Source organism: Phaseolus vulgaris, chromosome 6 (genome assembly GCF_051622355.1).
Source record: "Phaseolus vulgaris cultivar YP4 chromosome 6, ASM5162235v1, whole genome shotgun sequence".
NCBI classification, from domain to species: Eukaryota; Viridiplantae; Streptophyta; class Magnoliopsida; order Fabales; family Fabaceae; genus Phaseolus; species Phaseolus vulgaris.
Window position 1 is genome coordinate 15,895,432 of NC_143503.1, and position 72,089 is coordinate 15,967,520.

Here is a 72,089-nt window from a genome sequence, read left to right on the forward strand (position 1 = left end):
TTGTTTTAAAACCATAACAGAAAAACTGTTTTCTTTGACTGAGCTTTAAATGCTTTAACTGAATACGCTCCAGTCATTAAATGCTTTTGACCAATCAACTTTAAATGCAATTAAGAGTTTGTTAAGATTTGATAACAAACTATATTCTTAGATATATTCTAAAAACTGTTTTAATGTTTTAAGTATCTTCAAACAAAGTTTTGATCTAAGAGTTTTTCAAAGAGTTCTGAGATTACTTAAGAGTTGAGAGATTGATCAAGGTGCTGAATAGGATTCTGCTTGTATTGATTTTAGATATTCATCTGTAACAAGTGTAATCTTTGTAAACTGCTGAACAATTCGTGTGTGTGTTTTGCTGAGATTGGCTGTGTTCTTGAGGTGTTCAAGATCAACAATCTTAGTGTTGGCCGAGGAGAGTGTGTTTCTTGAGGTGTTTAAGGTCATTCTCTTGGTTGTGGTGTAAGTGATCAAGTGGTGATTGCTTAGTGGATATCCTCAGGGTTTCTGAGAAGACTGGATGTAGCTCTAGTTTGGAGTGAACCAGTATAAACAACTGTGTACAATCTCTCTATCCTTAACTCTTTAAATTCAGTTTATTTGTTGTTTGCTTGTATAAACAACCGATTGTTTCGAAGAAACAACCGATTGTTTTTCCTGGTATTACAGTTTTGCTTGCTGTTTTGGCTAACTGAATTGCTGAATCAATTGGTTTCTGAAATAAGTTCATTCTAGCTTTGAAAAGATTGCGAAAACCTCTTTAAACAATTCACCCCCTCTAGTTTAAAGCCATCTTTTCTAACAAGTGGAACATGCTTAGTATGAGTCTTTCGGAAAACATTGAATGTGAAAAGTTACTTTAAATAATTAAAGATACAGTTGATAATTCTTGTCATCTTAGATATAAGTGATTGGTGTGAAATTTATTGTAATGTTCTCCAAAAGGAGAATGTGATGTGTGACTAATATGTTAATATATCATGTTATGTTGATTATTTAAATTATTAGTTAACCCTTATATTTATATATATATATATTATATACATATTATATATATATATATATATATATATATTATAAGAATGATGATTTAGTTAATTGAATTGTGATTTAGTTAATTTCTAAAATAATTTTTGCAAGCATGGTCTAATTGTGTCTCTAATGAACTTACACAAGCACAAGTTTGAATTGAACTTTTTTATTGGAATAGACTGACTTAATGAAAATTGTTCTTGATAAATATTTTCTCAACAAGTTACGTTTTATGAAAAAAAGGAAGATGCACCATCAAAACTTCATAACATACTTAGTTAGATAAATATATTTGAAAACTTATTTTAAACTCAACTTCTTGATTTAAGAGGTCAAGACAAACACAAATTAAGAAACTATTATAAATCACTTGATTAATGATTCACAAGTGATCAAATCATGATTTTTGCGTCTGGTCAAATGCCACAAGTACAAATTAAATACTTAGTTAAGATAAGTTTTGATAAAAAAAATACTCTCATAGTAAATCTTCTTCTTGAGTTAGTGAAGATGATAATAACATGCAAAGTGAGGGAGATAAGGAAGAGAAAATACACATAACAATTTATATGGGTTTGTTTGTCATAATAGACTACATATAGTTTTTGACCAACAAGTCAAGTTCAACTTGGTAGACTGTTGCTGCAAAGTATATTAAAGTATTCTTAGGGATCATAGCCACTCTAGCTAACCACTTGAGTATTCTTAATTCTAGTCACTCCTTTCTTAATGAGTATTCTTGGTCCTAGCCAATCTTAGCTTAATGTGTATTCTTTACTCCAACCACTCCCGGCTTAATAGAGTATTGTTGAATCCAACCACCCACTTCTAACTCAATGAGTATTCTTTAGGCTTTTAGCTACTCTTGGTTGACTCCGTGAAAGAGTACTCTTTCCCAAGTCATTCTTGGCTCGACAAAGTAATCCTTACCAAGCTACTCCTCTGAGTATTTTTTTGCCAAACAACCACTCTGGTCTAAGGTTTGAAGGTTAAGTGTTTAAATGATCAATATATCATTGGGTCTAATCACTAGGGAGGATTGTGATGGAAGAGGGCTAAACACCAACCCAAAGGAGAGCCAAACATCAAGACATATTGGGCCAACTACAAGGGTCATGGCTAAGAGGCTTGATGAGGATTGGAACACTACTACTGATGGCAGAGAAACTTACCTCTACATGTTCCAAGAGGTCCAAAATCAAGCGTAGCATAGTCTTTAAATTCTTGTCAAAGTAGCATAGGAATTTTCTTTGTAAAATTGTTTAAAAATTGTAATTAGGTTGAATATTGGCTTCTAAAAACCAACCTAAGTTAGATTAGGGTTTCTAGAAACACCTAATCTAACTAAGGCTGGTCATTTAGACCTAATGGCATCACATGAGACACACCTTGTCACACTTGTCATGTGAGCTACCATTAGGCACCAACTTTCAACTCATTAGGTTTTGAATTTCCCACCAATTTGTCTTGTCATTTCTGGTCCTCCTTAGCTATAAAAGGAGGAGCCTACCTCATGTTTTCAAAAGATTAATTCATTAGTGAAATGCTGCCAATTTTGTGCCATTCTCACTCTTTGCCTAAAACCTCTTAGGAATAGGCTCTTAATCTTCCAACCGTCATCCTCCAAGTGAGATGGCCTCACAACTCACTCTTCATACTTAGCATGCACCTTCAAGGAGTCCAGCTCTCTACGTGAGATCCTTGTTCCACCATCAATCCATGGAGCTTCCGCAAATTCACTCAAAAACCGCAAAGAAGAAGACACAAATCCATCAGATTGTGTTTGACAATGAATACAAGGTTTAGGTTTTCTGTCCTAGTTCAGATTTTCTTACACTCTAGGAAGGTGTTATGTATTTCGACAAATACAAATTGGATGTTCACTCTTTTAGGTGACTGAGTGAACACTTTTAGTGTTCTTCTAATGACCTATTCTGATCCATGGATATGGCATTTTCTTTGCTCTAAGTTCCTGGATCTCTTTTGATGTGATTCCACTAGCCATATAGAGAATGATTCTTGACATTCTTAGGAATCACCTTGATCTGGACATTATTTAGGCACTTTTCTTAGAGTTGGATCAATGTTCTAAGACAAGAACTCACCAAAAACTAGTACCAAATCCCAAACTCATTTGGATGTTCCACATATTGTCAAATTAAACCAAAAGAGATGGAGGAAAGGCAAAAATACTAATTAACAAAACAAAACAGTAAGGTACCGAATCAAAATGCTGGAATTGAAGAAGAAAAGATGAAGAACAGCCAAGAACACAAATGAACCATAGCTACACATTAACAAGCTAAAATTGCTGAACCAAAACAACTAGGAAACAAGCTAAGACAAGGAAATTAACAAGAGAAGAAAGGAAGGAGAAGAGAATGCTCATGAAGATGGAAGAAAGGTTGGATGATCACGCCACTAGAAGTATGGATGCTCCTAGATGAGTGTGCAAGCCGCCACTTGAGGAAACCATGATCCTTCAAGATAAGACTAGAGAAGAAGGCTCAAAAGCTCTCTAATGCTCACTCCAATTTTGAGTATAGTTTCTTTAGATAAATTCAAATCTGAAATTTACAAAGAGAGCACCTCTATTTATAACCTAAGGTGCTGAAATGTAAGCTACACAAATTCAAAAACTCCCTCCTAAAAAGCTTCTAGAATTGGCGCCTAAAACAATGCATGAGGAAGGTGTGATCCCTTCTCTCATTTTGGCACCTCCTTATTTACTCCTACAGCTATCTACTAACACACCCCCCCTAAGACTCCTAACTAAAGACTAAAAGATGCTTTAACAATAGAGGTTTCTAATGTTTCCCTCTAAGCACCTTCAACAATATTCTTTATTATTTAATACTTGGCCTTGCCCTTTATAGGATGGACTTGGGCTTGGGCTTGGGCTTGGGCTTTGGGCTTGGGCCTCTCTTTATTTTATGTCTTCTTTTAATTTTGAGAAGACTAGAAGGAAGAACTTCAAGTGTGATGGTGAATGGCCTCTTCCTTCATTAATAAAATCCTCCTTTACTTGATTCTCATCATCTTTTATGGAGCTTTGAAGATTGCTCAACATCTAGACATAATGCTCGTATAGTGCAATATTAATTTTCAACATTCTTCTTCTTGATGGTAGGTTTTATATAGGCACTGGAAGAAGATAGTTATTGAAAGACTTTTTATAGTCGTTGAACAACTTCAATTCTTCTGATGACTTTTCTTTGTCTGTCGAGCTTGAATATACTCATTGCATTTAATGCACTTCATCTTTACATAATGTCTTTGATAGCTGGCAATGCTCATCTCCCAAGGTAGCATAGCCTTTTGCACTAATTCACAATAAAAGTCGACATCGTACGTGACAGATATCTAGGTAAGAGTTGAAATGTTCTTTGTGTTAGGAAGTTGGTGAAGAAGACAACTTTAACTGTTTTCCCAAGAGATCATTTGATGTTGACTTTAGCTTTTACCTTTAATGGCAGATGAAGGCAGTGAATATTTCCTGCACACACATATACACAATCACACACTCATCCCCCCCTCCACACACACACATATTCACACGGTACAATGTTATTTGTATGTATCGTCTAATCCTATAAGCGTATGGTATGATCATATAAGGGCTTTGTCAAATGGAGACAACAATAATTTTCGTATAACATAAAATAAACAAATATATGTATTTAAGTAATATGATGTTAGCTTAGTATATGTATCATATGCTCATCTTATCTTATGTACGTCTTATGAGACGCAAGAGAATTTTTTTAATGTTTCATCTATTGGATACAATACTTGCATTTTTCATGATCTGTTGCTGAGCATTTAAAGTCTTATAGACAATGCATGATCATGTTTGAACCTGGGTGTTTTCAATATTTAATCAAGACCCTAGGGTTTGTTTAAGGTTTAGGCTACACACACATTACATTTTAATTGTTTTTCATCATAATTTAAGAAATAATAAAATAATTATTTTTTTATTTAAATATCTCAATAATAAGATAAAATAATAACACTTAATTCTTAAGTCATAAATATTTTTAGTATAGTTAATAATATTTTTAAAAATCTATAAAAACTAATTAAGTCAATTTTAATAAAATGATGAAATTATCCTTGATCAACAAAACTAATAAAACTATTTTGAAGACTCCAAATATTAAAAAAATTCAATGAGTTTATTTTTGTTAGAAATATTTATTTTAAAGTAAAATTTTATGTAAAAGCTGAGATAATTTGTCAAAGATTATAAATAATTAAAGTGAGATGAAGCTTGGGTTGTTTAAATGGAAAAGCTCATAAATGGAAAAGTTAACAATTCAAACTTCACTTCTTTAAAACCAGTATCTATCTAAAACTATTTTCTTGTTCCTTCTCTCTAGATTTCTAAGTTGATCTTCTTTAAAACCAGTATCTATCTAAAACTATTTTCTTGTTCCTTCTCTCTAGATTTCTAAGTTAATCGTTCATTCTTTTCAAGATCCAAACCTACCAAAGTGGAGCTACTAGAGAAGAGAAGGTATATGATCATAAATTTTTTTAGAGTAAGTTTCTTTTCGACCCTCTTTCCCTCGAATTATTTTCAAGAATAGTGGTTTTCATCCCTAGGTTGTGTGCTTGCATGTGTAGTCTGATAGGAAAAGATGAATCTCTACTAGTATAGACCACGATCATATCTTCAATTTGATTATCAAGGTTTTTTTATGGAAAGGTTGGAGGTTCCTATGTCAATCAAGTACTGTTGTTGTTTGGGAGTAACTAGATTTTCAGGTAAGGGAAACTATTATTACTTGCTTTTCAAAATGAGTTAGAGGTAAATGTTTACGTTGGTGAATGATTATTGAAATTTTATCCTTTAGTTGAGCTTGAACTTTGGAAGATGTGTAGAACATTTGAGTTTGGAAGAAATTTTGATGAATGTTAGATTGTATTATATAACAAATTATTTTAGGTGTGATAGGTTCATCTTGATATCTAATTGTTTTATTTAGGATTGTATAATTGAGTTTGGTCTTGTTAAATTTGATTTTCTTAATATGAATTTCGAAGTCATGTTTTAGGTAGTTGATGTTGTCTAGTTTGAGCAAGTAAGTGCGAGGAGAGTTAATTTACTTAGTTTTATTTCAATTAAATTTGTAATGTTGATGAAAGTTGAAGATTTGTTGATATTAATATTAGGTTGGGAGTTGAATTTGTATATGAATTATAATATTGCGTTATTAATTTGGGAATGACTATTTTTTTGTGAACTTGATTCTTCAACCTGGAAAATTTGATGTTGGATGACAATGTTTCTAGTAAAATGTTTTGGTTTTAATATGGTCTTAGTGGTAACTGTTTTGCTGTTGTTTACTTTTCACTTGAGTTTAGGTTGTTATGCTATATTGAAATTTATGTCAAATGTGTTAATTTTATTGTAGATTAAAGTGCCAATTTGAGATGTTTGAGGACTTCAGAACTTTGCAGAACTCATAATTTTCTATATAAATCTACTAAGCGACTTCCTCAACCACCCAACAAATTTGAGGCACTAAATAAGTGGGTTTTGTTGTAACTTATCACCTTAGCTTTCTTTGAGCTTGATTGGATGAGTGAAACTTTGTATAACTTATTATGTTTAACTGTTGATGTGGAATGATTTATGTTTTATTAGTTGATCTTTAAATAGTGATGCAATATAATGAAGAGAGCATGATATCTGATGTGAAAACTCTGTTAAATATTGGTTTATTTTTTTTTAAATATTTTTATATTCATATTTTTAAATTGTTGTGATGAAATTATGAGTATATTTTACATGTCTTTCTTTAACGCTTGCAGGTAGATAGTTTGTGAGAATTGACTGATGTTATGACCAAGTATTATTTAAATGATATATATGTATATATGTAAAAATGTAAGGTCACAAATCTAGGATGATATGTCAATCCTCGATTATTTGGTGTATTAAGTAAATCAACTTACAATGTAACATAAATCTCATTGCTTCACTACTAGTATAAGTCGCACACTAAGATATCGGTTGGTAAGAAGCTATGAGGGTTCTTGCATATTGTGACACGTGTATGTGGGTTAAGTTGTAATGAAATCATTGTTAGGGTCAAATTACAACACCCTAGGATTTTGATTAAGTGTTGAAAATAGTTAAGTGTAAAACATGGTCACACTTCGTTTGTAAGACGATTTGTTTAAACAACAAATCATGTAAGACACAATTGTTTCGTCTTATAGATAATACAACACTTTGCAATCTAATTTTTCATCTGACATATCATAAATACGTTCATATGATAAGCCCATAGAAGTAAGTTAACATCATACCTCATAAAAATATACATGCTTATTTTATGTTTTAGGAATGTCTGTGACTTCTGTTTGCCAAAGGGATCCATTAAAGATGCAAGCTAAAACATCAAGATCTCTTGGAGTTCGGACTAAAGTTGTTTTTCTTCTAAAATTCCTTAATACTAAACATTGAAAACTTTGGAAAGACTATCTGCTTCATACCACATGATTAGAAAAAACAAATAAAGACACATTATCCAAGAAGAAGTGATAAGCACATCCTGAAAATTTTATATAAAAGAATAATGGAGCATTTAATGGTTCATGGATTACATTTAATGAATCCTACTTAAACAAGCTCGTCATATGCAAAAGAACATCCAAAAAAGTTGAATTTCCTCAACAGTAAAAAAACAAATTCACAATGACCACTTCTCTCAGCCTATATAAAACAATTGTTGACTTATGTTTAGAAGGTATTTTATGGATTTAAAAATATCTTCCGAACTTTACAATTCAAAATATAAATCTAAAAAATCTTTCGAACTTGATCCTGCCTGTTGACCGAGACGCTGGAGCCTTGCCTCGTCAAATCTAGATCGACTTCTGCGCCGTGTTAGCCTCCGTCCTTCGCCGCGATCCACCTCAAGAACCTGCAAAAGACAGAACGGCGTCGCTGCAGCCGATCACGCTCCTACACCCAAGTCAGCGACTGAACCACCAATTACTAAGAGAAAACTCAAGAACTCTAAGGAACCGTGCAAAATTCTCTCTCAGCGTACTCAAAACTCGCAAGCGTAAAGAAGTAATCTGAACGTGCGTACCTCAGAAGTTCGTTAGAATCTCTTATATACCTGCGCACTTTCTCTCTCCAGACAGTTACACATTTGGACACGTGGCTCGCATCCAGCTGTACACGTGTCACCATCTGGAGCATCCTTGACTTGGGCGCCACTTCTTACTCTTCAGGTTTTTCGGCTAAGTTACTCATGCATGACACAACTCAGTGCATAGCTGCCTTGGAGCGTGATCTCTTCTAAGTGGCGAGATCGGGTACCTTCGTATACACCTTCCCTGTGGTCTCGCCGGCCGCCTTCACGATCTACTTTACTTGCTTCACCGTGTATGTTCAGGTAAGCTGTCTCCCGAGCTCATCCTCTAGCCAGCTGGGAAATAACTATCTGACTTCATCTTCGGCGATGTCCCTGTTTCGGCGATCTCTAATCACTTGGTCGCCTGGGTTCACATCTGGCGACTTCATCTCAAACCCGGTGACCGCCGGTTTAGGTATGCTAGAGATCGGAGCACGCCAACTTAATGACTGTCGACTACACGAGCCTCCCGACTTCCTTCCCTTCTGCCAGCCAGGTGTCCCGTTCAACACGCCTATATAATAGCTCGATGCCACGTCATCACTTCCGACTACCAGGGCGGTACAGAACTCTACAATTCGAAATATAAAATTATATTTTGAATTGTACAGTTCACAAGGTATTTTTGAATTCAGAAAATACCTTTCAAATTCTACAATTCGAAATATAATTTCGTATTCTAAATTGTAGTGTCCAGATATATTTTCTGGATTTGAAAATATCTTTCAAACTCTATGATTTTCTGGTTTGGATAAGTTTTTTATTATAAAAATTTTAAATAGTTTTTACAAAACAAAATTATAAAATATTTTTTCATAAAAAATTATTAAATATTTTATGATAAAAAATATTAAATAGAGAAACTATTAACTATTATTCATAATTTTAAAATTTTCTCTTATATATAAATTATGTTATACCTAAGGTTTATTAAAGATAAATGTTAGATAAATAAATAATATTTTTTTTCATAAATAAGTTATATATATTTATTCTTTATTTTTATTAGATCTCTCCAAAATTTTATTTTCTCTAAATTCTTTCTATGTTTAGAGAATAATTAGGATTCTATTGTGTTGTTAGAATATAATACTAAGAAGGTAATACAATACTAAGGAGGTAGTAAAGTAAGGATCAGATTTGGTTGATCATATCCATGATTTTGATAAGTAGTTTGTTTCGTACTAAGATTTCAACTTTTTTTTTCTTGAGGTGTTTCATAAATGAGAGATTATGTTAGTGTAAAGTTTGATATTTGGAGATTGTTACTAAGTGGATAGGATTTTAAAAAGAGAAAAAAAAAAAGAAGAAATAGTTGATAGTAAGCACACTACCTCAAATGTAAATGAAGTTAATTATTAGATTTACTCAATAGAAAATTAATTATATAGGGATAATAATAAATTGGGAAATTAGACATATTATGATAATGCATTAATTAACTAGCGTAAAATGGAAGAACCTAATATGAGAAACACCCACAAATAACGATGTTTCTAAACATTATTGTTGATGTTTGACCAATGATATTTTAGAAAACTTATTAACTTTAATATGAAAGTTGCATTTAAAATAGTTGTCGTATCTCCAATTTGTACTTTGAGCGCATTTCTTCATTCATCTCTTTTGTAAACGTCGTTACAACTCTATTATTACTTTCACATATTGCATTTGTCATCAACTTTAAATTTGTATCACATATACAACAATGATTCTCACTATGAATTGTCACTGCAGGTTGCATATACAATAATAATTTACAAAAGAATAATAATTGTAGGTAATATAAATGACAATGGTTTGAGCTGTCGTAAAAATTCTCAATTTTCAACAACGATTTAATCAATAATGGTTATAGAATCGTTGTTATAATGCACTTTAAATTGTAGTTAAAGAATTATTTTCCAATGGTGATTTTGTGTGATATTGTGAGTAATTCAAAAGCAAGAATTCATCTCGTATGTTGTAAAGCTTGTAAAACCTATAATATGTTCAACAAAGAAGTTTTGTATAAAAAATGTATGTTTTGTTATCTATTGAGCTTTCTGATCTAATATCAATCAAGTGATGACATACCACTGAAGAAACATCCAAGAGATAAGTCACGATTACATGTATCACTCATTATTGCTCAAGTGATAGGGTGTGCAACTTAGGTAATAGTTTGTAGCTTTAAGAGTGTTGGAGCTGAAGCTTGTGCTAAATTGTATTTGTTGAATCCAACCTTCATGAAGAAAAGAAAACTTTGTTTTTTTTTTGTGTGTGTCATCTATTTGTATTATTTCTTCTTGATGTTAAAGTGATATTTTATATGTTACTAAAAAAAGTGGTTATAACTTATTTTGGTAAAGAAATTTTAACTAGTTAAAATGGTAGTTAAATTTGTTAACTGTTCTTAGCTGAAGTTCTTTTGAACTACAATAAGTACTTTAATAGGTTAAATTGTCGAGTTAATAAATTAAAATTAGTTAGAACTTTAAGTAGTTTTGGTAAAGTGATTTCAATTTGTTCAACTGATTTTCTAATAGATTGAAATCATTTATTCTCTCAAAAGGATTTATCAGTTTGTTTTAACATGTTGAAACTATAATTCAATCTGTGTATTTCACTAATAACTGAAATCAACATATTATTTTGAAGTTTTAATTTGTTAAACGTAATAGATACTTCTATATAACTTTCATTCTGAAAACATTTTAGAATTGAATGAAATTTTGATTTTTTTTAGAGAAAGAACTTTTTCAAAGATTATAATCATGAGATTGAGAGTTGTGTTCTTGTGTTCAAGAAGAGTTCACCTGATTTAATTTTTGGTTTAAATGTAATGAGCTGAATTAGGTGATATTTTTCCTGTATTATGTTTTTTTGGGTAGATTGTAAGTTGTTTGGCTAAATAAGGTGTTCAGTGTAGGTTTTGTAATAGGGTTTTGCAGAATTGTAGTGAACCAGTTCTTGTAGGATGCAAGAATTTGGTTCTTGATCCTCTAGTAATGTGTTATTGGAATGTAAAGTGTGAGCATATATGGTGTAGCTAAGCAACTGGATGTAGCTTTTGATAAAAAGTGAACCATTATAAAATTATCATGTCTTTCTCTCTTTCTTGATCTTTTAATTCTTGCCTTAATTCGTTGTTTGTTATAATCTTAGTAGATCAATATGTTAAATGGTTAACCCTGAAACTTTTAATATGCTGATTCAGTGAAGTGAGTTTTTCAAAAAAAGTAAAATTTCTAAATCTGTGAAAACTTTTCAAAGCTCAATTCACCCTCTTCTTCTTGAACTTTGCCATGTTATTTCTTACAAAGAGAGAAAGACTAGGATGAATGATGAGAGTAATTTCATTCACACTTTAAAGCTTTAATAATACATTTTTAGACTTTAATCATGACTAAATCTAGTATTTTAATTGAGATTCATCTAATTGGAATTATTTTGGTCTCAACTGTTATTTATGTTAATCTTGTGTTTTAGTCGCAGTAGACGATCTAATTTTTCTCATGGAAATGTCTAACCAGATGATCTGATAGAACTGCAGTCTACTCACACAAAATTCCAAGTTGCTTCTTCGAATGAAAACGGGAAACAAAATCTGAAATAAAGAATTAGAGAATTAAATATGAAAATATCTCAGAAAAAGAATTGGGATCAAATCTTCAGCAGGGATATTCTGTTGAATTTCTGAAATTGAAAATCCCTTGTTAAGCACAAAAAAATAGAACAAATATCATTCAAAGATATTGTTCAAGAGAAAATCTTTTTCAAATATCTCTCGCAACAACACTATGTTTAATTATAATGAATGCACAAATCTGAACAAAGTTTGAAAAAAAAATATTTGAAAGAGAAAGCGAAAATCAAATATGGAATTGATCTGGAAATAAGATATTTGCTTGATAATTTGAAACAGAGAAAGGAAAAACTTAGTAATTGTAAGACAATATCCTAAGGCAGATTCTGATTTCGATTTTGAGCAAAGAAAATAGGATTATAAAAGGAACGTTAGGGTCACATTTTTGGGCATCACGTTCCATAGCCGCACAACACACTCTAACCTTAGTTTTATTTCCTTTTTGTATTTTTCTTTTTTTCTTTTGCCTCCATATGAAAGACTAAAACCTTTTGAATTGATTCACTTGTGATTTCTCATTGAATTTCTGTTAAATAGAGTTTTGTTCTTCAATTTTCTGTAGCACATTATAATTTATTTTTTATAAAGTTTTTGTCAAAGGAATTGTTTTTGAACGCTTTTTTAGAATTCAACTCTTTTATTTAATTAGATTTCTTGGTTAGTTCCTTTACTTCTACTCAATCACTTGTTCGCTTAGTTTGAGTGGTAGAAGATAAACATATGACAAGTGTATACACTTGAAACTAGTGAGATACTAAATACATTAGTAAATGCTTGTTTTGCAAATAAGATTTGGTTGAATTTGATTGACATTTAATTGATTAAGTTTGACATCTGTGTGAGAGATAAAGGATTATAATCTTAGGATAAACCATTCCCTTTACTTTATTGTTATTGCTAATTTTTATTGCTTGCAGATAGGTTCTGAACATTGTTTCACTATATTCACTATTGAATTCGTTAGGAGTCAACTTGGTGTTAGAGAGTCTATCATTGCGATAGATAGTCTACACTGAAATCTTTTTAATTTGACTGCTAAACTAAAACTATCAATGACTCTCTCTCTTTCGAAATAAATGATGTTTAAGTGACACTATTATTGCTTAAACATTAAGTCTTAGTGGTGGTACATGAGTTTCTGAAACATATGAGATCATGCAACTATGTGTTGACACTTGAATAATTACACAATAGCACAAACACTAATCAAATGTAGAAAATTACAATATTCCATTGAGATATGGTTAAAAAATTTCTACATCTTAGTTGAAAGTGATTGAGTTGTAATTTGTTGTGTATGTGTGTTGCATTGCTAGTGTTGTTCCTGCCGGTTGACCAGATTGTGGTTAGTTGGTTGCTGCGACTCGCGTATCAAAGACTCCCTCGTTCTTGACTCCAGATCTTCACCCTGCACTGCCGTGAGTACATGAAACACAGAAGAACAAAGGGCACTCTAGCGGCCGTTTGCACTCCGACGCCCAAGTCAGTAGGCAGAAAACACCATGTACCTCCGTATCGGAACACCGTAACTGCGATGTTCTAAAGGCATGTAACTGTATTCTAACGAACTTCTCTGACTTAAGCGCAACTCCATGTGGAAGGCCTTACGACGCTGTAACCCAACTTAGGGAAATCCCAGCGTGTAAGTCTTCCTTCCTCGAAGTGCATCCGGCGCAAGGAGTGACTACCTGAGTGCTAACTCATGCGCCCCAGCCTCTAGTCACTCGCCTTGGGTGTGTATCAGCCTTCCTCTCATACCATGCACGTGGATTACCCCTGGGGCGTGGCCCTCTCCCGGGTCGTATCTGTCCTAGGGATTACCCCTACACCTCATGCATGAGTACTTCACGAGTCAGGTTACTCCCTACTGGTACTAGGAATATGGCCTTTAAGCCACCCGGGGCCCAAGGCCCACACCTGGCGACGCCCATACCTGGCGACGCCCATGCATGGCGATGCTCAAAGTGGTCAACACACTAACTTTCCTCCTTGGAGCCCCTTGGTGGGTTCCACCGTATGTTTGACTTTGGTCAACGCCCGAGGACGGGTCGGTACAAGTGTTATATGATTACCATATGTATATGTATCTTATATTGTGTGATGATTCAATTTAAATTAACTTCCTTGCTATATTATTAGGTGATACCTAGTACGAGAGTAAATAATGTTGTGAGAAAGCAACTATAAAATGATAATGATATATTATAATTGAGCATTGGTGAAAGATTAAATGAGCGCATGAAGTTGTTCCAGTGCATAACTCAATTGAAGCATTATAGGTATGATTGAACTGTGCAATTTTTGTTTTCCGATTTTCATGTTTGGTGAATGAATTTTCTGGTGCAATTCATACATGTGTGGTAGCTGATTTAGCATTATTTTAAATATGTGATTTGAAGCATTTGATGGAAGGATTGAAATAGATTGATGTCACTTGAATTTGGTTTGAAGTAGATAATGTGTTTAAGAAATTGCTTTAAAGAAAAAAAATTGTTGATTGACCTCTGCTGATAGTTCGTAGTGGCACAATTTTAATTTTCAGATTTTAGAACTACTGAAACAACAATTAGAGGTCTTGTTATTTGCCTTGATTAAATTGCTAAAATTCTGATGCACAAATTCTTAGGGAACCAACAGATTATGTGTCTTTGTAATTGCTTATGAAAGTGATGTGCAGTAATTGGAGGTGATTCACTAGTTTTCTAGTTTTGGTTCCAAATAGTATTTTTGGCATTTTTCATTAGCTCAGTCTTGATTTTTACAACATGGTTTGCCCAGGCACTTCCAATCATCAAGTCAGTTGTTCAAAGAGCCATATTTCGTGAACGACATATGGGAGCATCTTTACTGCTTTTGCACTTTCATGCCTGCTTTGTTAGTATGAGTTGCATGCACACGTTGTAATCCTTTCATGCATGCTATAATCCTTAGTTCATATCACTAATCCATATTGGTTTTCTATACTTTCTCACGTTGAAAGTTAAACATCTCCAACAAAAAATTTACAATATGAAGCATTGCAGATACTCCAATAATGATCTGATAGCATGTGTGTGTCTTGCAAATGATACTCTTATCCAACCTTGCATCCAATTATATACTATGAAATTTAGTCGATGTGGGATCTCCAACACACCTCCTCATGACGAGAGTAATAGATCGTGCATGCGACAACATATTATGGGTGCAGGTGACACGATATGTCCAACAAACACTCACTAGGATAGACTCAAAATAGCTCTAATACCACATTAAGAAATGGACTTTAAACCTAACTCAATCCCAAAAAACCGGCTTATGAGGTGAGGTTTTCACCCACTTATATACTATGGAATGCTGTAATCTCTAGTCGATGTGGGATCTCCAACAATTATAATTTATATATTCTAAATATCTATTTCTTAAAATTTAAGTTTCATGAATAAACACCTATTATGTCTAAACTACTAGTATTATGGAATTATAATGAAGAAAATGTATAGTTGAGGATACGATGTTCCCTCTCTACACAAAACTAATAACAAGGACATTAGTGACGTAATAGCATCTTGAACTGTATTACTTAATGGTTCCTTGACTTAAAGAAATTGTGTTAGTTAATGATTTTTTGACTTGAAGAACCGAAATCTTGAAAAATTTCACTTGAGAGATAATGTGACATGTGACAAGAGGTGTTAAAGATGAACATTTTGTACAAGAGGTGTTAAAGATGAACATTTTGTACAAGAGATGAATGTTTAACATTAAAAAATTATTATTCAGTATCAACCACCATAAAAAATATACAATTTTAAGTCACTTCAAATTCGTTGAAGTTTCTTTCACCGGAATAAAATTGGGAGGCACAGTGGAAATCACAACATATTTTTATGTGAAGCTATGTATAAGTTGCTTCCATCAGAAATGTCAATGCACTGTTGGAATTGTATTTTAGAATTCATTTATCAAAAAATTCTTTTACTTGCTCCTCTTATTTAAGATATATATGGTTGAGAGACGATTTAAATCACTTAGCTAGATTGCTTTTTTGATATGCTTGAAGTTTTTAAAATGTTTGTAGTATTGATTGGAAATGACCTTTTTGCTGACTTTCTAAATTGATCATTGGTTGTTTTGTTTGGTTGAGAGAAAAAGAAAATAACTTTAAAAATTACTTCTCTGACCCTTGCTAACTCTTGTTTTCCTTGTTTCAGGCTGACTTGATTGATCCAACTGTGATGGGAACTCTTAATATTCTCAAATCATGTGCAAAATCACTATCTGTGAAACGAGTTGTCTTCACCTCTTCTATAGCTGTAGTGGTATATAATGAAAGACCTAAAACTCCTAAATTAGTAGCTTATGAGACATTGTTTTCAGATCCACATGTTTGTAGGGAATTAAAGGTTTGGAATATTTTTTGCTAAAATTTATTTAGGTGGAATTAAAGGTGTTTTTGAAGTGGTTTGATCAAAGCTGGGATTTGAACGATATGTTCTTTTCATCTAAAACAACATTTATGTATAAATACGAACAACATAAATGTGTGTTTGCTAATCATGAATGTAAGACATGTTAATATTAATTCCAAAGGGTGGGGGATATTTACACTCCATACGTTCACTACAAAAAGAAATTAATTTTAACGAGGTTATATTTGGTGTTACCAGCTGTTTTAACCCTTGTTAAGTGCGTTACCCGCAATTTGTTTTTCCCTTAGAAGATCCAGCATTGCTAAGTGATTACCGACAGTTTCTATGAACTCTAGAAAAATAATCACTTTCCGACGGTTTTGAAACCCCCGCTATTCCCGACGGTTTGAAAACCTCCACTATCCTCGATGGTTTGAAAACCCCCGCTATTTCCGACGGTTTGAAACTCCCATTATTCCCGACGGTTTGAAAATCCCCGCTATTCCCATCAATTTGAAAACCCCCCACTACTTCTAGGAGGTGTATATATAAAAAAGTAGGTGATAAATAGTAAAAATGTTAAACCAGAATAGTCCAACGATTTTCTCAGACCCTTGTTCTTCTTCTACCACCTAACATTAATACATTACTATCCTTCAACTTTTTTATTATTTACTTTTCAAGGTTTCATAATACTATATAGATATAATTTCGTATTAATACCAAATAATTATATTGATATAAGAAATACATATTACTTACTAAATTATTCATCTTATTCATTAAGATTTATTTAGTAACAAGTGTTAGAATAATGAACATAAAAATTTATGTTTGATTCTTATTATAAATAAATAAATTTATTATATTGATAATTTTTATCAAACAAAATTTATGAAAATAAACAAAGTTGTCATTTAAAAAAATTTAAATAATGTTTTCTTTTTTAGCTAATGAAGATTTACTTATATCTAAAAGGAACCTATTTTACATTGATATTCTTTTTTAACTATGAATACAAGTATGTGTATTTGTGTGTCTAAGGAGTTGCACTCAATTAATATTAGTCTAGGAAAGGAAATAGTTTTTACTAAAAGGTTTGTTTGGATAAATTTTTTTATACAAGAGAAAAAAATAAAATGAAAAAATGCAATAGGATTTTTAATAAGCTAAGATTACCTTACGCAAAAATAAAATAAAATAAAATTGGACAAGTTAATATAAAAACAAAAAACTTGAGAAGTTTATTCAAATAAACCACATATGGATGATATGTAGAACTTACAACCACAATTACAATATCTATATCATAACAAATTATGAAACTTTAAAAGTCTATTCATAAAGATAAAATTTCCAAACCAAAAAAAGAACATATGATAAACTCTTAACCCCTCACAATTTTAAATGCATCTAGTGCAGCTCCTGTGTTTGAAAGAATTAATAATCCTCCCAGCTCAAGAAATGCCTACAAGACAATGAATCTTTTTAAGAACAAACCAAAAGTTGAAGCTAGATCAAGAATATTAGTCTGATTATCAATTTCTCTTTTGGCAACACCAAAGGAATCAATTCAAAATCTATTAAATTTTAATTAATGAAATTATATACCAAAAAATGAAGAACTGCATCATAAAAAAGAAAGAGCTAACAACAATATTAATTAAAAAAAAAACAAAAAAAGCAAATGACATTTTTTATTCAAATATATCTAGTCTCATATTTAGAAGAAAAAAAATACTAAATACCTACAATTAAAATAAACAATATAACTGTTCTACAACACAATAATCATCTAGAGTTTAATCCTTAATTTAATAGAGTTAAATATTAACAAATCAAAAAATATATCTTAAATTAACTTTCCTTACATCACAGAGTATTTTTCAAAGGGATTATCTTTTAAGAAAAAAATTTAAAACAAAGACACCTAGATATAAAAAAAAATAAAAAATTAAACCATTTGAAAACAAACAAAGAAAAGAGGACTTAGATTTTAAATAAAACATAAAACCCATCTTGATAAAGAAATTATTTAATTATTATAATTCTCCTTTTCATGACTTCAAAAAAGAAGCAAATTGTGCATGGACCTCAAATTGGGAGGGACTGAACTGTAGAGTATTTAATACATCAAAAGAAAATTACAAATACAAATTCTTAAAGAATACATACAAATATACAACTGTAAGGAGCAATACCTGTGTGTTGCAGCACCACCGACAAACAATTCCAGAGCCCATTTTGAAACCTTCAAGCAATTTCTGTTAACCAAAATGTGATTGTTAACAGGATTATGCAATCGCTAATCCCGTGAGGATAAGACGTTGGATTAACAAAATGATTATCATCAGCAAGGAGTGATATAACAATACAACCTGATAAATACATATAAATGAAAGGGTGTAGGTAGTAACATTAACTCTTACTAGATTTGGAATTTGATGCTTTTCTGGGGAGTTCAACTTTACTTACAGTGACCTAGTAATAACAGTTTATTAGAATTAAGCCAGACAAAAAATATTTAGTTCAAAACAGTTCACCCACAACCATATTATCCTAACTCAAGAGTGACAAATGATAAAGGTAGAGATACAAACTTCTTTTTCATCTTCAACAAGTTTTTCTTATGGGGTAGAACAGCCACAAAAGCATTCTTATAAGTATTTGAACGGCTCATCCTTTTTTACGACCTTAATAACAGTTGGAGGCATATGAGTTTAGAGAGAGAGACAGAAGAACACATAACAATTATCAAAGAAACTATCAATTCATGGAATCTATGAGTTTGAGACCATAACTACATAAACCACCGGCTAAATGAAAAATACATGAAACTACATGTTATGTTAGAGCCAAGATGGCTTAGCTTCTAATTCAAGGGAAACGTCGTTTCCACTCCAATCTTCCAAACCTCACGTGACTTCTATTTCCATTCTTTTATATAATATACTTTTATTTACTTTCTATACATTACAATTATAATCTTGCTTTTCACATTTTTTATAATTCTCAATTTCCCTCATTTTATCGAACTTGGAAGATTAAAACACGGGAAAAATTCACAAATTATAAAATTATAAGATCCAAAATCATCATTTTTAAATATAAAGATTAATATTAATTGTGACTTGAAATAGAAAAGTATCTGTTTGAAATTACAACTTGACACAGTATTCAATTGAGTTTCTGATATTTCCTACACTATCCAACAGAGGTCTAAGCAGATCTGTGGAAATTTGTTCATTTTCTTGTAAGATCAAGGTCAGGAAGAAACAGGCAAAGACATATTGTCAAGCTCTAACCCTAAAAATCTCAATAAATGCTGAAATATTTCAATGACCAGATCATTACATTCAAGGTTCAGCATGACCAAACATATAATATGACCTTATGGACATTATCAAGTATGGTAATAGTTTTCTCATAGCCACGGCCAGATAAGTGAGAAAACTTCAACAACCATTTATAATATAAACTACATTATCTTCCAAAATCCATTATTAACAAAAAAGAAAAAACAATCCCCTAACATAACCCGTTAACACTGGTTCTTCATCAATGGAGAATGTGAACCTTCAAACATATAATAACTATTCTAATTAACTCATAAAAAAATAATAACAATCTTTGTTTCATTCCGTAAAACAAATGCGAACCAATTTTCCTCAAATAAAACCCTCATGAACATTAACAGATACAAGTCAAGCAAATACGCAGTTATAGAAAACTCATTAAATTGATAACTTCAGAAAATTTATTCTTGTGAAACATACGGGGAATTGCATGGGGAGAGACTTGAGTTTGATTTTTGAACGGGAATCATCGAAAGGTGGAGTTTTGGGAGCTCGACGAACCAACATCGTAGCTAACCAAATTCACCAGCAATATCATCATAAGACTCTTATCGAAAACCCTCACATTCTCGTTGTGTCCCTTCACACTCTTACTGGCATGCAACACTGCCACTCTTTTCTTCCCGAGATCGATGCAGCAACAATTTCCTGCAATGGAAGCCAAACCTGAAGGATTGCAGTAGTGAAGCTGAGCCAAATTCAGGTACGTGTTCCCGGAGATTCGTGAACACCTCCTCCCCTTAACACTCTGAGTCTTCTCCTTCGGATACACCTTTCCCATTCTCTTGCTCCCACACTCAACCGAACCTAAAAATAAAGGAAAGAAAATTAAAAAACAAAGATTAAGAAGATGAAGAAGAAGAGAAAGAGGAGAAAGAGATGGTTTCTATAGGATGATAGTGAAAATCGAAGGTGAAACAAAGAGGGAAAGAAGAGAATGGGGCTGCAGGAGACGAAAATAATGCTTACAGTTGGATCAAACTGAACACCTAGATTGACATAATAATATAAGGGTAAAAAAGGGTCATGGGCCTTACAAAAACCTTTCAATAATAAAAACATACTAATAATAAAATGGCAGACATTTTCTAAGGACACATGAGTCTATCCTATTATAAAGTCCTTCATCCAGTTGGGCTGTCTTTTTGGTCTTGTGCTTGTGTATGGGCCCAGTCTAACATTACTATCCGCGCCACTAGACACTTTGTCCTCAAAGTGGGATCTTGGAATTAGTTGGGCTGTTGTGGGTTCTCGTGGGTTTGGATATGGGGTGAGGTGTATGTAATCTGGCGCGGGGGTGCAGGAATTGGATGGGCCATTAAGGGTGAGTTGGGTTGGGTATTGGTTGTTGAGTCATTAGGGTTTGTAGGGAGTGGTGCTGGGGTTTTAGGGTTTTGAGGGGGTGGCGCCGTTTGAGGTGCTTTAGAATTAGGGTTTGTATTGCGTGGAGTGCTAGCGTTGGGCTCGAGGTGTGGGGAAGCTGCACCAGCAGTGAGTGGGACGCGCGGCTCGAGGTGTGGGGAAGCTGCACCATCAGTGAGTGGGACACGCGGCACACTCTTGTTGGCTCCGTCAGGAAACGCGTTCAGCCCATTAATGGGCGTGGGAAGGGTTTGTTGGTGCGTGTGGGGCTCGAGGCGTGGGAAAACCGCGTCACCAGTGAGTGGGACACGTGGCGCGCTGTTGTTGATTCTATCAGAACGCGTGTTGAGGTGATTATGAGGCGTGGAGATGGCTTGTTGGTGGGGCGCGTGAGCGTGAGGCTCGATGCCAGCTAAGTCGGTGTGATTTGTGAGTGTAACACATGGCGTGTTGTCATTGGGTTCCTGATACGGTGAGTTCAGAGCGTTCTGATTTGGGTTGGGAGATGAGTTAAGTGGTGTTGGAAGTGCCAAGTTCTTGGATTTGGTAGAAAGACCCTGGTGTTCTCCCACAGGTCCTTTGAAAGGTCTGAGCAGCGAAACGTGAAAAACCGGGTGAACCCGCGCCGACGGTGGCAGTTGAAGCTCATATGCGACGGCACCGATGCGGCGTAGTATCTGGTATGGGCCTGAATAACGCGGGCCAAGCTTTTGGTGTGTTCGCCGTTCCAATGAGTGTTGCCGGTAGGGTTGGAGTCGTACCCACACCCATTCTCCTGGTTTGAAACTACGATCTGTGCGGTGGCGATTAGCTTGGTCACACATGCGCTGGCGTGTGCGACGCAAGTGCTCCTTAAGGTCGTGGAGGATGACGGTGTGTGCCGACAGTGTCTCGTGGATGGAGGTTCCAACGTTTGGGACGCTTAAGAAATCAACTACTATGGGTGGTTGTCGACCGTACAACGCATGGAACGGGGAGGTTCCAATAGCCGAGTGGTACGTTGTATTATGCCAAAGTTCTGCCAAGTGAAGATATTTGTACCACTTGTTTGGTTGGTTTCCCACAAAACATCTCAGGTAGGCCTCTAAGCCGCGGTTCAATACCTCTGTTTGACCGTCCGTTTGGGGATGGTATGACGAGCTAAATTTTAACGTTGTTCCTTGTGCTTTGAACAGGTGCTGCCAGAAAGTGCTAACAAACAAGGGGTCGCGATCTGAGACAATGGTTTTTGGTAGTCCGTGGAGGCGACAAATTTCTACTGAGAAACGTTTGGCTAGTTGCTGGGCCGTGAAGTGTGTGGGCAGAGCGATGAAATGCGCATATTTTGTGAGTCTGTCGCACAATATCCAAATGACCGAGTGTCCGGATGAGACTGGAAGGTGAGTAATAAAATCCATTGATATGTCCTCCCATACTTGTTTGGGAATTGGTAATGGTTGCAGTAAACCCTGAGTTTTGGTTGGCATATACTTATTTTTTTGGCATGTGGAGCATTGTTGGACAAAACGATGGACGTCTCTGGTCCATTTCGGCCAATAGAATGAAGCGGCTATGCGCTTGAGAGTTGGTTTGATGCTGGAATGGCCGCCATAAGGGGAAGCATGGAACTCTGTCATAATGCGCTGGCGGAAATCAGATGATGCTGGCACGAATATCTGATGGTGAAAAAACAGTAAACCGTGGCTAGTGGAGAACAAGCTTGGCTGTTGTTGACTGCTTGTGCACGCCTGGACCACTCCCTGACCTTCTGTGGTGGCAAAAAAAGTTTGGAGTTCTTGAATAAGCTGCGGAATTGGTGACGACACTGCAAGCAGTATGGTAGAGGAATCATGACCTTGCCTTGAAAGGGCATCAGCCACAGCATTTTCCTTCCCAGGTCGGTAAATAATTTGAAAATCATATCCCTGCAATTTAGCAGTCCATTTCTGTTGTTCTGGGGTCTGAATGGTTTGGGAGAGGAGGGTGTTTAGGCTCTTTTGATCTGTTATGATTCTGAAATGTTGTCCTATGAGGTATTGACGCCATTTTTTTACTGACTCTGTTATGGCATACATCTCTCGGACATATACGGAGGAAGCTTGGAGCTTGGGATTCATCTTTTTGCTGAAAAAAGCTAATGGTTGCCCAGATTGGCTGAGGACGGCTCCTATGGCCACTGCAGAGGCATCTGTTTCGACCACAAATGGCAGCTTAAAATCTGGAAGGTGTAATGTAGGCATTGTCTTCATGTGTAATTTTAATTTTTCGAATGCTTGCTGCACGAGCTCAGTCCATGAAAATTTGTGGTGTTGTAATAAGTCGGTGAGAGGAGCGGCGAGAGTGGCGTAGTGCTTTATGAATTTCCTGTAAAATCCGGTGAGGCCGAGGAACCCCCGTAATTCCGTGAGTGATCGTGGCTGCGGCCAGTCGTGTATGGCTTTGACTTTCTCTGGGTCTGGTTGGACTCCTTGTGCAGAAATAATGTGACCCAAGTAACTAACTTCCGCGGTTGCGAAACTGCACTTTGAAAGCTTGGCAAAAAATTGCTGAGTGTGTAGCACTTCCAATATAGTTTGTAGGTGAGCAATATGATCCTGCAAACTTGGACTATAAATCAAAATATCATCAAAAAAAACTAAGACAAACCGGCGGAGGTATGGTCTGAGAAGATCATTCATGGCTGCCTGAAAAGTAGAAGGAGCGTTAGTTAAACCAAATGGCATCACTAAGAATTCATAGTGGCCATCTATAGTGCGAAACGCTGTTTTGTGAGTGTCTTCTGGGAGAAGCAGTATTTGGTGGTACCCTGAGTGTAGGTCTATTTTAGTAAAAACAGTAGCTGAGCCTAACTCATCGAGCAGTTCATCAATGGTGGGAATGGGGAAGTGGTCACGAATGGTGGCTGCATTTAAGGCTCTGTAATCCACACAGAAACGCCATGTTCCATCTTTTTTTTTTATTAAGAGCACCGGTGAGGAGAATGGGCTTGTACTAGGTTGAATAATGCCCTCTTGCAGCATTTCTGATATCAGTGTTGTAATAACTTCCTTGTGGTGATGTGGGTACCGGTATGGTTTCACTTTGATTGGTGGGGTATGAGGTAAAAGGGGAATATGGTGGTCATGTGGTCTCTGTGGAGGTAACCCTCTTGGTTTTTGAAAAATACCTTGGTATTCCTGAAGGAGGGATTGGATGGGTGAGGGTAGGTGAGATAACGGGGATGTGGGATTATTAATGGTAGTGGCTAAGGTTGTATGGGGGCAGTGTTGGGTGTCCACCGATAGAAGGTGTAAAGAGGCAATAGAGTTATTGGATAGATAGTGGCAAAATTGGTGATAAGTGGTAGCTGATGGGTTGGGTGAGTGGGGGGCTTGCAATGTAATATGTTGGTTGTTGTGGGTAAATTGTATGCTGGGGATTGAGAAATCTGCTTGGATGGACCCTAACGTGCTCAACCATTCCACGCCCAAAACAACATCCGCACCTTCAATCGGAAGAAGGTAAAAGGGAATAGTGAAGGTAGAGTTCTGGAGGGATATGTCCACCAATGGACAAATACCCTGGCACTTAATGAACGCCCCATTTCCAACCATTACCGAAAGGGGTGGGCTAGGGGATATGGCTAGGTTTAAGTGGTGGGCAATACGTGGTTGAAGAATGTTGTGGGAGCTTCCCGAGTCAATGAGGACAGTAACAGGGAGGTGATGAATTAGACCTGTGAATTTGAGGGTTTTTGGGGAAATAGTACCAGATATGGCTTGAGGTGAAAGGTGGAAGTGAATAGTGTTGGCGTGGTCATGTGTTGGGGGAAATCTCCTCGTTGGGTTCAGCTAGGAGTTCTGGGTCATCTAAAAGGAGCAAAAATCGAGAGGAAGTGCATTTATGGCCAGGGAAGAATTTTTCATCACAGTTGTAGCATAACCCTAGGGCTCGTCTCTCTTGCATTTGTGAGGAGGATAAACGTTTGATGGGCATATGGGCTGGGGGTGTGCTGGTTCTGTTAGCGAATGAGGGAGTGGGGTTAGGGTGGTGATAGGTAGGTGCTGGAAATCGAATTTGTTTAGGTTTAGAATCTCTGAGTTTGTCTTCAATAAGCTTAGCTAGACCTATGGCTTGGGCAATAGAATATGGGTTCAATATAGTAAGTTCTCTGCGGATTTCAACATTCAGACCAGAAATGAAACAATTAAGTATAGTTTCAGGAGTGAGACCCACCACACAATTGCATAAGCGTTCAAACCTGCCTTGGTATTCAGTGACCGACGTGGTTTGCTGGAGTTTGAACAACTCCACTTGATGATTGATATAGGTGGAGGGGCCAAAACGAAGCTCCAAAGCCCTTGTGAAGGAGTGCCAATCTGTGAGTAGGTGGTTATTGTGCAGCCATTTAAACCATGAGAGAGCGTCTCCCTGCATATGAAACCCCACCATAGGAATGCGTTGGTCCAACGGTATTTGATAGAAGGAGAAATATTGGTCCGCTTGAAAAAGCCAATCTAGTGGATTTGTACCGTCAAAGAAGGATAGGTTGAGTGTGGGTGGTCGTATGGAAGGGGTGTTGGGTGGTTGCTGGTTTGAGTGATTGGAATGAGGGCTACTTTGCTGGTTCATGTGTGGAATTTTAGCCTCCGTTGGAGTCAATAGAGCAACCTGATCCAGGATGGACGTGAATGTAGAGTGAAGGTGGTCATTTTGAGCCTCTAAGGTAGATTGTCTGCTAGTGTGTTCGGCCAGTTGGCTTTGGATGTTGGTGAGATTTGTTTGGATGTTGGCTAAGGCCTCGTTCAGATCTGTTGATGGAGGTTGGGGAGCCATGGTAGGAGCAATGAAAGCACCAAATTGTTAGGCTTCGCTACTGTTAATCTAAAACTAGGGTTACCAAAAACTTCTCTGCCTTCTTTTTTCTATTGCTTAGTCCCCTATAAGGGTAAAAAAGGGCCATGGGCCTTACAAAAACCTTTCAATAATAAAAACATACTAATAATAAAATGGCAGACATTTTCTAAGGACACATGAGTCTATCCTATTATAAAGTCCTTCATCCAGTTGGGCTGTCTTTTTGGTCTTGTGCTTGTGTATGGGCCCAGTCTAACAGTTGCACATTAGGTTAAAAATAAAGAGACCCCAAGAGGAAGGTGAAAGAAAAGAGATTAATATTTTACTTTGGCTCATTACCAGAGGTTTGAAAAATAACCTCTACAAAGTGTGTGTGCCTTTAACAGAGGTTTTGATAACATCTATTATCATTATTCTTTACTAGATGTTACACTGACGTCCACTAATAAACCCCATTACTTTTCCAAAGAGAGTAAAAATCACTTTTCAATAATACTGAAGTGTATGTCTTTCCTAAATGTTACAATAACATGGCCTGAAACAGTCTTGCATTGTTATATTAACTTAAATTTTATCTTATCTGTTCCTCAAAAAAGTAATGTGCATGGCTCAAATTATAGGATTTGTGATGGATCAGTTCTGCTGGATGACACCCCAAATTAGGGGAGAAGACTACACTACCAAACATGGCTCTATTAGAGGTTTGGAGGTGGTTGATGATATCAAAGCAGCGGTTGACAAAGCTTTCAAACGTCCTGTGGTATCATGTGCAGATATCTTGCTGCTCGTGATTCTGTTTTCATTGTGAGTGTCGACACTAGTCATACTGATCTTAATTCTATTCTCACCTTTTGGAACAAATAAATTATGAAAGAGCTAGAAAGTGAATTAGATTGGTAATGTAATAAAAAGAAAGAATGGACTTGACCTTTAAGATCTCGTAGCTCTTTCTGGTGCACACGCCATTGGATTTGCACAATGCTACCTATAGGAACAGGATCTACAATGACACCAACATAGACCCCTACTTTGCATCTTCTTTGCAGAGCACATGCCCTAAAAGTGGTGGAGATAGTAATCTGGCACCGTTGGATCGTGTCACTCCCTCAAGAGTTGACACTTCATAGTACACTGGTTTGCTAACTCAAAAGGGTCTCCTTCATTCTGATCAAGAGCTCTTCAAAAAAGATGGCAGTGAAAGTGACTCTTTGGTGAAGCTGTACAACAGTAATCCTTTTGCTTTTGCAAGAGATTTCAAAGCTTCCATAATCATGATGGGGTAACATGAAGCCTCTTACTGGGAATGCTTGAGAGATCAGAGTCAATTGTAGAAGAGTCAACTAATCCTTCCAATTTTAACTTTCGAGGTTAATGTGCTATCATACTCTCCTTTTTTTCAATTCTATTTACCTTAGATATGTTTACAGAATTAATCATCTCATCATGTTTTAATTAGGGTCATTATTCTGCATGCTCTTCATTATCTCCATACTTTAAAAAGTAAAAAAGGATTTTTGTTACAGATAGTTCCATTCTAAGTGTAATAAAATTTGCAAGATTCTAATAGAAAGACTCGAACTCTTAGTTGGTCTGCCACGGTATTCAAATGACAATTTTGTTCATCATTTTTCGGATATTTATGTGAATCTTGATGCTGCTTGCAGATTTCAATAAGTTAGTACGAACAGTTCATTCAGAAAGTTTATCTTTTCAAAGAATGTTTTTTAATTTAATTTGTATAAAGGTTACCACTCTTTCTTTCTGGAAGAAGTTTTAATTTATTTATTTGTTATTATCGATAAGAAAAAAAAACAGATTATAAGAAAATATGTGGAAAAAAGGATATCAGAATGGAAAGTTGGACTTTTAAGTTTATATTTTGGTATTTGTATGTTAATTTTCTTAATATTTATCATTCTTGCCAACCTCTAATACTTAGTTATCATATTAGTGCATATTTCCTTCGTGCAATTGTAATGCCAAAAGGTTTGGTGTATAATGTAATTATAGATAATTCCTAATTTTTCAACCGAAAAATTCAGCTATTGGATGATATGGTATTACCATCAATCAAGAAAAGAATATTCATTTAACGATTAAGTTTGTGTCTAATTAATTAATGAAAATAAATAAAAAAAGTAGGGATTTTAATTTGATCTGTAGAAAAAATTATTGACATGTGAAGACCATAGATGTTTGTGGAGTTAATGAAATTTTAATAAAACCATTATAAAATTAATATTAAGTGAAATCATTACTGTGCTTATACAAGAAATTGTTTATTTAGCTGCAAAAAAAAAAAGTGAAGGTCTTAGGTCAACACTAAATAGTGTCAAATAAGCCTACGTTATTCACAAAATTTAAATAAAATGTCAGAAAGCGTGGGTTATACTCACGCAAACTTTAAAAAAAAATAAAAAAAAGTTGCGTGGATTAAACGGCCACTATTGAAAATATAAAAATAATAAAAATTTAAAAGTTTGAAGGTTTAACCCACGCTAAATATTTTAAATTAAATTTAAATAAAGAATTAAATTCTGAAGGTGAAACCCACGCAAACAAATAATTTTTGTTTATTTGAAAATTCTTAATTGTTAAGGTTTTGAATATTTTGAAAAAAATTTAAACCTTTTTTAAAGGATTGCTTGCATTTGATACGGGAGAAGTCATCGTCGTTCATAGCCTTAAATTTAGGCTATGAACAAGGTGAGCAGCGTCGTTCTTAGTTTGAGCGTGAGCAGCGTGCCATTGTTGTCCATATAGAGAGGGGAGTAGTCACTGTTAACGCTTGAGCTTGAGCAGCGTGCCACCGTGATGGAGTAGCCGTGCCACCGTGAGAACGCAAACGGAGTCTCTACGGTTTTGCCCTAGGTTTTCATCTCGATTCCTTTCTTTCTGTGTTGTGTAATTTTGTTATTGATTCCAACTCTTTCTCGTTTTTAGACAATGAGATATTAGAGAATTTGTTTCACCATATTCAGTTGAGTGATTTCCACATGCTTCAACCTTAAACACATTCCAAAAACTTGAAAAACCCTTCCAATAGCGTCCTGAATTTCCCAAATTTCCCAAATTTCCCAAATGCTGCTCTCGGAAATGAAACCACAAATTTAAGAACAAGCTCCTACACTGATAGTCGTGGTTCTTCTTTGGTTCTTTCTTCCAATTTACATGCTACTTGTGCTCGCGGTAACAGTTCATTCTTCTGTGGTTTTTTCTTCTACAGTTCGTTTTTATTTCGATTTTCTCATTGGTAAGGGTTCATGGTGACCTAAGTAGAGTTGATCATTCTCTTGTAATTGCTTTTGTCACTATGTTTGGACTAATATGCATATCTCTATATATCACACCATGCATCTATGACCTCCCTGTACCTCAAATCAACTCATATGTAATCATACTCCTTGCCTTTTCTCCAATAAACAATTTTGTAGACTCTATTTGACTATTTTTATAATTATATACATATATATTCCCATGGACAATATATATTGTTATGAGCGTGGACAATGCATACTGGTGTTGTTGCCATTAATCAAATCAGTCTTTAATAAGATGTTTGGTTTGGTGGAGAATTAGATTTAAATCGAAGTTGGTTTATATAAAGGAAATAAAAAAAATCGAAGTTGTTCCTACCGACCATGTTGTTTTTCCTGTTTCTTTTTTCTTTTATAAATTATCATTTTCCACATTTTTTAATCTACTTTTTCTTAAAAAATACTCAAAACTGTAACAATATTTGTGTATTGAAGTTGCTGAAATTTGTATCATTCTTATAGGTAACTTTTTTCTTCCTTTCTCTCATGTTTGTTCTGTTAAAGTTTTCATGATTTATCTTGAGAAATGAAGTTGCTTGCTAAGTGTTTGAGCTACATTTCTAAGGTTGAAATATTGAGTACTAGTTGATTTCTAATGTACCCTTAAACAATATCCATCATAATTTTAAAATGATAGGGCAATTTGTGATGCTTTACTTTTTTTAATTTGTTTATAGCAGTGTATTTGTAAAGGAGCTAGTTAGTATACTTTGAATGTTTTGGAAGGAAATTTTATTGAAGTTTTTTATCAAATCTTTGGAGTCATTATTTATGACAATAATCATGCTCTTCCAGAGTCTGAAGATGTAGAGTAACAGCTCTGAAGATGTAGAGTAACAGCTGTGTTTTCAGGTGGAAAACAAATATGGCTTAACAGTTCTTATTTGTTTGCAGATCACAACCATAATCAATTCAGAATAGAAGAATAGTGCTTTGAGGTGAGTGTTCAAACTATTTTGTTAAAGAAATCAGCAAATGAAATGTTATGGTAAACATTGAAAGCAAAGTTGAAAGTTGAATGTTATAATAAAAGGGCATTCTTTTCTTATTTTATTATTATTGATAACAGTTCTTACACAGGACAAGTTATTTTCTATCAAATATTCTAACAATACTATACTGCTTATAGGTCCAAACTATCAATTCTGTGTGATGCTGAGGTTGCTCTCAGGTACCATTATTTCTCCTCCTTCAACTTTCCCTTTTCTTCTTCTTAAATTAATGTGTGAATGCTTATGCTTCCTGTAATTTTAGCACCCCTCTTGCAACCAAGACTAGTTCCTTTAATATGTGACCTTGTAAATTTCATGCATACCTATAAAATTTCACTTGTAATGATCCGTGTGAAAAGGTTATTCATAATTTTGTGTAGGTTTATGTGCATGATGTGACTACTGTTAGTTCCCTGGAATATATGTAGCTGAAGGTAATTGAGACTTTATGAAATTATCATTAATTTAAAATGTGTTATCAAGGATTGAAATTGACCACAGTGTGCGTGTGACAATTCCTAGAAAAGAATTATGAATAAGAAATGAGTGAATGTTAAAGAATAAAGAGGCATAATGTTAGCAGTAATTATCTAGTGTTGTGCAGGTTGTTAGAATTCACATATTCACATATTCAGATATTCAGATATAAAATTAGAATGATTAGAATTCACATATTCAGATTGTTAGGTCTAAGTTAATATAACTGTTTCCAAAGGTAATAAAATGATTAGCAGCTGCAGTTGATGAGGGAAATTGCATCATGTCTATGCTATTCTCATCACTTTGCATCATGGAAATTAGAGGTGTGCTAAAGGAGAAAAATCTCATTCTTATTATTCTCATTCATACCCTTTTACAGTAGTTTCTTAATTTTATTCTTTTCTTCACATGTATAAGTTTTATCTTAAACTATTCTTCTCCTTTTATGCATGAAACATGTCTCCAAGTAACATTATTATACTTTGTTTCAGATCTAGAACAACCTATTTGCTCGATTACTGGTTTGCCTGCCAAGTAAGATCTCTTTTATCAACTTGGTAGTTCTTGCATTTTTCTTTTCTAATGTTGCAGTTCTTGGTTAAAATTGTCTTTGGATAGCTTGTATTTTTGTTATTTATGTTATTAGGACTTGAGTATTTTTTTGGGATGGGAAGTTTGGATATGCTTTCCTTGCATAGAACAATCGGTTTTATGTTATCTACTGTTAAGGAATTCTTTAGTCTATTTCCACTATACCCACATATTGTTAAGGAATTCTGTCTGGAATAATATAGGTATCGTGATCCAAAGACTGGCCTGCCATATAACTCTTTTCCTTGTATTAACTAATTCTGTTTTAGTCCACTTATTGCACATCACTCATAATGCCATTTGTATGTACTTCAACCATACTTTATTTTTTTGGTCCATAATTGTTCTTTTGTGGGTTTGGAACTTGATCTTGAGCATTATGTATATGCAGCTAACTTGACAGAGAATCCAAGGTCACCGGTTAGTGGGTCTGGCAGCAATTCATCTCCCCATCAAGGTTTTACTTTCAAAACTGCATTCTGTAATTATGATAATTGACTAATTAAAAACATAAATTGGTCCATTGATCCCTTTACTAAATTTTTGCTGCTTACTTTCAACCTGTTCATTTTTTCACCATGAATCCTCACTTTTTTTTGTAATGTATCTGCAATTGGATGTACATAAGAATTTAATTGGTTCAAGATTAAACATGTCTTCTGCGCTTCGTATTTTTATATTAGGTGATAACATGATTGTACTTATTCATAATAACTAATTAGACTTACAGACAAGGTAAAGAATCATCAAATTTTTTTCTACAGGTTTTATTGCTAATAAATATTTCATGTATTTTTTCTTATTGTTTTCATTTGTTTCTCATTTTTTTAGACTGCTTTTGGTATTTGGTATATGAAGAACCTATAATCTACTGGGCTGCCGATTTTCAATGGAATGCCTTAAAAAACAACTGTTCCTAAGATCCTGAATATAACCACCAAGATATCACTATACATGTATGATCTGCCCTTTTGTTGCCTTTCTTTTGGAAGAAAAGACTAAAAGGGGCTTATTTTGCAGCCAAACAAGCTTCTCTTGTCTCCCCCATTTTACCTTCATTTCCACATATGTAAATGTCTAAAACCCTTAATTTCTGCAAATTTCTACCGGTAAAAAGATAAGGAAAATTCTACATAAATCATTATTTGGTTAAATTTTTTGGTAGTTCTTGTAGTTTAACAAATTTTACATTTTAATTCTTATATGAAAGACCATCAATTTTAGATTTTATACATTGTAGTGAAATGTATGCTATAACTAATTAAACTTAGAGATGGTACCAATAAAAGACTAATATGAGAGAATGAATAGTCAATATTACATATGTCTGGTGCTGATTTGGAGTTTAAAAAATTGCATTTATTTATTGTATAGTATTTTTTCTTCGATAGAGAAAGATTATATGAAAAAAATGAGAAAAAGTATGATATAAGATAATCAATACTATTATTAAATACAAACTAATATTTTAAAAAATAGTTATTATAAATTGAAAATTATTGATCTTTCTGTGCTTAACCACTTTTTATTCATCAATATAATAATTTATTCATTACGTTTGTTTTTTAGTTTTTAACTTATCAATTCATTGATGTTTTTTTCTTTTTAATGCTATTGAAAAAAAAAAGGAAATTAAAAAATATTAATATTTAATATTTAAAATCCAAACTTTTATTTAAAAGTGGAGTTCAATGGCTGCCAATAATAGGGCATATAAAAAAAAATTATGTGTCCACATATCCAAGGTTAAGCCCATTCTAATTTCATTGCCACTTTACCAAGGTCAAGCCCTCGCTTTATTCTAATTTTATTGTCCCCCTGTCCAAGGCTAAGTTCACGCTTTATTTTTAATTTTATTGTCCCCTTATCCAAGGCTAAGCCCACGCTAATTTTATTGTCCCCCTAGCTAAGCTTAAGCTCTCACTTTCTGTCCAAGGCTAAGCCCCCGCTTAAGTTAACATTTGTAATTTTTTGTGTTGGCAACTTGTAGGCAAAGCCCACGCAAGCCAACTTATTGCGACGCCACGCACCCGACAATTTTTTTTGCGACAAGGATATTAGCTTCAAAGTTGTGTGAAGGCAAAGCCCACGTTAATTGCATCTTTGCGTGGGCTTTTTGTGATTAGTGTCCGCCTTTGGCCCTTTCTAATAAAAGTTTTTTTTTAATAGTTTTCCTTAAAAGTGGTCGGTGTGTTGTACTAATAGCAATATTTTTCAAATAATCTACCTTTAACCTATTTATTTATGCGTCTATGGACCAACATCACCATATATAACTCAATTTTATCATTTTTTATATTACTTTTTCACTCATACTTCCTAAACTACTAGTCAACATTGTGAATGAGTGCATACGAAAGAAGAATTTAGAGTTCAATCTTTCAAAATGGATGTAAGCAATTGTGGATGAAAAACACATGAATGCTTAAATGATAAAAAAATAGAAAAGGTTTATTTTGAAATTATAGTATTTTACGGAGGTTTTGAAACCTATGATATTTTACGATATTTCGAAATCTATGATATTTTATGGAGGTTCTGAATGTAAGTCAAAACATGAATAAACGTAATTGAACACATACAATTTATGTTCACAAAATAGATCTTATCATATCATGATTCTCACACAATCATACAACCAAGAAGGAATAGACACTTACCTTGATCCATGAGTGATCCTAACTGAGCAGTTACTTTATCTCCTTTATCCCAATCTCTCTCTTGCAATTCTGTTCTTGTCACACACTTTCGTGATGGTTAACAGTGAGACAACTATTATTTGCAGAGACAGAACCCTATAGCCTTTAGTACCCAATCTCCATCAGATGTAGGTTTTCATTAGGTATATCATCAGATATATATTTCTCACATTAACCAATGGGCCTTTAATTCTATTATTATTATTAAATCATATTTGGGCCCAAAGCCCAAACTCTAAGTCATGTGAGTCACTTTATAGAAATTAATTTACATAATTTCTTACATTCTCCCACTTGACTCATATGAGTTATAATACTTTCATGATTTAATAATGACATAAATGCGCATTTAAAAGGCCTTACATAAATTGGTTCTATCATTATTCATAATTAAGAATACAGAAATAATAAGAGTCATGGCGGTTACATGTCATTTGAATCAACACATTTCCTTCCATGTACTACTATATCATTCTTTCTCCTTAATATGACTTTATAGTGAGAAATTCATAATAGGTTCAAACATAATGTCATTGTCATCAATAACAACATAATTTGTTTTCCACACCATAATAACATAATTTGCATGCATATACATAAAGTAGAAAACAACATAAATTTCAGAAACTTTATTTATCAATGAGCTCAGAGTGTCAAATAAGCATTAACAACATTCATAATTCACTAGTAGACATAATGCCCATATTTACAACATGACCAGTAAATGTTTTGGGCGGTAACCCTTTTGTTAAAGGGTCAGCAATCATAAGATTAGTGCTAATATGTTCTATTGACACTTTATGTTTCTGAACTTCTTCTTTAACGGCAAAGTATTTCAATTCCATATGTTTAGCACCTTTGGAATACTTGTCGTTTTTAGAAAAGAAGACTGCTGCGGAGTTATCACAATAAATTTTCAGCGGCTTGGCAATACTGTCAACAATTCTAAGTCCTGAAATAAAATTCCGCAACCAATTAGCCTGAACTGTGGCCTCAAAGCATGCCACAAATTCAGCCTCCATAGTGGACGCAACGATGACTGACTGCTTCGCACTTTTCCATGAAATCGCTCTGCCGGCTAAAAGATACACATAACCAAATGTAGACTTTCGTGTATCCACACAGCCAGCAAAATCTGAATCTGTATATCCAATCACCTCAAGATGATCAAATCTTTAAGTTTTATTTAATTCCAAATTATGGATGAAATTTTATTTCATATAATGATATTATTTATGGAATTATTTGTATGATAGATTTGTAATCACCAAAGTGATCAAATCTTTAAGTTTTATTTAATTCCAAATTATGGATGAAATTTTATTTCATATAATGATATTATTTATGGAATTATTTGTATGATAGATTTGTAATCACCAAAGTGATCAAATCTTTAAGTTTTATTTAATTCCAAATTATGGATGAAATTTTATTTCAATTAATGATATTATTTATGGAATTATTTGTATGATAGATTTGTAATCACCAAAGTGATCAAATCTTTATGTTTTATTTAATTCCAAATTATGGATGAAATTTTATTTCAATTAATGATATTATTTATGGAATTATTTGTATGATAGATTTGTAATCACCAAAGTGATCAAATCTTTATGTTTTATTTAATTCCAAATTATGGATGATGAAATTTTATTTCAATTAATGATAATATTTATGGAATTATTTGTATGATAGATTTGTAATCACCAAAGTGATCAAATCTTTAAGTTTTATTTAATTCCAAATTACTGATAAATTTTATTCCAATTACCTATAGAATGGATGCTAAATTATTTATATATATGGGTAAATGGAAATTCATTATTATAGGGCATTATGGATCACCCAAAGGTTGATTAGTTGTCCTTATAATTAATGGATATGATTGTTGGTAGTGAGTATGTGTTATTAGTTTTGCTTGTATATCCAAAGATAACAAGTGTTTCTAGTTAATCCATATATCTTACCAAATAAAGTTAATACTATTAGCATCATTATGTTTTGTGTATTAATGAATCTCCCAAAGGAGAACATTAGTATACATAGAATGTTTTCTGAATCTGTATGGTATGTTTAGTTTGACTCAGTATTAATGTTAAGCATGTGTGATCAAGTATATGTTCCTGTATCTTTATGCGAATGAGCATAGCAAGTAATATTAAGTCTGCTCTTTCCAAAACTGATAGTGCAAAAGAATTTATGAAATTTGTGGAAGAGCGCTCCCAAACTACTGATAAGTCTCTTGTTGGGACATTAATGAGTATATTAACCACTATGGAATTTGATGGTTCTCGTACTATGCACGAACATGTCATTGAAATGACTAATATTGCGGCAAGACTTAAGTCTATTGGATCTGGTACTCTTTATGATGGATTATATAGATTGAATCTCGATAAACTATATGTTGAAACTCTTATGACCTCGCATCATAACGTAGTTTATTGAATGAATGTTCTGCTTTCTTGTGGCACAAACGTTTGGGGCATATTTCTAAAGAAAGGATGGAAAGATTAGTAAAGAATGAAATACTTTCAAGTTTGGATTTTACTGATTTGAATGTTTGTGTGGATTGTATTAAAGGCAAACAAACAAAACACACAAAGAAAAGAACCACAAGAAGTACTCAGCTTCTCGAAATTATACACACAGATATATGTTGACCTTTTGATGCAAGTTCTTTCAATAAAGAAAGGTATTTTATCACCTTTATTAATGATTTTTCACGTTATGGTTATGTCTATTTACTGCATGAAAAATCGCAAGCGGTGAATGCCTTGGAAGTTTATATAAATGAAGTGGAAAGGCAATTAGACATAAATGTGAAAATTGTCAGGTCAGATAGAAGTGGTCAATATTATGGAAAGTATGATGAAAGTGGACAACACCCTGGTCCATTTGCTAAGTTCCTTGAGAGACGTGGTATTTGTGCTCAATACACAATGCCAGGTACACCACAACAAAATGGTGTTTCAGAAAGGCGTAATCGAACCTTAATGGATATGGTTAGGAGCATGTTAAGTAAGTCAACTGTACCTGTTTCATTGTGGATGTATGCTTTAAAAAACTGCCATGTATCTGTTGAACAGGGTTCCTAGTAAGGCATAACACAAGAATTGTTGAATCTGGAAATGCACGGTTCATTGAAAATGGTGAAACCAGTGGGAGTGATACTTCACAAAATGTGGAGATTAAGAAAGTTAGAGTACATGTTCCTTTAACTAGTACCTCTACTCCAAGTATTGTTGTTCCTAATGTAGTTGAACCACTCAACAATGAAGAAGAACAACAAATTAATAATCATGAAGTTAACAATGAACCTGTAGTAGAACAACCACAAGAAATAGTATAAAGAAGATCTACTATTTCGAATGATTATGTGGTTTATCTACAAGAGTCAGAAAATGACTTAAGTATTGATAATGATCCAGTTTCATTTTCAGACGCCATCAATGATGATAATTCTGATAATGGTTAGATGCTATGAAAGATGAGCTTAAATCAATGGCATAGAATGATGTATGGGGCCTTATAGAATTGTCAGAAGGATGCAAGAGAGTCGGGTGTAAATGAGTCTTTAAGACTATATGTGACTCTCATGGCAACTAATGATCTTGGTCTATTAAGTGAGACTAAGAAGTTTCTCTCTAATAACTTTGAGATGAAAGATATGGGTGAGGCATACTATGTGATAGGAATTGAAATATTATGTGACAGATCACAAGGACTGTTAGGTTTGTCTTAGAAAGCATATAATAATAAAGTTTTAGAGAGATTCAGAATGGATAAATGTTCGACATCTCCTGTTCCAATACAGAAAGGAGACAAATTTAGTCTCATGCAATGTCCAAAGAATGACTTGGAACGAAAACAGATGGAGAATATACCTTATGCATCTATTGTTGGGAGTTTAATGTATGCTCAAACTTGTACACGACCAGATATTAGTTTTGCAGTTGGTATGCTTGGTAGATACCAGAGTAATCCAGGATTGGATCATTGGAAAGCTGCAAAGAAAGTTTTAAGATACTTGCAAGGAACGAAGGATCACATGCTTACTTATAAAAGATCTGATCATCTTGAGGTGATTGGATATACAGATTCAGATTTTGCTGGCTTCCGACTTGTTGCCAAAGGTTTTACTCAAAAGGATGACATTGATTATAAGGAGACATTTTCACCTGTTTCTAAGAAAGATTCCTTTAGAATTATCATGGCATTAGTAGCTCATTATGATCTTGAGTTGCATCAGATGGATGTCAAAACTGCTTTTCTGAATGGGGATTTAGAAGAGGATGTTTATATGGAGAATCACAACATGAGCAACAAGGCTCTGATACCACATGTAAGTCAAAACATGAATAAACGTAATTGAACACATACAATTTATGTTCACAAAATAGATCTTATCATATCATGATTCTCACACAATCATACAACCAAGAAGGAATAGGCACTTTACCTTGATCCATGAGTGATCCTAATTGAGCAGTTACTTTATCTCCTTTATCCCAATCTATCTCTTGCAATTCCGTTCTTGTCACACACTTTCGTGATGGTTAACAGTGAGACAACTATTATTTGCAGAGACAGAACCCTATAGCCTTTAGTACCCAATCTCCATCAGATGTAGGTTTTCATTAGGTATATCATCAGATATATATTTCTCACATTAACCAATGGGCCTTTAATTCTATTATTATTATTAAATCATATTTGGGCCCAAAGCCCAAACTCTAAGTCATGTGAGTCACTTTATAGAAATTAATTTACATAATTTCTTACACTGAAACCTATGGTATGTTACGGAGGTTTTGAAATCCATAGTATTTTACATGAGTCTTAACCCATGTTATTTTACGGAGGTTTTGGAACTCATGGTAATTAACAGAGGTTTTGAGAAACTTTTTTAAGATTTAAAAAAACCATGAAGAACACGTTCCCCATGGATGATTTAGCAAAAGAAACTACAACTCTAGATAAATGACTTAATGGATGTTTTAATCCTTGTTAATATAAAAATAAACTCCAATTAAAATAATTTATATATATATATATATATATATATATATATATATATATATATATATACGAAAAGAGTGAGAGAGAGAGCTACCTACGTATAATTCTATTATAATTAAAAACTATAATACAAGTTTGTTATGTTATTTTAATAATTATAAATAAAATATAATCAAATCATAAAACATTATTTAAGAAAACACACTTCTTTATGTTATTAGTTGCAAATTAAACTTAAATATATAATATTATAATTAAATATAATTATGTTTTATTCTATTGTTATCTTTAATATGAGATCTATACCAAACTACTGAAAATAAAATAAATAAAAAAATAATTTTAATTAATTTTATCAATTGGATTTGTAACCGTCTTACCTTAAGTACTTCCATTTATAACTCAATATTTCTTTTATCAAGACCCTTTTTCATTTAGTGTTCCTCAAACAACTATTCTAATACATTCCTCTCAAATATAAGGGTTTTTTTTATGGAGGTTATTTATTGGAAATTAATATAAATTTAGAAATTGATTTAATTAACAATTTTTTTTTAACATTTGTTAAGTTTCAAAGTTATTTTAAAATTTTAGTAAAATAACGGAGGTTTTTTTAACCTTCGTTAAATTTCAGAGGTTTATTTTAAAACCTTAGCAAAATAACGAAGAATTTTTAACTTTCGTTAAATCCCAAGATTTATTGTAAAACCTAAGCAAAATAACGGAGGTGTTTTAAATCTTCGTTAAATTTTAAAGATTTAGTGTAGAACCTCAATAAAAGACTTTAGATTTTTCAAACTTCAATAACTAAATACAATTAAATTTATTTATAAATAAACAATTATAAACTATATAGTTTTAATATATTTTATAACTAAATTCTCTAAAATTTTGAAAGTGTAACTTTACATTACAAATAATTTTTCTAAAATTTCAAAAATCATGACGGATAAATCCATATGTAATTCAACATTGATCCTGCCTGTTGACCAAAACGTTGGAACTTGCCTCGTCAATGGATCGACGTGTGCACCGCTTCAACCTCCGTCCTTCGTCACGATCCACCTCAAGAACCTGCAAAAGAACAGAGCGGCGCCGCTGCGGCCGATCGCACTCCAACGCCCAAGTCAGTGACTGAACCACCAAATACTTCAAGTGTAACACTCAAGAACTCTCAAGGAACCGTGAACTAGTTCTCTCTCTCACAGTATGCTCAAGAACTCGCAAGCGTAAAGAAGACAATCTGAACGTGTGTACCTCAGAAGTTCGTTGGGAAACCCTTTTATACCTGGTCACTTTCTCTCTCCTGGCAGTTACGCACCTGGACACGTGGCTCGCATCCAGTCGTACACGTGCCATCATCTGGAGCCTCCTTGACTTGGGCGCTGCTTCTGACTCTCTCTCTCTTGGCTAAGTTACTTATGCATGGTACTGCCCAGTGCATAGCTAACTTGGAGCGCGATCTCTGCTGGGATTGGCGAGCTAGGGTGCCTTCGTACACCTTCCCTGTGGTCTCGCCGGCCGCCTTCATGATCTGCACCACCTTCATCTTCGGCGATGTGTTTACTCCGGCGATCTCCAATCACTTGGTCGCTTGGGTTTACAACTGGCGACTTCATCTTTGACCCGGTGATCGCTGGTTCTGGTATGCTGAAGATCGGAGCACGCCAACTTCATAACTGGCGACTACACGAGCCCCCGACCTCCTTCACTTCTGCCAACCTGGCGTCTTGTCAACACGCCTATACTGTAGCTTGATGCCACGTCATCACTTCCGACTACTAGGGCGGTACAAACATTATTTTTAAATTTTTAATTATTATTTAAATATTTTTTTTTTCAATTACTATATATGCTATGACAAGTATAATTAAAGTTAGAACTAAAATACAACAGGTGAGACTCAAAGTCAAGTCCCTAAAGGAATGACAAAAAAAGTTTTAACAATTACATCAGTCAAGCTTTATTGTCATGTTATGATTATTATTATACCTATTAGTCTGATTATCAATATTAATATAATTAATAATATAAAAATTATTAACATTATTCATATATTTAATATCATTAACATTATTAATTTTATTAATATTATTGTTATTCAAATTAATAACATTATTAATTATTATAATAATGTTATTAATATTATTAAATATTATTAATATTATTAATAGTATTATTATTATTAAATTTTATTATTACTAATAGTATTAATTTTATTCATATTATGAATATCATTAATACTATTAATATTATTAATATTATTATTATTATTCATATTATTAATATAATACTATTAATATTATTTATATTATTACATTAATATTATTAATATTATAATATTAATAATATGTATACTTATTAGTTATGATTACTATTATTATTTATGAATATTAGTTATGATTTTATAATTATATTTTTAATATTATGTATATAATTATTATAATAATATTTGGTAGGTAATAGAGATCCGTGGGTAAAATTTGTAGGTAAATGTTGTTCGTAGATAGTATCCGTAGGTAATACTGAATTTACCTATTGATTCAGATTCGTGGATAAAAATCCGTAAATAATACTGATTTTTTTTATAATGTAATCCTGAATAATATAAAAATAAATCTTCTTTAAAACTTTTTTTTCTTCTTCTAGTGCCCTTTTTTTAGAAACCCAATTACATCTTCCATCAATCATAACAATATTTTTTTTTTATCGGCAATAACAAATAAATAAATTAGAACCACTTCAGGGGTGGTTCAACCCTTATACACATTACACAATTCCAGTTGCATACCACCAAAACCAACAAAACAAACCCTATCCTTATATAAACTAAAAAAAAAAACTTTAGTAAACTACCCTCATACACTCCATTGGTTCCAAACACCAATCAGAATAGGAGAAGGAAACTGACCGGAAATTTGTAGACACCTAGGACCACACCTTTACTTGTACCAATGCAAAAACTTCAGATACATCCGCCACTCCTCCTTTGAAAATTAAGCGATTCCTGTGACTCCAAATTTCACTAACCACCCCTACCCAGATTGTGTTCCAAACTACCAGACCCGTCTCAGAAGAAAAGCTCAGCCTAAATTGATCAAAGTTCAGCTTCGGCTCAATATGAGACACAAACAGAATCCCAAGCCATCTGTAGCATAAACACCAAACTCGCCAAGCAAAACTGCATCCAAAGAACAAGTGACTACCAGACTCTTCCTCTTTCCCGCAAAATACGCACCACAAACTTTCTAACTGCACCCCTCTTCTACTAAGATTAACCCTAGTAGCAAGCTTGTTTTCCAACACCCTCCAAGCCAAAAGCCCTGCTGAAGGAATTGCCTTGGACCCCCATAACTTACAGAAAACCGGCGAAGAAACAACCTCATTATCCTTCCTAATAAGGTTATACGCAGAGCTGACTGTAAAAAATTGGAGACCCCCAACCTTCCAAATCCATTTATCAACCTCACCTGGGACAACCTCAACCCCAAGCAGGAGCTGGCTCAACTGATCCGCCATCGGATTCTCCCATTCGAAAAACGACCTCCTCCAATCGAGCTGCTAAACCCATCTTCCGTTAGTCCAAGACCCCACCTCCTGCAAATTTGAGTCTTTGTTAGAGCTGATGGAGAAAAGTCTAGGATATACACTCTTTAGCGCCTCCCCCTTCAACCATCTATCCTTCCAGAAAAAGATATCCTTCCCATCGCCTACTTTCCACTCAAAATTGTCTTCGAAACTTCTCCCCCAACCCTCTGAAGACCAAACTTCCTATAGATCTTTCCACCAAAGAGAGCAATTTCTACCTTTCCTTCCTCTCCCAAACCTCTCCAACCGCCGTACTTAGAAAAAAGGACTTCCTTCCAAAGGCCTACCTCAACCGAACCCAATCTCCAAATCCACTTCCCCAACAAAGCCAAGTTGAACTGCTTTGGATGTATGATTCCAAGCCCCCCGAACTCACGAGGCTTACAAACCAAGTTCCAGGAAGCCCAAGCAATCTTCCTTCCGTCTGCCCCCCATCCCTAGAGAAAATCCCTTTGAATCTTGATCAACTTCCTTTCCACCCCAGAAGGCAATTTGAATAACGACATAAAGAATAACGGAATAGCAGAAAGCACAGACCTTATCAGACAAATCCTCCCAGCCATCGACAAAATTCTTCCCTTCCACCTGCTTAATCTGGCCTGCACTTTCTCAATCACTCCGTTCCAAAAAGCACCGCGCTTATGACTTCCTCCAACTGGCAAACCCAAATAAATGAAAGGAGAAACCATCGTATCACAGTTAAGAATCGCTGCGAAACGCTGAAGTATGACCTGGTCCATCCCCGTTCCTCCGATCCTACTCTTTGCAAAGTTAACCCTTAACCCAGAAGAGAGTTCGAAACACTGCAAAATCGCCTTGATATTAAAAACGCTTTTGGTATTTGCTTCACAAAAGAACAAGGTGTCGTCCGCGTATTGTAACATATTTACCTTTACTTTATCCTTTCCGACCTCCAAACTGTCAATCAACTTCTTCTCTTCTGCTACCCTTGTCACTCCTGCTAACCCTTCTGCCACAATAAGAAAGAGAAAAGGGGCAAGCGGGTCGCCCTGACGAAGACCCTTTCTAGGAAAGAACTCTTTAGTTGGACTCCCGTTAACCAAGACAGACACCGAAGCTGACTCCAAGCATCCCTTTATCCACCGAATCCAGCGATCACAGAATCCTAACCTCCTTAGCATGTAATATAAAAAATCCCAATTCACAGAATCATAAGCCTTCTCATAGTCTACTTTAGAAAATATACAACGCTTTCCCTTTCTCTTGTAATCCTCAATAACCTCATTTGCAATAAGCACACTATCCAACAGACCTCTTCCTTCAATAAAAGCCGACTGTCGTATATCAATAATTTTTCCAATCACCTTTTTTAAACGCAAGGAAAGCGCCTTAGATATGATTTTGTACAAACAACATACTAGAGAAATAGGTCTAAACTCTCCTAGCTGTTGAGGATTTTCAACTTTTGGTATCAAGCAAAGAAACGACGCATTTGATCCTTTTGGCCAACATCCAAAACCAGCAAAATCTTTTACTGCCGACATCACATCCTTCTTCAAAATGTCCCAACAATATTTTATAAAACCAAAGTTAAACCCATCTGGGCCTGGACTTTTTGAACTATCACACCCCCAGATCGCAGCTCTAACCTCTTCTTCAGAGAAATCTCTTACTAACCAATCATTGTCCGCCTCCGAAATGGTATTGAAACTAACCTTATCCATTCTGACCTGACACGCATCGTTCCTGGCGAACCTTTCTTCAAAGAACTTACAAACCTTAGCCTTTACCTCCTCCTTATTATCACACCATTTGTTATTGTCGAAAACTCCATGTAATTGGTTCCTTGCCCTCCTCCATTTTACCGCTGAATGAAAGAACTTTGTATTGAGATCCCCCTGCTTTAACCAACTCTGCCGTGCTTTCTGAAATAAAATTGCCTCTTGTTTGGACTTAGTCTCAGAAAGTTTAGCAAAGAGAGACTTTCTTTCATCCCTTTCTGACTCCAGTAACCCGTCCTCATCATCCCGAGAGTCTAATTCATCTAACCTTTCCTGGATTTCCTTACTAGCCTGATTCACGTCTCCGAAGATATCCCTGTTCCACACCTTTAAGTCTGCTTTTAACTTTTTCAACTTTTCTTTAAACACAAAAATTCCCCCTCCTGACACCTTGTAAGCAGACCAACTCGAACTCACGAACTCCTTAAACCTACTATCCTTCAACCACACATCCAAACATCTAAAAGGCTTCGGACCCCAGTCCACTGAGACTTCCTTCAAAATAATTGCACAATGATCCGATATTGATCTATTTAGGACCAGTTGTTGACTGTTTGGCCAGTGCTCCAACCACTCCTTAGAGACCAACACCCTGTCAATCCTGCTTTTTACCAGACCATTGGGCTTGAACCAAGTAAACTTCCTGCCCACCAACAGAATATCTACCAACTCTGAGCTATCAATGAAATCGTTGAAGCCCTTTATTTCTCTAGAATAATCAGAAGAAGAAACCAAGCTCTTCCTTTCCTCCTGCCTTCTTATAGAATTGAAATCTCCAATGATGCACCAAGCCTTTGTTAATTGACCCTATCTGAGACCACTGATCTCGTTCCACATCTCTCTCTTTTCCCGTAGAGAACCAGAACAATAGATATTTACAATAGTAACTTGGGTCCCCATGCCCCTCTTCCAAACCCCTTCTAACACTGAAAAGTTCCTACCATTCACAAAACTGAACAACTGAAACGCCTTGTTGTTCCACATCGTAATTACCCCGCCTGCACTATTAACCGCTTTGTTTTCCACCCATTCCACCTCATTGGTTCCCCAAAGGAGGCATACCTTTTCCCTACTAAAATCTGAACACTTCGTCTCTTATAAGCACACCATGTCCACCTGCTCCCTGCTGATCAAATCCCTGACGTAATTCCTTTTTACCGCCCCGCCTACCCCTCTGATATTCAGACTAAGAATCTTCATTGACAAACTTACTCCTTTCTTTCCACATTCTCCTCGTAGTCACTCCGCCTTGATTAGATAACGAATAAATGTCCTTTACCACTACGTCTTCACGTCCAGGGAACGAAAATCCTGCTTCTTTCCCTACTCCCCAGACTCTTGTAGCCACGTTCTTATCAGTCTTCACCCAGAAAATCCGGTTACAATTCTCAATGGCACTGTCAGAAGTGAATAAAGAATTCGACGAACTGCCTGTTTGATGAACCAAAAAAACTTGATCCACTGAGGGATGTTTTCCTTCTACTTCACCAGCCCAGCCCGCCGACCTACCCTTCAAAAAAACATTATTTCCCCCACCTTCCGCACCACCTTCCAAGCCCGCCCCCAACCCTGCTGACAAACTTCCAGGGGGACAAGCTCTCCCACACTCTCCCGAGGTTGGGACCTCGAGCCCCCTTGCCTCCTCCACTTCATCTAACATATCAAAATCTCTGTTATCTAACAGTCCGTGGATTACTAAAATCTTTGGATGAACATTTACAAGTGTTCTCAGGCACCCAACATCTCTTTCTTCAACCACCCTGACCCCAGACTGTTCCACTTCATCCAAAGAAGGTCTTATACCTAAGGAATCTTCAACCCTACTCACAAAACTTGTTTGTATCGAATCACACCCATCTACAACACCCTCGTAACCGCCTTCCTGGGAGCACGTATTCAACTCCCCTCTATTTCTCAAAGAATTCGGAAGTGCACTTTGAAAAACCCGCGCCTCTTCACTCTCACTCAATGCACCGCTATCCAAGCACCCCTTCCAAGGTGAGTTTACCTTTAAGGGTGAAGAAGGCCCACGGTCATAAACTCCTTGCACACCATCTTCATGAAACTGCACTCCTACCCTTTCGGAGTCACTCCCCATTGGAGTATTCTTATTGCATTTAATCACACCTGCATCAGAAACACTCTTTGCCTTTTCAGCTGCTGACTTGGTCTCCTTGGAAATGTCTGCCACATCATTTAAAGATGATTCCACTTTCTCTTTCTTAGCATAACTAAAAGAGTCGTGCTCAATCAATGATTCCGCTTTCTCTTTCTTAGACTGACTAAGGGAACCGTGCACATTCAATGACCCTCTTAATTGAACTTGAGCCACTCCCTCGTGCAGCTGGCGCTCCTTCCCAAGGCACTCCGAAACCAACTTGCCCTGGACGGTGTCTTCAAACCCCATCCTTCCTGATGGCATTTCATGAAGGTCTTCTTGAATCATGTAAGAAAAGTGGTGCGGAAGCTATGAAGGTGTGTGAGCAAGATCCTCCTAAGAGTGGTGTTGATCTTGAAGGTGCATGAAAGGTATGATTATAGGGAGGTTCGGCCAGCCCAAGGAATGGTGAAGGATGTGAAGTTTAGAGCCTAGAATTCTAGGAGAAGCAAAGCTTGGCACAAAATGGCAGCATAACTTTACTCACAATAAACTTGAAAATACAAGGTGTAGGCTCCTCCTTTTATAGGCTAAGGAGGACCATAATGCAACCCTAATGCTAGCCAAATGAAATGTAAATGTGAAGCACATGGGTGCACATGGCACATGGGTGCACAAATGAGCACATGGGGAGGGGTGTGTCTAGTTTTTATGCTCACCCCCTCCATGGGCTTTCTAGACCGGCCTTGGTAAATTTAGAGGTTTTTTTAGAAACTCTAAGTTTACCTAGGTTGGTGTTTTAGGTGCCAAAATTAATTCTAAGAAAATTACAAATAAAGTTCCTATGCTAATTTTGACAAGAAATTAAAGTCTAGTCTACACTAGAGTTTATGGCATTTGAACATATAAAAAAACGTCTTCTTGGATCCTCTTGGCCATAACTCTATGGTTGGCCCAAATCTACCCTTTGGTGGGCTTGCATGTGGGCTTGTGCTTGGGCCTCTTCCATCACTTCCTTCCCCAGCGACGCCCGCTCCTCCGACCCCACAGAATCGCATAAGCTAGCCCCTAGACTTCCTTCATCGGAGCTTGCTTCAGTATCAACCTCATAAGTACCGCCATCCCATTTGCCAAGATACATCTCCGGGAAACTCACCTCTTCCACGAAGGTCACCTTGCACGAACAGCCATTGATGCACAACTCCTTCTCCACGTTGACTGCGGTGCTTACCATTGTTTTAACTCTAAAGCGAGCAAACTCCACTGTTTCTCTTTTCTCCGTTGCTTCGTCAATATCCAACACCTCCCCCACCACAACCCCTACTTTGGAAAAGCTCTGGTTGCACCAGAACTGTAACGGGATCCCTCTGCATCGTATCCATGCACAACGTTCTTTCGGAACGAACGAACCATCCCAAGGCGTAACTGTCGAGAAGACTTCATCGAACCAAGATCTATTATCTGCTAAGATCTTTCGCAAACTCCCTCCTTCATCACATGAAAGTAGAACAAATCTTCCTCCAAGATATCTCAGTTTGACTAAGCTAAAACCTCCCATCACAAAGCTCTCCTTAATCGTTTGCAGGCAAGGAATCTCCTTGAAACATCCAACAAAGCTTCCTTCTAGCCACGACTCCTGATCTACCTCCACTGTAATCTGATAAACTAACTCGTCCCCTACAGAACTGCTTACCTTCTCACTAGTTTCGTTCTTGGCTACGCCCTCAGAAACGACTTGAGCAAACGAAAAATGTTCCGTCTGCTTCCCCTTCATGCTCCCCACTTCCCTAGGATGCGTTGTGCTCGACTTTGGATTCCACCTGAGTCTAAACCCTTCATTCCTCTACTTCCTTGGTCCATCCTTCCTCTGATACTTGGAAAGGTTCACCTGCAGCTTCCAGGTGCCAATCCAGATTGCATCCAACTCTCTTTCCAGAGAACGAACATCATTCACTCCCTGAAACCTTACAAAACCAAACTTCTGATTCCTTGCATTGAGTTTTCTTGAAACAAACACGTCCAGAACCCTTCCCCACCTTTGAAAGACCTTCCAAAGATCTCTCTCCATAAAATGTTCAGGAAAGTTTGTGAAGAAAAAAGAGGTATCCGCCATCACTCCCCTCCTTCACCGGAGCATGCACGTTACGTGCCACCAGAAACTACCAAACACGCTCTCTCCTCTCTCCTCTATTAAAGGTCAAAACTAAAAATATACTAATCATAACAATATTTATTAAGCATAAATAAGCAAATACATGAAAAGTATAAATAAATGCAATAAAAATATCTTCAACTTCACCAAGTTTCTATATTTCACTTGGTTACTCTTGTTTTGTAACATTGTGGTTATTTTTCATGAACTCCTACTATTAGGCAATAAATATTTTTACCTTTTGTAAAAATGTAGATTCTACATCTCGTGTTGTTTGGCGAAACGATTGTAAATAATATTATGTGTGGTTGGATCCAATTCAATTGTATAACGAGATGAATTCGAATGAACTAAAACAAAAAAAAATTTAATTAATCTTTAAAGCTTAGGGTTTTAGTATTTAGATTTTAACTTATATTGTTTTTTTTTTTTATCTTTTCATATCCGGTTTACCTTGTAGGCAGTTTTTTTATTTTTTATTCTAATATAAAATTTAATTTTATGATCCAACTAAAGTTAATTTATTGGTTTATTTTTTTAGTTTAATTTAAAGACGCAAAAATAATTCAAACTAAAGTTATCCTTTATATATAGAGAGAGAGACTACAGACTTGATCTCTACCAATCATACTTGTATATATTATAAGTACTTATATGAGAGAAAATAAATAAAATAAATATTTTTAAATTAAAATTAACTTGTGTATAAGTTAATTAGAAAATTTTCTAATTTTTTTACCTTTAATTTATAAATAAAATAATTTTAATTTATATAAAAAACTTATGTATTATGAAGACTATTAAATGTGCATGCATTTGCCGTTGAGATATTAATTGCTTGAGTTGTTTTGTGCAATCAATTCCCAATTGAATAAAGTTTACCCATGAAACATTTTAATGTTTGCCCAGTAGAAGTAACATTTTATAATTAGGGTATTCCTAATTGAGTTTTAAGGTATTGTAACTTTTTTTTGTCGCTAATTTTTTAAATAATGTTTTTTAATAATTCTTGTAGTTGAATATGTTTTAGAAGGAGACGAAAATAAAGAGATGAAACAAGAAAATGAAATAGGAAAATTTATGTTTTTTTTCTCATTATTTTGATTGAGCTTGATTTTAATTTTGTACTTTCTAAATTAGTGACTTATTCCTTAAATTTTGTAAAAAATATATAACTTTATTTTATTTTTATAATGTTGAGCTAATACAATATTGTTATTGATTTTACCTAAAAATGATGACATTTACATATTTCTAAAAATTATTGAAAGACTAATTTATTAATAGAAAATATAGGGAGAAAAATGAAGTTTGACATAACAATAAAAGACAAACACGGTTTTTAGAGAATAAAAATAGACAAAAAAGAATATAAATTCTTTGATTAAAAAACATATTAGGAAATAAAATGAAAATAATATAATCAATTATAAAATGTGCGTAATTATAGAAATTTAATTTAAATTTTGCAATATTAAATGCAAAAAAATAATAATATATGATGACTGTTTACGATTAAAAATAGTCAAATATAAATTGGCAAAAAATGTTGGTAACTCCTTTTAAAAATATGTTAATCAATACTCTCTCGAACATAATTTTATCTATTTTTCAATAGAATTCGTTTTCTTTTTCTTGTACTTTTATTTACAAATTGCACAATTTTTTATTTTTCATCTCTTCCATCTCGATTCCTACTTTTTTTCTTCACCATTTTTATTGCAAACTCACTTGTCATAGCATAAGAATTTTTTTCAAGTATTTTGAACTTACTTCAGGATTTTGTTTCGAATAATATAATTTAACAGAAAAGTTAAATAAAGTTTGTGTACCGGTTGGAAACCGGACGAATACCAGAGGTTTCAGTATCCAGTTTGTGCCGATCGACATGTTGAAAATATATTAAAGATGAGAAGAAAATTAACAAGCCTAAACAGTAAATAAACATTAGGTAATGTATTCTTAATCATGATCCAAACGCTAATCTAGCCATTAATAATGGGTCCATGATAATCATATAAATAATCACAAGTTTCGAGAAAAAGTACATCATTATCATATATTAATTGCACCAAACATTAAATACTTGATCGTTGGAGCACCTTTTGCAGATGTCCTCCTGACTGAAAGCTTACGAAGATAGAATGGGTTTGACTGAAGTGAAGGATCGAAGGTTGACCAAGGTAAGGTGAAGTTGCTGAGCTAAGTGGAAGGAAGAAAAGTGAACTAGGACCGTTTGCTGATAGTCTTTGCAAGAGGTCGACTTTTACCTTTGACGAGGTCTAGTAGCAAGTTGCCAAGTATATGCAACTTGAGGAGTTGAGAGAGTACACAAATCAAGCAAGAGCCAAGGCAGGAGGTGATAAAGGGAAGGAGAAGGAAAATGAGCGATTTGGCCAAACCAATTTGTTGAACAAGATGCTTTGATGTCTCCAAATCCAAGAGGAAAGCTTGAAGACCTTGTTGTTGGGTGTGTGTTGTCTAGTTGTTTGAAACTTGTTAATTCACTCCTTAAGATGATCAAAGTTCATTTGAATCTTTAACCTTTTGAAAAGATGTGTTTTCTAAAAAGCTGTCAAAAATTCAACAGGTTGTTTTTCAAAACAACAGGTTGTTTTTCAAAACAACAGGTTGTTTTACCTTAGCAGTTTTTGAAAAACTTGGTTGACTTTGCTGTGAAACCAAAACAATCGGTTGTTTCGACAAAACAACCGATTGTTTCCTACAAACCTTAACAAAATTCTGTTAAGCGGTTTTAATATGTTTTAAATGATCCTAACTAACTTGGCTCCTTTATTAAATGCTTTTGACCACTTGGTTGGTCTATATAAAGGTGGTTTTACGCTCCTAATCTTGGAGTAACAGAAAGATTTTATCAAAACAGTTTTTCCAAGATTTGAAAGAGCTTTGGATCATTCTTAAGTGTGTGGAATAGGATTGGGTTGTAATTCTGAACTTTAAGCTTTGTAATACCCAGGTGTATTCTATTCCCTTCTTCCTTGATTACTGTATTTCTGTAGTTGTGTTGCCAAGGAGTGTTGTGTGTTCTTGAGGTGTTCAAGATCAACATTCTTGGTGTGGTTTGCCAAAGGTAGTGTGTTTCTTGAGGGGTTCAAGGTTACTACTTTGGTGTGTGGTGTTTGTAATCTGGTTTTGATTGCATAGTGGAATACCCAGTGGTTTCTGGGGACTGGATGTAGCTCTTGGTGTTAGAGTGAACCAGTATAAATTGCTTGCGTGCTTATGTCTTACCCTTAACTCTTTAAATTCTGTTTTTAAGTTGTTTTTATAAACTGCTGATAAAAACAACCGATTGTTTTGACAAAACAACCGATTATTTTTCTGATATCATCTTAAAACAATTTTGGGTATTTGTTTCCTTGATTATTTTCTCTGTAATTCAGCATTGATTTTCATTATACCTTCAAAGTTTGCGAAAATCCCTCTTGATGTGAATGTAACTACAAGAACACATGATTCTTGACATTCTTAGGAACAACTTGAGCTGGATTTGAAAGGCACTTTACTTTAGAATTGGATCAATGTTCTAAATTCAAGAACTCACCAAACTAAGCACCAACCAAGACTCATATGGAAGTCCATGTATTGTCAAATTGAATCAAAACAAAAGGAAAGAAGAACAAGAATTAAAACTGGACAGAATTTAAAAGATAGCTACTGAACCAAAACAGAAATAAGAACACAATGCTGGAAACACAAAATTAAACGGTAGAAAAAGAAGTAAACTCTAGGAATCAAAACTACCGAATGGAAAATTGAAGAAAAGGGAAGAAGAACACTTATAGAAGAAGATGCTTGCTGGATTTTGAGAATTGGAAGAAGCCATTCACGCCACTTGGAACCTTGAACCAAGATAAGTGATGGAGTGCCACCACTTGAAGCTCACCATAGCTCACAAGATAAGGCAAAGAAGAGGAAGACTCAAAACTCACAATTTTCTCTCCAAATTTGAGTATAGTCTCTCTACTATAAAATTCCAATCTGAATTGTGAAGGACCTAAGCCCTCCTTTTATAGGAGTAAGGGCTGGTCATTTACATAGCTTATTCCCTAAGCTACCCAAAAAACTCCTAAGATCACACCCCCCTTACTAAGCTCACTCCCCAAGCTTCTAGAATTTGCTAAACTAAAGCCTAAAGATGCTTTTACAAAAGAAGTGTCTCATGTTTCCCTCTAAGCACCTTTCTAAACATTATTCTATATTATTTACAATTTAAAAGAAACTATAAAGAGAGATATTTAATATGAAGCCTATTATTTAAGAGTTTGTAGACTTCTTTATCTTTAGGCTTGATCTTCTCTTTGACTTCTTTTAATTTGTGAGAAGACTAGAAGGAAGAACTTCAAATGTGTAGGTGAAAATCCTCTTCCTTCATTAATAAAATCCTCTCCTAGTGGATATGCATCATAATCCTTGAGTTGGAGAGAATTCGTCCACGAATTCAGTACTCCTGCATAAAACAAAGTCAGTTTGCTATTATATAAGAGAAGACAAGAAGAAATGGGCAAACATGACTTATCACTTTGAAATGTTGGGAGTTCAGAAAAAGATGGTCTATACACAGACCATGTTGGAAAAGATTGTTTAGGAATGATATTATTTGGTAAAATAGGAGATATGAAAAAATCATCCTTAACATTCTTTATCCAATATGGTGTGGAAGTAGGAACCTTAGGTAATGAAAATGACAAAGAAGAAGAAGACCTTGTAGGCGTAGCACTAGTCAACAAAAGTGATTGAGTTGAGAAGGTATTAAGCCTCGGTTTATCATGTACTTCAATTTCCTTTTCATTTTCTTTTTGATTTTCTTTGGGATTGGTCCTATATGCTAGACGATGTGGTAAAGAAACCCTGGGCATTAAGTCTATTTGGTGTTCAATCCCTCTTAGAGGTGGTAAGCCTTTAGGAGGATCTTGAATCACATCTTCATAGTCCTTTACCAAATTTTCCAAACATGTGGGACTATCCTTAGCCGACTCACAGTCAATAGTCCTAGGAATAGCTAAAAAAATAGGCTTTTGAGTAACTATTACCCTTTTAACTTGTTGTGTGGACATGAGAAGGCTTCTCTTGGAATTTTTTATATCATTTTCTTTCTCTCTTTTTTCTCTCATTTTAACTTGGTCCTCATGTACTTCCTTTGGAGAGAGAGACTTAAGAGTGACTTTGTGTCCATGGAAGTGAAAAGACATTTTGTTGGTAAAGCCATCATGAAAAACTTTTCTATCAAATTGCCATGGCCTACCTAAAAGAATATGTGTGGCTTCCATTGGGACAACATCACACAAGACCTCATCTTTATATTTACCAATAGAAAATGTAATGAGGACTTGCTTGTTAACAACTATCTCACCCACCTCACTCAACCATTGTAACTTGTAGGGCTTGGCATGAGAGATGGTAGGCAATCCAAGTTTGTCTACCACTCTTGTGCTTGCCACATTCGCACAACTCCCCCCATCCACAATCAAAGAGCATACTCTATCATTAATAAGACACCTTGAATGAAAAATATTTTCTCTTTGAGTTTCATCAAAAGGTTTTAAAACTTGACCAAGCATGCGTCTTATTACTAATAGGTCACCCTCATGTCGGTTTTCACTCTCACTCTCACTTGGGGATCTAGAAGGTGAGGAATGTCTAGAAGATTCGGACTCATGCTCACTACTATCTACCCCATCATGCATATACATAGCTCGTTTAGAAGGGCAATTAGAAGCAATATGTCCATAGCTTAAGCATTTAAAACATTTCTTACTAGACGATTTAGGTGGTGATTTAGGCCTAGAATTGGAAGTGGAAGGCTTAGACTCTCTAGGTTTGAAAGTAGAGTCCTTAGAAGGGATATTTTAAGGTGCTAGCAAGGTGGACGTCTTATTGCTAGCAAGGTGCACCACATTTTCCAAAGAAGAATATTCTTGTAACTCTACCACGTCTTGAATGTCCCTTCGAAGGCCACTCACAAACCTAGCTATCTTAGCTTCCTCACTCTCATCCATATTAAGTCGAATTAAAAGCGTGTCTAGTTGTTTAAAGTAATCATCCACACTTAGCGCGCCTTGATGAAACCATTGGAGTTTCAACATAAGGTCTTTCCTAAAGTGTGGGGGTACGAATCTAGCGCGTAAACATGCTTTCAAATCGTTCCAAGAGACCACGGGCGGCCTCTTGTGTAGGTCAATGTCCATGAGGTATTGATGCCACCATTGCATGGCATAGTCCAAAAATTCTAAAGAAGCTAACTTAACCCTATGCTCATCCCTAACCCCATTTACATCAAAAATTTGGTCCACCTTAGCCTCCCATCCTAAGTATACATTGGGATCACTTTCACCACTAAAACTAGGAAGTTTTACATTAGGAGAACAAGGGCCAGCCACATGTTGGCGCCTCTCTTCATGGTGATGATGTCTTGGCCTTGGATTATCTTCATAATAACCATGGGAGTGCCTTGAAGAATGCCGACTAGGAGGAGGAGTTCTTCTCTCACGGTTTTGATGCATTACTTCTCGGTTTAACTCCAAACTTTGGAGCCGTGCTTCCATCTTCCTTATCGTGTAAGGCCATATATTCTAACAATTCACCCCCCCTCTCGTGTAAGGCCATATATTCTAACAATTGACATCAAGAGCTAAGTTCTTGAAAGTTATTCAAGTTTTCGATCCTAAATCTTTTTTCTATGGCTGAAAAACTACCTTTTGGGGAGGGTGCCTCAATTAATAGGCCACCTTTGTTTTATGGACTGAATTATCAATTATGGAAGGTTAGAATGAAATTCTTTGTTGAATCTATAGATAGAAAAATCTGGAATGTTATTACAAATAGCTATCTCATGCCTATATCTGAAAATGTTTCTTCTGAAAGAGAACATCTTGATTGTGTAGCTATGAACATCATTGTATATGCACTTGATTCTAATGAATTGCTCAAGGTTTCAGAATGTAGTTCTGCCAAAGAAATGTGGAATACCCTTGAAGAGTATCACAAGAATCCAAGGAGTGCCTTGATGGACAAAGAAGAATCTTTTGTTGAATCTTTCTCTTCAGAATCCAGAAAAGAGGTTTGTCTTATGACAAAAGAAGAATTTGGATCAAGTCAAGCTGTTGGGAACAAAAACTGTCAATACTCAAGTGATAAGAGTGAAGAGGAAACATTTAGGTTGTTGTTTAAGAAATTCAGCAGGTCCCTAAAGAAGAGAAACAACAAAAGTGACTCATTGAACATGTATGATAACAAGAAACCTATTGAGTTTAACACTAACAAATATACATGTTTTGGATGTGGTGAACAGGGTCATATTAAAACTGAATGTCCCAACAAAAAGAGGAAAAACTTCAAGAAGCATGAGAAGAATGGAAAATCAAGAAGAGCTTATAATGATGACTCATCAAGCTCCTCTTCAAGTGATGAAGAAGAAGCAAATTTATGTCAAATGACAAGATAAGAAAGTGACATAAGCAGTGCAAGTTCAAGATCTTCCATTAATGTTGAAAATTATAGCCAACTTCTTGAAACCTTCAATGAGACTCATGAAGAAGCTAATAGGTTGGCCCTTTTGAACAATCGGTTGAAATGTTTAAACAACTGGTTGGAAAATCGAGTCAAGACTTTGGAAGAAGAGTTGAACCATTCAAAAACAGATTTTGAAAGTTTGGAAATGATTTACAAAAACTCTTCTTGCAAGTGTGATTCTAGCTTTTGTGAAAATTGTGAATCTCTTCAAAAGAAGGTTCACTATCTTTTAAAAACCATGGACAAGTTTTCCAAAGGGCAATCCAATCTTGAAACTGTTCTTGCTTCTCAAAAATGTGTTTTTGGCAAGGCTGGGTTGGGGTTTAATCCAAACAGCAAGAACAAATCTGTTTTAAAACCCTTTTCAAGTTTCTTTGAAAAACAACCTGTTGTTTTATCGAAACAACCGGTTGAAATTTGTCATTACTGCATGAAGATGGGCCACACTATTAGATTCTGCAGAGTAAGAAGGTTTTCTGTTCCTAAAGGTATTTTGAAATGGGTTCCTAAGGTTTCTAAGGTTCCTACTAACATCATTGGACCCAAATTCATAGGGGGACCAAATCTTGCTTCTTAATCTTTTCTTGTAGGTATCCTTGGCAACCAAGAATCACTTTTGGACTTGAAGAGTGACTGCTAAAGGGAAAACCATCAAAAGCAAAGTATGTCTTTGTGCCTGTTCTTTCAATTGTATATGTCTTGCAAGGTTCTTTGAATGTCAAGAGACATCCTTGACACATGCATAGTGTTGATCAAAAGAGAAACTTCAAAGAGAGTATGTGTGTTTTCATTTCTCAATTTATGTAAGTGTGCCTTGTGACCATATGAACATCTCAAAGTCTTCTTTTTGAGTGAATCTATTGGGGTTCTCTGTGCAAAGGTATGAACAAATTGCATACTGCATTTTCATCAATTAAAAAGATATTTTTTGGTTATGAAAAATGTTCTTTTTGCTGTCACAGAAAAACAACCGATTGGTTTCACGAAACAATCGATTGTTTTTCCTCTTGCACCTTTGTATAATGCTGTCAAGTTTGCTTATGCATGATTAAACCATTCCTCTTTTTCAAATCTTGCTCTTGGACAAATATACATTGAGTGTGCCTCAGAATTTGATAATAAAAGTTATATCCACTTGTTTTCTTGAAAGCTCTATGACATGTTCTATTCTTGAAATGTCAAAATTGTTTGTACTGATGGACTACTATATTATCATTCTGATTTCTGCTTTGTACAACCCTTCTCATTGTCTATTTGTAGATCAAATAGGGGGAGAAGTTTATGCTTGATTTGGTTGTATAGTTAGCTCTAAATATGTGCATTATGTTGTTGCTTCTCTGCACTTGAAAGCACTTGATTACTTTAATTTTTTCTGGTTTTTCTGCTAATGTTGTATATGCAGAAAACTGGTTTGTGTGTGTCTTGTTATCTTGCTTCTATACTTGCTTTGTATATGCATCAATTTTGTGTTACAGGACCTTTCAAGTACAGGTGCTATGATGAAGAATAATCAAAGTGATGCTTATGGTTCAAGAGTATACACCTTACTCAAATTCTTGACAAGTCAAAATTCATGACCTATGTAAAGTAAGTTGTATATGTTCATCCTATGCTTTTGGCTTCATAAGACCAAATGAACTTCTAAACATGTTGAGGTAATGCAAAGGTATTAATGTATTTCATTATGCATTTCCCATCATTTTCCATCACTTTGAAAGATGATTTGCTTTGAAAAATAACATTTTATTGTTGTCTCAGAAACACAACCGATTGTTTTCACGAAACAACCGATTGTTTTACCTCTGGAACATTTGAATAAAGTTGTTATGATTTCTTATGCATGATTACAAATGTTTATTTTCTTTCTTAACTCATTATGAGTCAAATATGCATTCTTTGTGCCTCTAAATTAGATCATAAAGAGATATATTCTTTGTTTTCCTTGAAATTCAAAGCTTTTTATGAATGGCAACCACATTGGTGGTCATGGGGTTGATGAATATTTGTGAATGTATCTTTGGATTATCTGGAAGGTTTGCTCTTAACAGAAGAGAGAATGTGTCTACCAAATCCAACTCTTGAGCAATCATTTGACCAACTTGAAGATGAACTTTTTGAAGTACTCTATTGTTGGGTGCTGCTGGATGAAGAAAAGATAGGGGAAGAAATTGTGGTCTCCTTGCTGAAATTTATGGGGTCTATGGTACTTTGATTTTGCTGCTGTCATAACTCTGATACACCATAGATTTTGCTACAATTCTGATATGGTATCAAAGATTTGTTGTTGCAATGGTGCTGCTACAACACACAGGTTTTCTGGTTTATCATGTTGCTGCTATATGATGGTTTTTAATGCTGGAAATTCTGCTGTTTGTATCCCTTCTTTCATTCTATTTGAGAAGATAAATAGGGGGAGAATGGTGTGGTTTTATGTGTTATGTTGCTGGTGCTACACTATGGGGTTATCTGGTTTTATCATGGTTTAAATTCTGCTGCTACCATGCTCTTATTCACCATAGTTCTGTTGCACACAAGTCTCATTTTGGCACTGGTTTTTATGGTTATTTGACTGGTTTTTCTACTTAAAAGCTTATGCAGAAAACTGGTTTTGTGTGCCTTGGTATCCTGCTGGTATACTAGCTTTGTATATGCACAAATTCTATTTTGCAGGACCTTTCAAGTTCAAAAAAACAACAACACAAACAAACCAGGGATTTGTCTTCATCAAATAGGGGGAGATTGTTGAACAAGATGTTTTGATGTCTCCAAATCCAAGAGGAAAGCTTGAAGACCTTGTTGCTGGGTGTGTGTGTGTTGTCTAGTTGTTTGAAACTTGTTAATTCACTCCTTAAGATGATCAAAGTTCATTTGAATCTTTAACCTTTTGAAAAGATGTGTTTTCTAAAAAGCTGTAAAAAATTCAACAGGTTGTTTTTCAAAACAACAGGTTGTTTTACCTTACAGTTTTTGAAAAACTTGGTTGACTTTGCTGTCAAACCAAAACAATCGATTGTTTAGACAAAACAACCGATTGTTTTCCTGCAAACCTTAACAAAATTTTGTTAAGCGGTTTTAATATGTTTTAAATGATCCTAACTAACTTGACTCCTTTATTAAATGCTTTTGACCACTTGGTTAGTCTATATAAAGGTGGTTTTACGCTCTTAATCTTGGAGTAACAGAAAGAGTTTATCAAAACAGTTTTTCCAAGATTTGAAAGAGCTTTGGATCATTCTTAAGTGTGTGGAATAGGATTGGGTTGTAATTCTGAACTTTAAGCTTTGTAATACCCAGGTGTATTCTATTCCCTTCTTCCTTGATTACTGTATTTCTGTAGTTGTGTTGCCAAGGAGTGTTGTGTGTTCTTGAGGTGTTCAAGATCAACATTCTTGGTGTGGTTTGTCAAAGGTAGTGTGTTTCTTGAGGGGTTCAAGGTCACTACTTTGGTGTGTGGTGTTTGTAATCTGGTTTTGATTGCATAGTGGAATACCCAGTGGTTTCTGGGGACTGGATGTAGCTCTTGGTGTAAGAGTGAACCAGTATAAATTGCTTGCGTGCTTATCTCTTACCCTTAACTCTTTAAATTTTGTTTTTAAGTTGTTTTTATAAACTGCTGATAAAAACAACTAATTGTTTTGACAAAACAACCGATTGTTTTTCTGATATCATCTTAAAATAGTTTTGGGTATTTGTTTCCTTGATTATTTTCTCTGTAAATCAGCATTGATTTTCATTATACCTTCAAAGTTTGCGAAAATCCCTCTTAAACAATTCACCCCCCTATCGTTTAAGGTCATATATTCTAACACAATTTTGGTTGGAAAATGATAAATATCGAGAAAATCGTGGCCCTAGATTCACGAGGTATACCCCTTTGAATGTTGGGAGGGGAAAAATATTGGATGAGGCCTTAAGTGTCAATCTCATACCGACTCTAAGGAAGGTGTTAAGTCCTGGGAATGCTGATCCAACACGTAAATGTCGGTATAACTGAAATATAGGTCATACGGTCGAAGTGTGTCAGGAGCTGAAAGATAAGATAAAGGAGCTTATCCAGGCTGGGCACCTTTGCAAGTATGTGCAGGGCGAAGGTCGAATGATGAAATGTTATCCCCCAAAAAGGGTGTAACCAACAAGAAGAGAAGAGAGGCGTAGTGATGTGAGTTGATTTAGAATTGCACATTTTATGGTGACACTTGTTTATGATATTTGGATTTTAGCAATTATGGTGTGGGAACCAACAAAGATCGCCACTGGACACGAACTTAACCAAATAATTAAGTAAGTGTGAAGGTTCACTTCTAGAGGGCAAAAGGAAAAACACAATATATGGTGATTATGATGATGATTGCAGAATTGAAAGAGAATTAAATGAAGCAAAGAATGAGGAAGATAACCAAATGGAAAAAGGCATAAACAAGGACACAATGAAGAAAATAAATGGTGAAATGGAAAGGAATGGAAAAGATGAGAATAATGAAGCTTATGGAGAATGGCAATAATAAACACGCCACTTGGAGGGTGGGAACTCCATGATAAGTGAGGAAGAGCCGCCACTTGAAATGCTCACACACTCAAGATAAGACTCAAAATCATTTAGGAGACAAGCTCACTAATCACTCAAGCAGAGTTTCTTTACTATTCAAAATCTATGTAAAAATACATGAGGCAAGCCACCCTATTTATAGGAATGGGTGCCTTAGTTGGCAAGATGGGGGAGGGGCATAAAAGGCACATGAGAGGGGCGACCTAGGGGTTTGACCTAGGTCAATGCCACCCCTTAGTTCTAGCTTCTAGAAACTAGGGCTACATTCTAACCCTAATGGCTTAAGCACAAACTAAAATGATAAATACACCCCCTATTATGCTAAATGGACCCTACTCTTTTGAAATTAAAAATGAAGAAACTTGCTGATGCTCAACTCCCATGGCTTGGGCTCTACTCCTGCACAATCTTAGCGCAGCTGCCACACAAAACTTTCCTCTATCGTGACCTCGTGTACCCTCATGGGCTGAGGACGACCAGTTCCCCGAGGTCGGGCGGGGCCGATGCTTCCATGCTTCTCTGTTACCTCCTCTTTTGCGTTGATGTGGGCCACGACTCTGCGACGGATCTCGTTGAACGTCTTTGGGCGACACCTTATCAGAGAATCATTGAAGGGTCCTGGTACCACCCCTCGTCTGAAGGCGTGTACCATCATATCTTCGTCATTGGTTTGCAGCTTCACCACCAGTGCCCCGAACCTGTTGAGAAAATCTTTTAGAGGCTCTCCTTGTTATTTCTTAAAGTCGAAGAGATCGAAAGAGACAAGAGCAAGCGCCTGGTAGACGATGTTATGCTCTTTGAACAATGTTGAGAATTGATCAAATGAGGTAATGTGTCCATCAGGAAGACTGATGAACTAGTCCAACGTTGTGCTTGAGAATGTTCCCATAAATAGCTTACAGTGCATGGCGTCGGTGCCTCCTGAGATCATCATCTGGGTGTGGAAGGCCGTGATGTGGGCTTCTGGGTCTTCTACACCTGTGAAGGTGATTTTCGGACCCATGAAACTGGCTGGTATCACAGTGTCCCTGATTGCCTGGGAAAAGGGCATGGGGCGAGCCCTAATTGGTATCGGCGGAGTTCGCTCATCAGTCGTACGCTCACCCATGCATTGTAAATCTCTACACAGTTATTCGTTGCCTCTGCGCAGTTCCTCGTTGTTTGCACGCGACGCAACCAAATCATCCTGGAATCGGTTCTGGCAGGCTGCCTGTTCATCTTGAACCTCAGCCAGAATCTTGTCCTGCTCAGCTTTGAACGCCGCTACGGCTTGCTGGAGAGCACGAATGGTCTCCATGAGTTGTTGCATGGAGACGTTGTCTCCTCCTTCTAGTGCAGATGCACCTTGTCTCATATTCCTCATGTTGCTGGATGGCTCTCAACACAATTGTGAGTGGGACCTAGTTTTATCGGGCCCCACGGTGGGCGCCAGTCGGTTGACTCAGCCACCGTTGACTTCAGAGGCAGATGGTGGCTCCTCCTATCTCTGGTGGTTTCTACTCTCTCCTTGGGTGGTTGAGAGTGGCTCCGTTGAAACAGAGGGGACCCTTACTTGTTGATTGCACTCCGACAATCAAGTCAGTACTAGGCTAAGAAACAATAAGTATGTAAAGCAGTTTCAGTCTTAGAAATGACGTACCTTTTCTAGGGTTCTTACCACCCTTTTTATAGGTTGTATCTAGGTCAACTCCATGTCCCACGAGGATCTTTCCTTAAGTGGAATTAAGGTTACTAGCGAGGCATCCTGTGGCGCGTTGCACAATCTTAGCGCAGCCGTCGCATAAAACTTTCCTCTTTTGGAGTGCAAAATCTTAACAGTATGGCCGACAGGGTACCAACTCATGCACCAGCGCTGCGGGACCATATATTATTTGGGTGCCCTAATTATTCACGTGTCATGCATGCAGTCTTTCTCCGGAAAGCCTAACCCTCATGGGCCTTAGTGCCACCAAGGAATACTTACTTGTGCTTAGACCTGAACGTACCATACACACCACATGCATGAACCCTCCCCTGACTTAGGTCTTTCTTATGTCTGGATGATAGCTCATTATTATTTCTGGGGCCCACTTATGTTGCCTATTAATGTGACCAGACCACCGATGTCCGATGTCGTTGTCTGACACCGATGTCTGATGCCGATGTGTGAGGTCTGGCCAGCACACAATTCACTCTATGCTGTTTTCCTCTCAATCTGGTACCTAGGGTTGAGCCTCTACCCCCGTATTTAACCTAATTTACTAGGATTAGGTGGCTTCCTATTTCACACTGATGGGCTAAGTGATAAAACATAAAATATATCCAATTTGTCTGATGCATTCTCGCTTGAGCGAGAAAGGTGTCAATTTCCAAAAATGTTACTGGAGCATTCTCGCTTGAGCGAGAATCCCTGTTGCAAAGTTGGATTTTTCGGCGCTTTTATGCATTATGAGACTGTCTAACTTGTTAGAATATATGGCCTTAAACCAGAGGGGGGTGAATTGTTTAAAAGGGGTTTTCGAAAACTTTTTCAGCTAGACAAAAAACCTTTGTATGAAACTCAATCAGAAATTCAGTTAGCCAAGATATAAAGCACAAAACAACAAAGCACCAGAAAAACAATTAGTTGTTTCTTCGAAACAATCGATTGTTTATACCAGCAAAGCAATAACAACTGAATTTAAATGAGTTTAAGGGAAGAAAGAGATACACAAATAGTTTATACTGGTTCACTCTTAAACCAAGAGCTACATCCAGTTCCCAGAAGCCACTGGGAAATCCACTAAGCAATCAATACAGATTACACACAAAACCACCAAAGAAGTGACCTTGAACCCTTCAAGAAACACACTTCCTCTGGCACAACACACAACAAGAATATTGATCTTCACAACCTCAAGAGGACACAACACTCATTGGCTAAAACACCAAAAATTACAAAGAATTCAAAAAGAATTACACTTGTTTATAGAACAAACTGAAATCAATATAGATGTAATCATATTCCACTGAGAAAACCAAAGCTGAAAAGTGAATGTTCAAAAACTTGAAAGCAATCTCTCACAACTGAAAAACTCAAATATGTTTTTCTTGTTTCTTATAAAACATAAACAAACTATTTATATCTTTCAAAGATTGGTCAAAGCATTTAATACAGGAGCGTATTCAGTTGAAAATCATTTAAAGCATACTCAACTAACAAAACAAAATTCTGTTAGGATTTTTAAACAAACAATCGATTGTTTTTGTTTGACAGCAAGTCAACCAACCAAAACAGTTTTAAACTTTTTCAAAAACACCTAAGAGTAAAACAATCGGTTGTTTCGACAAAACAACAGGTTGTTTTTCACTTAGTTTGAAAAACATTTTAATCTTAAAAGATTTCAAAAAAACTTTAGCTTTAGATTCAACTCCATCCTTGCATCAAACACTTGGATTTGGATTCTTCAAAGCCTTTGATCACTCTTGATCAACAATCTCCCCCTATTTGATGAAGACAAATCCCTGGTTGCTTGTGTTGGACTTGTTTAAATCTGAAGCAGTTCCTGCAAAACAAAGTTTAAGCAATACACAAAATCTATAACAGCAAATTAGAATAGCACATTTAGCTTGTTTTCTGCATAATCATTACAGCAGAGAAAACCATCCAAAAAGGCAAACCATAAAGCATCAGCATAATTAAAAACACTTAAACAGATAGAGTTTGCAGAGTTTTAGACAACACAACACAAAATTCTCCCCCTATTTGTCTTCACAAATAGACTACAGGAAGAGATAAAACATAAATTGTTTCAGATAAAACAAAATATAAAAAGAAAGAGCAATAAAACTTCTACAAAGCAAAAACAATCGGTTGTTTTGAGCATTCAACCGGTTGTTTTTCTTCAGTCATCCTTGCCATATTGCAGCTCAAAGATCTGGTTCTGAAGAGCTTCAATCTGTTCATCCAGGGTCTGAAAGTGAGTGTCCATGCTCTAGAATCTGTTGTCAATGTTCTAAAAATTTGTCACACAAAGATCATGGAGATTTCTTTGATTTTCTGCAAAGCCATCAAGTCTATCCACCATGTATCTTTCAAAAGATGACATTGCGGGAATCCCATCCCCTTGATGTCCAGCACTTGTTCCAGCATCAAAGTTAGTTACAGGCTGTTCTTCATTGTGAATATCCATATTAGCAGTTTGATCTTCTTCATCAAAATCAGCAACTGCAACACTTGAGGAACCACCATGATAACCATCTTTACTTACCCATCTTCCATTTATCTTGGTGAAACCCATTTTTCTTAGTGAACCATTGTTCACTTCTTGTGTTGATTTTACAAACTCAGAGGTTTCATCTTCAAGATTCACTTCAAAATAGAGTAGAAATTTAGAAATTAAAACAGCATAGGGATAATGGTAGTCACTTAACCTCATGGACTTTTGCATATGCTCTTTGATGATATGAATCCAATTGATCTTGACTTTCTTCATGATGCAGTAGATATAGACAAGATCTTCTTCTGCGAAAACATAATGGTTGCCCCCCCTTGGAGTTAGAATCCAAGTGACAATGAGAGTCAACACCCTCTCATCTAACTTCAATCCTCCAACTGAACAAGTTCTTTCTTGAGCTTGTGGATTCTTCAAACAACTTTTGTAGTATTAAATCTTGTTGAAATCTTCCACAACACCAATGTTTCCTTTATTGATTCTATTAAAGGAAAAGAAAGAATATGGTAAATACCTTATGTATATTGAACACATAGGGTTATATTTATATAGGAAAAGAAACACATGGGCTAAGCCCATTACATAAATATGAGATATCTAACAATATCTATAATATCTCATAATATTAAATAATATCTAATAATATCTAACACTCCCCCTCAAGCTGGTGCATATAGACATATGTACCCAGCTTGTTACAAATGTAATCAATCCTAGGCCCTCGTAAGGGTTTAGTAAAAATATTTGCTAATTGATTATTTGAATTAACAAACTCAGTCTTGATATCTCACGATATAACCTTTTTTAGGAAGGATGGCTTTAAACTAGAGGGGGGTGAATTGTTTAAAGAGGGTTTTCGCAAACTTTTAAAACAAGAATGAAATTATCTCAAGAAATTCAGTTTGCCAAAACAGCAATAAAAAACAACAGTACCAGAAAAACAATCGGTTGTTTCACAGAAACAATCGATTGTTTATACCAGCAAACAACAAACAAAACTAAATTTAAAGAGTTAGGGATAGAGAGATTGCACACAGATGTTTATACTGGTTCACTCCAAATCCAGAGCTACATCCAGTCTTCTCAGAAACCCTGAGGAAATCCACTAAGCAATCACACCTTGATCACTTACACCATAACCAAGAAAGTGACCTTGAACACCTCAAGACACACACTCTTCTTGGCCAACACACCAACACTAAGATTGCTGATCTTGATCCCCTCAAGAACACACAGCCAATCTCAGCAAACACAAAAACGAAATCTTGTTTCACAGAGTACAAGGATTACACTTGTTACAGAAGATAATTTGAAATCAATACAAGCATAATCCTATTCCACAAACTTTGATCAATCCCAAACTTTCAGCAATCTCAGCTCTTTGAAAAACTTAAAAACTCTTAGCAAAAAACTTGTCAAAGATTAATTCTCAAATATGCTTTTCTGAATATATTCAAAGATGTAGTTTGTTATCAAATCTTAACAAACTCTTAAATTGCATTAAAAGATTGGTCAAAGCATTTAATGACTGGAGCGTAAGCAGTTAAATCATTTAAAGCTCAATCAAAGATAAAACAATTTTTCTGTTATGGTCCCAAAACAAACAATCGGTTGTTTCCTCGAATCAACAGTTGTTTTGGTTCTAACAGTTCAACCATTTGAAAAAACAGTTTTCAATCTTTTCTTAATACATCTAAGTATAAACAATCGGTTGTTTCAACAAAACAATCGGTTGTTTTAACTTAGTTTGAAAACATTTTACTTTCACAAAGATTGAGAAGGCCTATGCTTTAGATTCGATCAAGGGGTGGATTACAATACTCAAACTACCCCAGAACTATACTAAACCAGCACAGTAACAACAAGCACAACCAAGGCTTCAACATCCTTCAAAGGGTTTGGATTCTTCAAAGCTTAAACACCACTTGGTTCAACAATCTCCCCTTATTTGATGAAGACAAATCCCTGATGCTTGTGTTGTACCTGATTGAATCTGAAGCAGTTCCTGCAAGATATAGTTTTGAACAAAGCATAGAACTTCTGATATTTGGTTAGCACAGATAAAAAAATTAAACTTCAGAGCTAAATCAGAAAAAAATACTACTCATCCAAACTGTTCTAACAAAATATATAAACACAGCAGCATATATATCTCCCCCTATTTGTCTTCACAAATAGACAAAGAGAAGATATAAAACAAAATATTGTTTTGATTACATCAGAATTAAAGCAGCAACAGCAGAAAGAAAGAGAATTTAAAAAAAAAACAGATATAACCACCAAAAGCAATCGGTGATGATGTGGATCCAATTGATTTTGATTTTCTTCATGATGCAGAAGATATATACCAGATCTTCCTCAGTAAGAACAGAATGATTACTCCCCCTTGGAGTTAAAATCCAGGTCACAATGAGAGCAAGCAATCTTTCATCAAGCTTTAGACCTTCAACCGAGGATGTTCTCACTTGAGCATGTTGATTCTTCAAGCAACTATTGTAGTATTGGATTTTGTTAAAATCCTCCACTACTCCAAGGTTTCCCTTCTTGATTCTAAGGCCAAAGAACTTGATACCAGCAACAACAGTCCATACTTCATGAGTTATCTCCATTTCTACACCTTTCACATGAGAAACTAGATTGTTTCCCTCAAACTTTAAATTTGTGTAGAACACCCTTACCAAATCTGGATAAATGTTTCCCTTCATCTCCAGGAACTTTCTGAGAGATTGATCCTTGAGCAGCCTTCTTACATTGTCAAGCTTTTGACTTTTCAGCCAATCAAAGCATACAACCTTGGGGTTGTTTATCTTTTTTATACTTGTTTCATACCTATATCTCTATATAAGATCATTGTCTCCAGAAAACCAGCCTTCTAGCATTCCTCCAGACCTTACAACCCTGGTTTTGACTCTCTTTGAGGTGGGAGGAGTTGATTCCATGATGGCAGAGAAGAAAACAGAGAAGAGCTCACTTCACAGATTTTTGCAAGAGATGTTGCAAGAGATGTTGCAATTGGTTGTTCTTGTGGAAGAGATCAGCTGCACCAGATTTTATAGCAGAAAAAGAATCAATTAACATTCAATTTTATTAGTGGGTACCTGATTTTTCAGAGAGAGAGGACTTGACTCTCTCCTGCATAGAAAACGTCAGAAAAAGCTGAAAATCACATGGTCTTCACATGTGATCTTTGACTAGTCATTAAGGCTCTTGAATTTCCAAGATTTTGGAATATATTCCTTTATGACTGTGGTAACTTCTCTCTGAACGTGATCAGCTTTCAACACAGATTCTTTGACCAAGATTCTCTCTTTGAATTGATCTGCAACGAATAGAAATTTAAAATAGCAATTAAAAGGATTTCTTCACAGTGCTGTCAGACCTAAAACAATCGGTTGTTTCGAAGAAACAATCGGTTGTTTTTCTGCAGCAGTTAAAACTGATTTTGAATTTTAACCATGAGCAGAAAGAGTTTAAAGCAGATGATATTAAGCATATTAAAAAGATTTTTATCCATGAGAAAGAACTATAAAACACAAATTAAGAACAAATAAAGGTAAGTCTTATCCTTATGTTAATTCTTCAATGAGCCATGTGCTTTATGATCAAGAAGCCTCTTTTCACTGTTGAGGTCCTTTGGAGAGATGCATAGCATTGATTCAACTTCAATGACTGTCTTTTTCTTCCAAGGATTTGATCACATGACTTAGTTCTTCACACTTCTTTAGAATTCCTGCACAAAAATGAATTCAAGCAACAAGATTTGGTCCCTTCACAAATGTGGGTCCAATAGATTTCTTTTTCTCATTTGGAACCTCACATCCTTTCGGAATCCATTTCATGTAGCCTCTAGGAACAGAGAATTTTCTTATTTTGCAAAATCTAACCGAATGGCCCTTTTTCATGCAATAAAAACATGTAACAACCGGTTGTTTCGATATAACAATCGGTTGTTTCACTGGCTTTCTTAATTTTTTTTTTTGAAAACTTATCTTGTTGGTTCTGTGGATTGAAACCCAAACCAGCCTTTCCAAAAACACAACTTTGAGATGCCAAGACATTCTCAAAGTTAGATTTCCCCTTTGAAAGCTTGTCCATAGTTTCAACAAGGTAGTGAACCTTTTTCTCAAGATTTTCACAATTTTCGCAAATGAGAGTGCCACACTTGAAAGAAGCATTTTTTAAATGGTTTTCCAGATTTTTGAAATCATTTTTAGATTTTTCAATCTTATCTTCAAGTGATTTCACTCTCTTTTCTAGCCAGCTGTTAAGATCTTTCAATCGGTTGTTTGAAAGAATCAATCGATTAGCTTCATCATGAGTTTCTTGAAAAGCTTCAAGTAATTCACTGTAATTTTGTTCATTCAAGGAAGCACATGAACTTACCTCACTTGAGCTGCAAGATTCATCATCATCTTTAGCAACCAGGCAGATGTTTGCTTTCTCATCTTCACTTGATGAAGAACTTGATGATGACACCTCCTTTTCATCCCAAGCTTTGTAGGCTCTTTTTGTCTTGCCTTTCTTTCCCTTGTAGCTAGACTTTTTCTCCTTGCTTTTGTTTGGACAATCTGCCTTTATATGACCTTGCTCACCACAACCAAAACAAGTATAGTTATTGGAATTAAAATCATTGGATTTCTTGTTTCCATACCTTTCTTTGTTGTTATCTTTGTTGCGGTTTCTCTTTAGGAATTTGCTGAACTTTCTTGACAACAAGCTAAGGTTTTCCTCATCACTTTCATCACTGGATTTTTGTTTTCCTTTGTGCTTGGAAGCTTTTAAGGCTATGCTCCTTGTGTGCTTGTCTTCACTCTCTTGAACATTGAGTCTATTCATCTCTAACTCATGTTCCCTAAGCTTTCCAAACAAAAAAGCAACACTTAATGATGTTAAATCTTCAGATTCGGAAATAGTAGTTACCTTGGGTTGCCATGCTCTATCAAGACATTTCAAGATCTTGATGTTCAACTCTTCTTTATCAAAGGTCTTGTCAAGACTCATGAGATGATTGATGATATGCGTCAATCTTTTCTGCACCTCAGCAATTGTTTCTCCTTTAAGCATTCTGAACATCTCATACTCTTGAATTAGAGCATGCTTCCTAGCTCTCTTCACCTCATTTGTTCCTTCATGAGTGACTTCCAAGGTGTCCCACATTTCTTTTGATGATTTGCATTGAGAGACCCTGAAAAACTCATTACAATTTAAAGCAGAGGATATAATATTTTGGGCAATGCAATCGAATTTGGCCTTTTTGCTTTCTGCATCAGTCCATTGAGACCATGACTTCTCAATGACAGATCCATCTTTTTCAAACTTTGGGACAAAAGGACCATTTTCAATTGCATCCCAAATTCCTTTGTCAAGTGATTCCATAAATATTTTCATTCTCACTTTCCAAAATTGGTAGTTCAAACCACAAAACAGAGGTGGTCTGTTAATTGAAGCACCTTCCCCAAAAGGTAGTCTATCAGCCATTTTAAAAACAGTTTTTAGGATCAACTTGAATAACTTTCAAGAACCAAGCTCTTGATGCCAATTGTTAGGATGTATGGCTTTAAACTAGAAGGGGGGGTGAATTGTTTAAAGAGGGTTTTCACAAACTTTTTAAACAAGAATGAAATTATCTCAAGAAACAATTGATAAGAAATTCAGTTTGCCAAAACAGCAATAAAAAACAACAGTACCAGAAAAACAATCGGTTGTTTCACAAAAACAATCGGTTGTTTCACAGAAACAATCGGTTGTTTATACCAGCAAACAACAAACAAAACTGAATTTAAAGAGTTAGGGATAGAGAGATTGCACACAGATGTTTATACTGGTTCACTCCAAATCCAGAGCTACATCCAGTCTTCTCAGAAACCCTGAGGAAATGCACTAAGCAATCACACCTTGATCACTTACACCACAACCAAGAAAGTGACCTTGAACACCTCAAGACACACACTCTTCTTCGCCAACACACCAACACTAAGATTGCTGATCTTGATCCCCTCAAGAACACACAACCAATCTTAGCAAACACAGAAACGAAAATTTGTTTCACAGAGTACAAGGATTACACTTGTTACAGAAGATAATCTGAAATCAATACAAGCAGAATCCTATTCCACAAACTTTGATCAATCACAAACTTTCAGCAATCTCAGCTCTTTGAAAAACTCAAAAACTCTTAGCAAAAAACTTGTCAAAGATTAATTCTCAAATCTGTTTTTCTGAATATATTCAAAGATGTAGTTTGTTATCAAATCTTAACAAACTCTTAAATTGCATTAAAAGATTGGTCAAAGCATTTAATGACTGGAGCGTAAGCAGTTAAATCATTTAAAGCTCTGTCAAAGATAAAACAATTTTTCTGTTATGGTCCCAAAACAAACAATCGATTGTTTTGGTTTTAACAATTCAACCATTTGAAAAACAGTTTTCAATCTTTTCTTAAAACATCTAAGTATAAACAATCGGTTGTTTCGAAAAAATAATCGGTTGTTTTAACTTAGTTTGAAAACATTTTACTTTCACAAAGATTGAGAATGCCTATGCTTTAGATTCGATCAAGGGGTGGATTACAATACTCAAACTACCCCAGAACTATACTAAACCAGCATAGCAACAACAAGCACAACCAAGGCTTCAACATCCTTCAAAGGGTTTGGATTCTTCAAAGCTTGAACACCACTTGGTTCAACAATCTTTTCTCGAATGAAATGACAATCAATCTCAATATGTTTTTTCGTTTCATGAAAAACTGGATTTGAGGCAATATGAAGAGCAGCCTGATTATCACATATAAGTGTCATTTGATTAAGCTCTCCAAATTGCAATTCTTTAAGTAACTGTTTAAGCCAAATAAGCTCACAAGTAGCCGAGGCCATAGCTCTATATTCTGCTTCTGCACTAGATCTTGCCACAACACTTTGTTTCTTGATCTTCCAAGAGATCAAGTTATCACCAATGGAGACACAATAAGCAGAAGTTGATCTTCTATCAGATGGACATCCTGCCCAATCAGCATCTGAATAACAAACGACTTTAGTATGGTTATTATGACCATATAACAAACCTTTTCCAGGAGAGCCTTTAATGTACTTCACTATACGAATGACTGCGTTTCAATGATCTTCACATGGAGAATTAAGAAATTGACTCACCACACTGACTGCAAAGGAAATATCAGGACGAGCAACAGTGAGATAGTTCAATTTTCCGACTAATCTCCTGTACTTCTCAGGATCTGAAAGAGGCTCCCCCTGATTGGGTAGAAGCTTGACATTGGGATCCATGGGAGTATCAACAGATTTCGAATTCACAAACCCAATTTCCTCCAAAATATCTAATGCGTATTTTCTTTGAGAGATAACAATACCAATATTGGATTGTGCTACCTCAATCCCCAAG

General features: G+C 35.4%; 1 protein-coding gene, 2 long non-coding RNA genes and 1 pseudogene across 19 annotated transcripts; 2 read left to right on the top strand and 2 right to left on the bottom strand.

Annotated features, from left to right (window-relative positions):
- Positions 1–2,030: 2,030 nt before the first annotated feature.
- On the top strand, positions 2,031–27,082 carry LOC137833344 (peroxidase RIP1-like; annotated as a pseudogene).
- On the bottom strand, positions 17,436–20,539 carry LOC137833033 (uncharacterized). 2 transcript variants are annotated; one of them, XR_011084654.2, is made up of 4 exons: positions 19,982–20,539; positions 18,635–18,686; positions 18,407–18,469; positions 17,436–17,673 (listed from the first exon to the last, which is right to left on the bottom strand). It is a non-coding gene; the product is annotated as an uncharacterized LOC137833033 (long non-coding RNA). The 2 variants fall into 2 exon arrangements; XR_011084653.2 differs by lacking the exon at positions 18,635–18,686 and having other exon boundaries at positions 19,982–20,519.
- A 1,296-nt stretch (positions 27,083–28,378) lies between the features above and the next one.
- Positions 28,379–33,413, top strand: LOC137831072 (uncharacterized). Of its 16 annotated transcripts, none has more exons than XR_016521676.1 (7): positions 28,392–28,609; positions 29,950–29,993; positions 30,185–30,226; positions 30,428–30,481; positions 31,019–31,061; positions 31,510–31,575; positions 33,109–33,413. It is a non-coding gene; the product is annotated as an uncharacterized LOC137831072 (long non-coding RNA). The 16 variants fall into 16 exon arrangements; XR_016521674.1 differs by lacking the exon at positions 33,109–33,413 and adding an exon at positions 31,950–32,272; XR_016521675.1 differs by lacking the exon at positions 33,109–33,413 and having other exon boundaries at positions 28,379–28,609; positions 29,851–29,993; positions 31,510–31,771.
- Positions 33,414–41,767: 8,354 nt separating this feature from the next.
- Positions 41,768–42,358, bottom strand: LOC137833343 (uncharacterized). Its single transcript, XM_068641697.2, has one exon. It carries the CDS (start codon positions 42,356–42,358, stop codon positions 41,768–41,770), a length of 591 nt encoding a protein of 196 aa, XP_068497798.2.
- Between the last annotated feature and the right edge of the window lie 29,731 nt (positions 42,359–72,089).

Coding starts and splice junctions, on each gene's coding strand:
- LOC137833343 (XM_068641697.2), bottom strand. CDS start 42,358: ATGGCGGATCAGTTGAGCCAGCTCCTGCTTGGGGTTGAGGTTGTCCCA.